This window comes from Protopterus annectens, chromosome 3.part1, assembly GCF_019279795.1.
Source record: "Protopterus annectens isolate FY-2018-M chromosome 3.part1, PAN1.0, whole genome shotgun sequence".
NCBI classification, from domain to species: Eukaryota; Metazoa; Chordata; order Ceratodontiformes; family Protopteridae; genus Protopterus; species Protopterus annectens.
In genome coordinates, this window is record NC_056732.1 from 431,929,922 (window position 1) to 432,002,010 (window position 72,089).

Consider the following 72,089-nt stretch of genomic DNA (forward strand, 5'->3'; position numbering starts at 1 on the left):
CGCACTTCGTACGGGATCAATTTTTGGTGTCCTGCAAAGGACACCTATATTCATGTTTAAAGTGTAGAACTTGCAGGCCTGTCACACTGGTACTTTCCGGGCAATGGTTTGGAAAGCAGCAGTGTATTCTCCTTTCATGCACGTCTATCTGTCTATCCATAATAGCTATACCGTGACCTATTTATGTACATGTGTTATATCTACAAGGACATATGTTTGTTGTGTATATATCTATTAATGTATTGTGTGTGTATAGATATATATATGTACATATATACATATGTGTGTACATTCCTCATTTCATAATTTGCTTTGGTTTAAGTCTGTGGATATATGTGTGTATATATATCCATATCATACCTTTCAACTGTACAGATTTTCGCTGAATGTACAGCTGTTTGCCTCTTATCTTTGGTCCATTTTTCATAACCTTGTGTCTATCTGGCAATTTAGTGGCATATCATTAAAGACTGACATTGGTAAATAATGACAAACATTTCAGGTTACAACTTCATACCCTTCAGAGAATCCATGCTAGTGACACACCTGTTATTCTATCCACTTTCTATGTTTGTTGGGGCAATATCTGGGGATTTTCCCTATTTGTACCAGTTGTTTTCATGGCTTTTTCCGGTTTCGTACTTTACGGGGTTAACAGGAATGAGCCATGTATATATAACGTGGAGAAAACAACATTCATTTGCTATGCTGTGAGCGGATTACACATGCACAGGCACACTTGCATATCCTGATTGTGGGTTACATGTTTAATAGATATTTGTGCTTACGTCGCCTTTCATAATTCTGACCGTAACAGTTACATATCTGTATTCCGGTTTACGGACTGATGCAAAACACACGTTCACCTTTACATATTTAAATGTGTGTACAGCACGAACGCATTCATTACACTTTAAAGTTATATGTGCAGTGGTCGTAGGTCAACTGGGACTGCATTCACGTTGGCCGGATGCCGGAACCACTATTCTATTGGTGTTCTGCCTCATTGATGTGCATACCCATAGTACTTAGCTACATCAACATACGCCTCACCACTTCACTTACAACACAGGCATCCATTCTCCTGCTGGGAAAAATGTGGTACTACATATTACACATTCCATATTGCCTAATGCTGTGGACCCCAGCTGCATTGTTAATCACTCCAAGGATATGCAGAACACCAAGGCATATAGTCCTGGCACATACAGGTCTTTGATTGTCAGGGTGTTCATGTAGTGATCTGGGTTTAGGCTTGTCCGCCTGGTGAACGGAACTTCCCTGGCCGAGTTCAAATGTCAGACGAAGCATATGGACAGGGAGTTTCTCCCTATTATGTATTTTTTCCTGTGTTTATAGACACAGGTGTTTGGGCACCTGTCAGCAGCTTATTCTGTTGGCAATACATATTATGGGTGGGGTTGTTACAGTCCATACTCCACGGTGAGGGGTGTTCCCATTCACATTTGACTATTACCTGTATTCAGTCATACGGGGATTATTATTTTGGACATGAAGTGACTACATGTATGCAGTTGTACATTACACAAATGTGAAGGGTTGTTACTGCAAATATGTATGGACCATACCTCTCAACCTCTTAGAGCACCAAATCTGCGCAAAACCTACATGATGGGGGGACAAATAGGGACACATTTTAACTATTGCTCTTACAAGCTTAGAACGTTGATAGAATACTAGATTTTGCATTAGCATGACTTTTCTGAAGGATGTGGAGTCTTAAACTCAAAATATTTCTCATTATTTAGTGACGTCAATCCTCAGCTATTTACCAGACAGGTGCAGATTGTCGGAGGCACACAACAACAATATGAGGCAAAACTCTGGTCATTTTGCGAATATCTGGACAGTTGAGTGGTATGGTACCGACCTCTGTAATACGCTGTTGTGTTCTGGCACAGCAGTAACTCATCATTAAAGACTGAAGTCAGAACATGCTGACAGACAGTTGGGTTTCAGACTTCATATTCCGGACATTAATGCCAATGTGCAAACTGTTATTCTGTCATATTTCTATGTTTCTAAGAGCTATCTTTACAAATTGTCCCTGCTTTTGGACCTTTGTCTCACTTGTATTCACGGCTCTGTCCAGATATCTTGCTCACACAGGTTGACAGGTATGGTCGGTCACGCCTGCACACAGTAAGCGTCCCTCACACTTGATCAGGGTTATCCTGTTTACGTCAGGGTCTTCCTCACCCTCATGCCATTTGCCACTATGCGAATGTGTGCAATATATTCTCCCTCCTATTCGTGTCAGGACACGTGCGTCACGGGAAGGTGTTTTATCCTGGGTAGTAGGTTATGCATGACCACTTAGGGCTGGACAGTGTCATGGACCTCTACTGCACGTTCTGACTTGTGTCCAGATATCTACAGGATTGGACACCATGTCGTCATACCCATTCTACTATTTACACAGGTTAGTTATCCCATGAGGGATACCCCAAAAATTGGACAAGACCAAAACAAGTCAGATACCAAAGATTTTTGTGGCTTTACGAAAATGTGCAGGGGGTTTTACATGCAGGGGATACATGGTTTGCAATCCTGACACTGTCTAGGGTGACAATACCTACTACATATGCATAGGGGTCACTGTGTGTAGCTGTGTCTGCAACGAACTAGTAGGCCAAGTACGGCTGGATTTGGTGGACGTTCTGGTATGGAGGCAGGTTGTGTGATGTGGAGGGTATGCTGGGTAGGCCATTATGCATCCAGGTGTGTTGCATTTGTTATGGCCAGTTCCATCAGGACCAATCTGTGGGTATGTGACGGGGACATATCTATACATTTGTATCGCACATTTCCATATTCATATGTTTGTGGGACTGTGTTCTACAATATGGCATGTCTGCTTGTCTTGCAGCTGTTTCTACATGTGTCTGTGTTTCTTTCCACTTCACCTGCTGCCCCCTCGTACACCTCCAGTTCACCTTTTCTGCATACAACACAGTATCGCCTTTGAAGATTTTACCATTACCCACCCACCGCTCACACGTAAATTCCTCACACCCCATAGATCACTACTTTGGTTGTTGGCCCATGACACGGCCAGAGTAACACATTGACTACACTACATGTGTCAGGTACCTTTATGGTTGTGTGGACTACCCTGCCATGTTTGCTTTCCACATGCTATACCTCACGCACATAGGTACACGCCCATACTTCACTTTCATTACTTGGTTGGTATACCCAGGTACTACCCATTCGACTGTGTCACATACAAGTTCGGATTATACCACTGACTTCCGGATTTTGCCAGCCTGTTGTAACTCATTGGTAGGATGGCACCTTTTCCTATGTCCAAGCTATTCCTTACACATATCCGACTGTTGTGGACAATGCCTCCCCACAGTCGACAGTTGTGTTTCCACCTTTTCAATTGGCCACAGTGTGACATTTGCGGTGAACACAGCACATTTTACAGGCCGACACATACCCATGGTCAGTTCGGCAGATAGAACTTACAATTCTTGCCTATATCTAAGCTTATTCTTGTAGCATTTTGGTGTCTTATTCTGTTTCTTATGACATTTATGTAATATACGTACAGAGAAAAACTGTTTAATGCAACTATTACATGACGTCTAATGAATAATTATGTCCTATAATCTCTGGACATTTGCCATTTTTACAAGTTTGTGTCAGGACACATCTGCCCAGAGAGAGACTGTCGCTTGCAAAGTGGGACAGGTGGTAATCTTAGTCGACGGTATGGATCATACTGTTCTTTTCGGCCTACATGTGTCCTTATTGTTGTAGCTGTTTATATGCTCCTTCTGTTTTGTTTACATACATATTCTATTTCCTATCACATTTGGTATGTGAAATACGGACATACCTTTTGTATGTGACTATTACATGCCTTGTGGGATATGATTCGGACATACGGTCACTACATATATCTACATTTCTCCTCATGTATTTTGTTATGGACACATCTGCACAGCTATGTACCCTCCCTCACATTATGGGTCAGCTGGTGACCCTCTCCATTGGGCTGGACGTACCTACTGGCAGCGCGCTAACATATGATATGTTTCACTTCCACATGGCATAGCTATCAACACTACGTTGGACTACGGGCGCACGGTTTTCATGTAATTTGTTCAAGGGTAGGGACCCGTTATTCCCTACCGTGCATTTGTGTTTGCTTCTTCATTTTCTGTTCGCAGGGACTATCTTGCATGCTTTGCATACGTTTCAGTATCCACGGACACTGATAGGTGTGATTACTACTGCAGGCAGAATATAATATTCAGCAGTTTAGGTTGCTCATCAACAGCTGACATTGACACGCCTCCATGCGCAACTTCGATATGCCCCATGCACTCGCGCACATTTCCTATGCACATGGCTGTGGCAGCTGCACGCCTTCATTAATATGCATATGGCGCGACTACTCCATATATGCGCCGCACGGCCGGCGCAAGCCTTACACCGGCCTTGCGCCAAGCTTCATGAATCCCGGGGATGGTCTGAAGATGTTTTTACGAAAGCGTTCACCTATTTTATTTTATTCATTAAAATTAATTTTATTTAATTTACTTTCATTTTACCCTGCTTGATAAGTGGACATGGCTTCTAGGCTAGTTTGGGGTTTTTTTTGTTTGTTTTTTGGACATACCCATCTTTACCCACAGAGCCATACTTTTGTTCAGAAAAACAGAATGCCATGGATAATTAATATCACAAGCAGACTATTGCTTAGGATTGACTGATAATATAAGTTATAAAGCCATACAGAAATGTAGGTTAGTAACATAATAATTGATTAGGAAAATTAATTTGAGATGTCATACAGAACATAGAACAGTTTTGATTGGAGGAAGAAGAATTTCAAATGAAAGGTCTCATCACAATTGGATGCATTTTAAGCTTTTTAGGATTTTATCTTTTATATGGTTGGGAGGGTGGCCTAATGGTTATGGTGTTTGCCTTACAAACACAAGGTGCTGGGTTTGAGTCCCACAATAGATAATTGGCTAAGCTTAAAATGGCTCACAAGAACAGATAGCTTTGTACTAATCTATGAACCTATGAAGTTTAAATAGGTACGTACTTGGCTAGCAGCCCCTGTAGGCCATTTTCTCTTTTTGTGCTCAAAATAACCTATCCCATTTGGTTATAGACTGATCTTACCCATCCCATGATTGATAACTATATATTACTCCTAAAGAGAATAACTAATGTCATACCATATATAATTTGAAGGGAGTCCACGCATGGGATAACGCATTTAGAAGCTGCATCTGTCAATTAGTAGTACAGGTGGAAGCCCTGGGGTAAATTTATTAAAATAAATTAAAAAAAAAAAATGGGCTAAATAAAGTTATTGGTTGAGTTTTAATTATTCATTTTCTTAATTATTTTCAGTAGTGCAGGTAAACCTGCTGCCATTTGCTCATTATTTTTCTTATTAACATTCACAAGCTGTTTGTAGTTTATTTTAGTAAAATAGAAGAGGATAAGCCTGTGTGATTCTAAATTTGTTCTCTTCTTTTCCTTAGTTTTCTTATATAGTGAGAAAACAGCTTTGGGTAGGTCACCATCCACTGTGACTCATTAAGAGAAAGACCATCCAGAAAAATAGCTTCTTCTGGATGAGTTAAACATCTTCAGCAAGTTCTTGGAACATACCTAGGCCTTGGATTATGTAATATAAAACCAATGTAAGGGATTCTTCTTTCACTTTATTCTACCTACAGTTTTGGATATGTTACTTCCAGATGAGCTATTGGTGGCCGAAAACTGAAGTGGAATGATATTATATTAAAATTCACAGGAAAAACTTCACATCTGTTAATATGTTTGGGTGAATTTCTGGAAATATCGTTTAACTAAACTGCATTTGTTTCTGGCCTACATGTTAATTACTGTACCACATGCTTACATAGTATGCATACAATAAAGAACTCCTCTGGGTCAGTGTACGCCCAAAAGATTAAGTGTCCTAGGATGGAGAAGAGTTGTTAATCATGTCTTCCTTCTGTATGAGGGGGACACAGAGCCTACTATACTCACTTCACATCTCCTGCAGCTTCAAATGTCCCAGTGATATGAGTGATTCTACTATTCCTTAGTTTAGAGTTCTTACGTTTGCTACACAGTCAATATGGTTCAGTAAGACATGCAATCAACATTCCTTTAAATGATACTCAGTCCCTCGCCACAGTGACCCACCATCACATTTGCCTGTAATCATCCATCAACCAATATCCTGTTTTCTGAGTCAGCCAGCTTCTCTATCAATCATACCCTTCCCGGACACAAGTTTAACTATTCAATGACTAAATGTAAACATAAATATCAGTTATAGACTTTAACCAAATTAGTGATATTTATTACTGTAGTATACTCTAGAAAAAATATTTCTTATACTATTAACTTCATCTTTTACTTTAGACTTCAAACTTGTGATATCCATAACCCAAATATGAAACCAAAAAAAGTTGAACAGCAGAATAAGGCCCTTGTTTCCACTCTCACAATTCCAATACTACTTTTCTGATACATGGTCACTTGTGTGGCTCAATGTAGGTCAGTTGGTTCAAACTAATCTATCTCAAAAACAACAAAATAACAAAGAAGTGAAAATGAAGGACAATGTCTCATAGGTTCATAGGTGTCTACTTGGCTAATGATCACTAGGTCCCTTATAAGCCTAGATGTGCAACCCAAAGGCAACCCACAAATTTGATTTAAAAAGGGAGTGATCAGAGACATGGGCACCAGAATGGGGTGAATTTCTGAATGCCTATCCATTGGTGCAAGTTGCTCAAGTAGAGTTAGGGAGGAACTCTGCTTCACATGGATGGTGAGGCTGCTTGTCCAATATGTCCTATTTATGTTGCAAGAAAAATCTAGGTCTTTTGATCTAGTAGTTCTGATGCTGTTTGTTTTATGGGTGTGCAAAATTTTCATTAAAACAGAATCCAGGAATGCCTTATACACCAGGCAAGGATCACCTATCAGAAGTCTGTATGATACTGAGTAAAGAGACAGGACTTCTAGGAGAACAACATAGAACATCATCTCAACTCCCTGTATTATTTTTGTAAGAATCTTTGTGGACATTCCAATTGCTTCAAATGTCTGGTCAGGTATATATCAAAAGGGGCATTATACCCTATGATGAGGCCCAAGTGCAATGGTACAATGACCTCTCTGGACCTAGATGCAATGCCCTTACCTATAAGATGAGCAAAACAAAAAAAACTTTCTTACTACCTTGGACTTGTATTGGTCAAGATCCCTGACTAGTGAATCAATTTGGTGATGGTTTTACAGATGACATAGTTACCTGGAGGGGCAAACTTACCAAAATGAACTGTAATGCATTCCTTGGCATTGAATTGTAAGCCATGACTTTGGCAGCAGTCATTTTTCTCTGATAGACTCTCTTGTAAGATGTTTGCATCTTGGGGGGATTATGTGAGTACTCCCAGTTTGAAATTATTTAACATGGTCAGCCAGAAGCCTTTGACATTGGCATTGACTTCCAAGAAGTAGATGTCAAAGAGGAGCGGGCCAGGCACAGAGCCCTGAGGGACTCCATTAGTGCCCCAGACTCTTTGTGGAGATGGACTCATTAGTCCTAACCACATGGGTCCTATCTGTGCACCAGCTAACTATCCAATGTGTTCTTCCATAAGTTTGTTGACACTGTTTGACTGGAGTATTTTATCAAATGCTTTAGCCAGATCTAGGTAGGTAAAATCCACCACTTTCACCTCATCTATTGCCTTGGTGATCTTTTCAAAGAACCCAACCAGTTTCAGTTAGCATGACCTTCCATTGACAAAGCCAAACTGGGATGGATCCAGTGTCTGGAGGTGTCATAGGTTCATAGGTTCATAGGTAGGTACTAGGCTATCGGCCCAAGGGCCTACATAAGCCTAGCCAACAAGGTTACATGGCTTATGCCACCCAAGAAAGTTATTTTCCTGTGCCACTGTCGAGCAGAGACACAGAAGTGATTCCCGGGGTGTATTTCCTATTTCCCATCCACTCATCAATATTTTTCTTGAAGAGTGCTAATGAAGAACTTTGCTTGACATAGATGGGTAGCCTGTTCCAGAGTATAGGAAGTCTCTGGAACAGGAATCTATCCCTCCAGTATGTCCTGTTTATTGTGGTGACAAGGTTTAGGTCCCTAGAGCGTGTAGCTTGGCGGGATTGGGATTTCTTTAGGTGTAGCATGTCCAACAGCTCTGGGTTTGACATAGCTTTATATGTTAGGCAGAGATCACCTCGGAGTAGGCAATATGCTAAGGAGTAAAGCTGGAGTTTTTTGAGGCGGTCAGTGTAGGGCATTTGTTTGAGGCCAGTAATCCTCTTTGTGAGGTACTTCTGTGGCCTTTCCAGCTGCTGCAGATGTCTTGTGAGGTACATTCCAAAAGGAGCGTTGTACTCTATAATGGGTCTAATGAGTGTCGAGTAGAGGGGAACAATGACCTTTTTTTCCTGGATGAGAAACCTTTTATGATGAGGTGTGCCACATAGAAGACTGTGGTGATGTGACTATCAAAGGAGAAACTACTGTCCACCTGGGTCCCAAGGTCTCTTATCACGCATTCGGTGTTAAGTAGATTGCTGCCTATGTGGTAGTTCATGGGTACAGAGTTTTTAGCAAAGAGGCTGACACTGCAATTTTTGGCATTGAGCTTGAGGCCATGGCTCTGACACCAGGCATCTGTCTCAGTGAGGCCCTTCTGTAAGGTGTCCACATCATTTAGGGACTTGACTATGGCTCTTAGTTTGCAGTCATCTGCGAACTTCATTAGCCAGAGGCCTTCTGTGTTAGCCTGTACTTCAGAGAAGTAGATACCAAACAGGAGAGGTCAAAGGACGGAACCCTGTGGTACTCCACTTGTCATCGCTTTGAGGTCAGATTTGGAGTCTGCAACTTTTACAGTGTGGGTTCTGTCAGTGAGCCAGTTGGCAACCCATCTTGTGACATAAGGATTTATACCTAGTTTAGTGAGTTTAGCTATAATTCCAGAATGGGGGATGGTGTCGAAAGCTTTGGCAAGGTCAAGATAGGCTGTGTGAGCCACCTTACCCTCATCCACAGCTTTGGTGACTGCCTCAAAGAAGTCGATCAGATTCAGGAGGCATGATCTGCCTTTCTCAAACCCAAACTGGGTGGGATCCAGAGTTTGGAGGTTACCAATGTCTTTGTTTATGAGTTCCATAATGATACGTTCCATGGCCTTGCAGACCAGGCTCATCAGGCTAATAGGTCAATAGTTCCCGGGATCAGTGGTGGCTTCCCCTTTGTGGAGTGGGATAACTGTTGCTGTGCACCATTCAGTGGGCACAAAGCCTGATGCAAGGCTATTATTGAACATGGTGCTTAAGTGGGGAGCCAGTTCATTCTGAAGTTCATGTAAAACACAGCCTGGGATGTTGTCCGGTCCCATGGATGTTGTGTTTTTGGCTTTAGATAGTGCAGCTTTTACTTGCGTAGTTGTGATTACAGGGACTCTGCATTCTTCCTGTATAGATATGGGCCCTTTAGGGGGTAAAGTTAGCACTGAACCTATCTGCCAGGATGTTGGCAATATCAGTTGGTTCTGTAATTTTCTTGCCTTTGTCCTGTAACTCAGAGCAGATCTGGGTGTTGCCATCTAGATTCTTGACATAGCTATAGAATGCTTTGTGGTTGTCCTTGAATTTAGTGGTGATTTTGTTTTTGTAGCTAGCTTCGGAGGATCTTATAAGGGATCGCAGCTTCTTACTGAGGCTGACCAGGGAGCTCCTCCACTCATGGGATTTTACTCTCTATTGTAACAGTTTCTTCCTTCTGTTGTACAGTTTGTTCATGGCAGGGGACCTCCAGAGTGGCTTCCTTTTTTTGGAGGATAGCATCTTGGTTCTGTTTGGGATAGCAATATCCATGCACTCATGTAAGTGCTTATAGAGTGTATTTGTGTAGGATTCAGCAGTTGTAACTGTATTGTCCATCTGCATGGGTGTCATGAAGTTCACCACTTCTGTCTTAAGAAGTATGAAGTTGGCTTTGGAGAAATGTTTTACTGTGGTTTCCTTAATGGGGGGTGGGTGCGGGATGTGGATATCAAGGGTGATAAGCTTATGGCCGTATCGGACCAATGAGGATTTGACTTCAGATGTGGAACACCGGTCACTCATGTTGGTAATGACTAGGTCTAGGATATTGTTGCCCCTGGTGGGAGTTTGGATAAGTTGATCTAAGGCATTGGAGTTTATGAATTCCAGAAAGTGTTGAGCTAAGGAGTTGGTACACAAGTAGTTTTCCCAGTTAATGGTGGGGTAGTTGAAGTCGCCCATTATTAGGGTGTTTGGTTGAACCCTGATATTTTCCAGTACATCAAGAAAAGAGGAGTGGGAATCCTGGGGCATGGTGGGGGATTTGTAGCAAGCTACAATTTGGATTGCAGTTTTGCTCGGAGTTAGTTGCACTTGGATAACCTTGGATGCATTATGCTGAGCAACTAGTCTGGAGGTGTGGATATCCTTAATGAATATGGACACACCTCCACCTTTGGTGTTTCAGTCCAGGTTACATGGCCGAAAAGTGTGGTATGAGTTATAGCCTGGTAGTGCAGGGTTGCTCTCTGGAGCCTTGAACCAGGTCTCAGTCACTGCACAGATATCGATGTTATCCATTTTAAGGGGTGCCTCGAGTGAGTTCATTTTGAGATTTAGACTTCTAGCATTGAGTAGCATTACCCTCAGTTTTTGCTTGCCTGTTCCTGTGTGTGTCCTATGAACTTATTGAAAATTTACATGATAATTCTTCCCATGGGTTTGCAAATAAGACTAGACAGACTAATGGGTCTTTAGTCTCCAGGATTTGTTGAAGGTCTTCCCTTATGAAAGGGGATAACCATTGTAGTCCTCCATTTTTATGGCACAAAGCCTTTTTTTTTAGACTATAGTTAAATAGTGACTCCGGGGGCCCTGATAAGTGCTATGTTAGACTGTTCAGTAGGCATTCTAGGATGTTACTTGGGGTCTAATGAAGCTTTATTCTTGGATTTAATGACCACAGTCAGTACATGCTCCCTAATTATAATTACAGAGTTTATGTTTGAGGATATTTCTTGGGTATAGTTTGGGATGGGGGTGGGTAAATCTGGAACTGAATTTGTCCATTAGCAGGTTCACTATTTCGACGGGCTCTATGAATGTGACACCATTAACCACCACATCATCACATTGCTGTGCACTGCTCTTGAGGATTCTGACATTGCTGAAGAAGGTCTTATGGTTATCCTTCACCTGAGAGGTCATCTTAACCTCAAAGTTGGCTTTACTTGACATAATTATCCCTCTTAGTTGCCTATTTAGTTTGATGAGAGAGTTTTTATCTTTAAGGGAATTTCCCTCTCTGATTTTTGCCATAATGTTTTTCCTTTTTTCTTTGTATATCCTGTTTAATGTTGGATGCCACAAGGGTGGTTTGTTTCTGGGACTATTTCTGCTCTTACTTCTGGTAGGTACAGTAGCCCATGTGCAACCATTGACATGGTTGTACAGTGTTTCTGATAGCAATTCATCTTAGGCTGCTGTGTTCTCAGGGTTTGGAGGGGCAAAGAATTTTAACAAACCATCACTTAATAAAAGGTAGTTTGCCTTGTAATAATTCTTAACTGTTACTGGTTTTACTGAGGTGATGGATTTGATTTTTATTTTCACAGAGACATCCTTATGGTCAGACCTTACCAGGGAACAGGAGACATTTGGGAGGTGCAATGTTCTCCCATATTTGTGAGTATGAATTCCCATATGTTGGAGCCTCTAATGGGTGCACTCACTATTTTGTCAAGGGTGTTTTTTATTTATGAATTCCATTAATCTCTATGCCTGTAGGTGTATTTACAAAGTCCATGAATCTCTGTGTCTGTACATTTCATTTCTCGCCATGTAGAATTCCCAATTTATGGAGAGGTAATTAAAGTCTCTCATAAGTAGTGTTAAGTCAGATGCTAAGTGTCTCCAGTAGGTCCAAGAATACATTGTGAGATTCTTGGGACATAGAGCGTGACCTATAGCTGGCTAGGATATGGTACAGGATTTTGTCTGTGGTGAACTGCACGTAGAGGAACTCCAGCACTTCATTCTGTTTGACCACCCTAGAGGTATGCTTGATATTTATGTATTTTGAGACACCTCCACCTTTAGCCCTTGTCTGTGCATCTATTGGTCTAAAAGTTTGTAAGACGCTGAAACCTTACACTACTGGGGTGATCTCTGCCACTTTAAGCCATGTCTCGGCAACTGCACAGACGTCTCTCGTCTCGAGTCTGAGTAGGGCTTGATGGGAGTTTATTTATTTATTTTTTTTAGACTCCTGGCATTGAGCATTAGCATGCTGAAGTTCATATGAGTTGATGTTGCTATGTTGGTAGGTTTGTCAATTTTACATTGACTAAAAAAGGCACTATAGGGGTGGATAAAGTTTTAGCCAGTATTTGAAAGGCTATAGCGGACAGCTGGAGACCATTCTTGGCAAAGCAATAGTATCTGTTACCCATGTCCGCCCAAGCTGACAAATATTAGATCTCCTTAGAATGACACCAGAAAGACAGCCGATTGTTAAAATCAATCATCTTTTGCTCATATTGTGGCATCATCCTCAATGTTGGTAATATGCTGCTCAGTGATAGGCTCATTCTAGCCTGAGGCACATAGTCTGAGAGCTCCATAATGTCTTTCTTCATATAGTCCAGGGAAGTACATCTCGCATCATTTACACATACATGGACTATGATGGAATCAAACTTGTACCTGTGGTGTAATGATTTGTGTGTATTGGTTAAGGTGTTTACCTTACAAACACAAGGTGCACGGTTTGATTCTCGCATGGGGTAACTGGCTATGCTTAATATGGCCTGAAAAGGCAGTTAGCCTAGTACTAACCTATGCATGTGAGATTTGCTGGATCTTAGCTTCAAATAATTAAATGTTATTTCTCCTTGTTCAGCCTGGTTAGAGGGGTATCAATATATCTTATAACGGAGTCCCCTTGACAACAGTCCTGGAAAGTATCCCTGTTTCTCAAGTAAAATCTTATATTCAGAAATGTGCCTGCTGACTGGACAAAATCACCCTTAAGTCTGTGATAAACCCTGTAATATTCATCTAAACATATTCAGTAGTCAGTTGGTAGCTTGCCTGAAGTATAGGTCAATGTAACGAACAATATACTGCACCACTAACATTTAAAAAAATAAGCAATATAAATCTACATGCTAGCTGGCAGATATATATATATATATATATATAAATATATATATATATATATATATATATATATATATATATATATATATATATATATTTGTGGCTAGAGTTGAAAACATTTCCCCATCAAAGAATGGTAGAAATGTGCAGAATATTTTACTAGTTATGCAAAACAACAAGAAAAACCTAGCTAAGCTAGAGTTTTTACTGTGTGATACCTTAAACCTCCTGTAATACATGTCCATGGGATATATGCAAATGACCCTTAAGGACATCGAGTGTTTTAGCTATATGGCTTCAGAAGTCACGAAAAACAAGTCATATGCAATAAGTGTCAGGACCTGTGATAAATGTCATCACTTACATTGGTGTGTGCATGTACTGTACATCACCAAGCCATCCACGAGTTTCGCATATGTGAGAAGAAACAGAGAAGATATTAAGTTCTGTCACACAATGACATTACTTAAAAAAAGACATTTCTTTTTCACATGTTACTGTATGACAGCAATATATCATAGCAATACATTTGTAATGCAGGATTACCAGTGCCTGCCTTTGTTTGATTACAATGGCCAAATCACACCAGCCATAAGTATACCTTGCATTACCTACACCAGACATAATATATTGCTGAATTTGTTGTTGGTAGGACACAGCAGCTGGAATTCACATTTATTGCATATCTAGTGAAAGTCGAGCATAACTGGCATGTTAATACCAGCTGCTCGATGCAAGCTAAAAGAAAAGTTAATTTTTCTAATAATGCTACTATTAATGTTCTTATGTAATACCCATTATAATCTCAATAAATGCCAGCAAAATGAAATGATCTGTTTTATGAAGGATGCTACTATTAATGTTTTCATGTTATGCCAGCCATAATCGAAATCCATATGGTGTTAGACAATTTTATTCCTACAGATGAACATATTGCAGTCTGCAAAACATCTATTTAAACATTAGGCATTTATGTCTCAGTTTAAACTGAGTAGATTAAATTAGTCTGAAAATTCAACATCATTTAAAGCCAGTAGGTTGTTCTACTTGCATAACATGGTGTAGTTCTCTTTTCCATAATGCCCTGTAACATAACACATCACCTGCAACTGGTTAACACCTAAATGAAAAAGCTGCTGTTTATTCTTTTAGCAGACAGTTATGCAACTATTTTATCTGATGTTTTTATACTGCAACACTGCTGAGACTTGGAGACATGTTTATTGTCTTCTGATATATGCTTCCACATAATCACCTTTCTACATGTAATAGCAATTTCTGGCATCTTCTTTTCATAAAAATTGATTTTAATTAAACAATTTTATAATGAAAAATCTGATAAAATGGCAAGTAAAAATCAAATGTCACTTTAATGATGTGCCATCTGCCACTGGCTCTAGCCCAATGTTTAAGCTTTGTTTTATGCACTTCAGGCAGTCTGAGTCCCTGTTAAATGATTTAATAAATAATTATTTGTGTATTTTTATTCTGTTCCCTAATATGTTTTCGGCATATCAGAATGAGCTATTAGTTAATATAGATAGATAGATAACTAGACAGATAGATAGATGGACAGACAGACAAGGCAAGCTGGCAGGTGGACAGAAAGGCAGGTAGAGAGTTACATAGCTAGACAGATGCATACATGGAAAGAAAACGCATAAATAAATAATGCCAGATTCATTGACAGACAGAGGGACAGGCAGGTAGATGTATTAAACTAAATCATTGGTGAATATAAAATATTCTGGTAATTTAATATATGCAAAGAACTGACACTGTATTATAACTAGTTAATGCACCATGATTACATCAGAAGTCGTATTAAACTATTTGCATCAATTCAGGCTGAACCCAGTGAATGTCATACTATGATGTTATGCACAATGCAGACGTCATTGATTTATAAAGTGGATGCATCCATTGTTTATGCTGAGAAACCAGCTTTGGGATAACACTATAAGAAAGTTTAATCTTCCAGGCTATTGTCTCACTTAACCTTAAGGAAAACAGTCAGTATCTTTTGCTGCAGTCCAAATAAAAAATATAAAAGTGTGTGTGTGTGTGTGTGTGTGTGTGTGTGTGTGTGTGTGTGTGTGTGTGTGTGTGTGTGTGTGTGTGTGTGTGTGTGTCTGTGTAAAAATATGCCTTTCTCTATAACCCTATATGAATATATGTGGTTACATCTTTAAGGTAAATGGGAGGTCAGTTGATCTAGTTGTGTAGAGGCATAAAGTCCTGACTACAGCCCAAGTGACCTGGATTCAATTAATGTCTCAGATGACAGATAGAGCAGCAGGTAGGGGTGGTCATGCCTGTCCACGGAGGAAGGGAGGGCACTTTTCAATGATGTTTCCTAAGGAGCGGCATGGTCCAAAGAGGGGAGCTTTCCTCAGACACAGTGGAAGAGAGTGGGGTAGTAGGGAAAGGGAAGTTGGTAGGGCTTATGTAAGAATGCCCCCCATCAGATGGAGGCACAGAGAGCCAAGCCCCCAGCATACCTTTAGGATCCACAACTGGCCCCAGCAATAATGGAGTAGCCCTGGGGGTTAGAAGAATGGCTGGTTGACCCAGAGTGGATGTAGGATACTGGCAGCTGGGCCAGTAGGATGAGGCCTGAGGGGAGAAATTGTTATGTTACAAGCTTCATATGGCACCAATGGAAAGGTTAAAATGCAGCCCTTTTTTACAGGGACCACCCCCGCAACATCTATGAAAATGGCATTCAGCATGTGTGATCCATTATGATCCTCTCATATTAATGGAAAATAGTAATGGCATTTCTCTGATCATTTCAGGGCATGGATGAAATGGTGTACAGGTGAGGATGCACTTATGAAAACATGCTTTAATCATTTCAATTAGAGCAACATGTCATGACAACTGATAACTGATTTTTATATCTGAATGCACTGCAGAAAATGTTCAGAACGTCTTTATGTATGAACAGTGTTGCATGTAATCTTGAACTCAATGGCTAAAATAAATTAATGGAAGTCACATTATTACACTGACTAAATACTCATCTACTTCAGATAAACAGACATCTGTGCCTTATCTACTTAAACAAATTATTCCCAAAATAATTATGCATCAAATTCTGGAAAGCTGTAATTTTTGCTTGTCTTTGGATTTTCCCATGTACTGTTGGCAAGAAACATTTTTAGCCACATATGGCTATATACATTTATCCAAATAAGATTTCACTTTGTCTGTTTTATTCTTATAATTATTTATAGTTGTTCAGTTTCATCTGTGATAGCCCTTCTCAGTATATTAACACCTCTGAGAAGCTGCAACATGTTATGGTACATAGTCGTATGATGTTTCAGCAAAGCTTCGATGAAACTGATCAAACAAAACTATTCTCCCAGCAGAGAACTATCAATCAGTAAATCAATTCATTTATTAATCAGTCAAATCTATGTTTACATGCCTCTAACTATTTATTTTAGAGTAAGAAAAGATTTATAAACTGAATTGCCAACCAGCAGTCAGCCTGTAGATTGTAATTCTGCATGGAGATTTAAATATAAAATGCATACTAAAAGACCTTGTGAAATAGATAAGTTTTAAGGCATATCCTAAATGCTTTGAAGGAACTACTCTTACAAATCTATTTGGTAGTTTAGTTCAGATGATTACGTCTCTGAGCTATCAACGAGCTTCATCCTGTAACCCTCGGGTTGTTTCTCTCAATTTCCATTTCTAAACCGTATGACTCCCAGTATGTCATGTGATGAGACAGTGCTCCTAGATCACCTGTAGAAGGAGGCAGATGTTCAGGTAGCTTACCTTGTTAAAAAAAAAGAGAAAAAAAACATAAAAAGAAAATGCTATCTTGGTTGTGAACCACACAGATAAGTGGTATGGGAAGAAAAAAAATAAGTTTAGATAAATCAAATCTAAACTTAGGGAAAGATTGCAGTCCCAAGGAAGCTGAGTGAAACATGGCTGACAGGGCACCATCAGCTTTTCCACATAGGCATGACTATGGTAATGTAAGGCTTTAAACTCCTTTACAAGAAGTCTGATCTGTTCTATGATAGGAGAGCTAGCACACTGGCATTCAAACCATTGGATCCTCCAGGCAGTCACTCTCTCAGGTTGAGTAATCTATATTATACTCCTAAGGAAAAGAGAGGTAAAGCTGAGTATCATTATAAGAGCAACAGTTTTGTGAACCTCTGTGCCAGCACCTCATCAAGTGGTAGCATATACATAACACTGAGAATAAAACAAGACCAAAAATGAAACCCTGTGGGACCCAACAGCTAAAACAGTTTATCTCAAAGACTGTCCTCTGAGTAGAGCCTGAAAGGCAGGATGAAAACAAATCAAGGACAATGCCAGAGTCTCCTCATTAGATCATCAAATGCTCTAAAATAATCACCTAGTCAACCAAGTGAAATGTAAGAACCAAATCAGGGAAGACTGCAGTAAAGTAACACCTATGGTCACCAACTACTAAAAGGTCATTAGCTACTTAGTTGAAGACCATTTCTGTTCTATGCTAAGCTTGGAACCTATACTGAAATTGACCTTGAAGTTCATAAGCTTCAAAAATAAAACCAGGTTTCATACATACTGATTTCTCACTTACCTACTCAATAAAGTGAAGATTTACATATGGAGTAGTAGTTATGCAAAAAGTCGACATTCACTGTAGAAATCTGAGGGAATGGGGTACTCAAAACTTCTTTTAAAAGAAATTGAATTATCCTTGTCCACAAAAACGATTGGACAATTCTGAAGATGAAAGAATCCATGACCTTCAGGCAGGATAAAAGCTGCTTAGTAGGCCAAGCAAGATGGGAGTTACATTTCTCAAACTTATCCAGAATTCAGTATAGTAAATGTGTTCTTTTTTTTTTTTTTTTGACAAGTGTAAGCTCAGATCTACATTCCAATGAGTATCCTAACTTCTTCACTTTGATTAATTGAGTCCACTTTGCCTATAAAAAATTGAGCAGCCAGTCTTCAGTGTTGTAAAGTATAGGCCATGTAGAAATCAGAACATCTGACAACCAACTCTGTCAATTAACCAGAAAAGCTTGGGTGGTCAAATTCTCACAGGAGATACCTCCATGAACAGATAAAGTACCTTCTTACTAGAAATCTCTGACTACTACCAAAATAAAATAGACTACAATTGTTTTTCTGCTGTATCCTCTGCATTCCCCTAAATATATATATATATTTTTAGTTTTTTTTAAACTCACTGTCTGGTCTCAGCCCTCCCATAATGAGCCAGACTTATATTTCCCCTTTTGGGACAGTCACTGGTCTCAGATGACCATTATCCAAGCAGCCATTCCAGGTTCGCTGTTACTTTATGGTCTAAACCCTCTCCAGGTAGCTACATGCACACTTGCAGATGCAAAGATATTTGTTGCCTTCTCCTGATGTGGATGAACATTCCCCTATCACTCCAAGAAGATCACCACATACACAGCTTGGCAAAGAATGTGTGCACGTCCACATCATTGTTGTATGCAGGATGCCTTTTCTCTAACAGGTGTCCACATTGCAGATAACCTTGCTGCCTCCTTCCCCTCAGAATGGGTGAACCAGTGCTGGCTTTAATCTCCCAATTGAACTTGGATCCCCTGGGTCATAGTTAAAACTTAATCCCTCATCACAATGGAGACAGACTCACTAAAATATATAATCAGCATTGTGATCACTGTGTTGGTGATAAAATTCCCCCATTGCATTAGCGTCAGACCTACAGTGGCATATTCCAGGACATAGGCACATACAGTAGCAGCTTGGGAATATAGAACAGCACAGCAGTCACACGCTTATACAGTTCTTCAGAAAAAGATACACTTTCTGACAACTCAGCTCAACAATATTGTAGTCACTAATACTCTTGCTTCAGAATGAAGATCAGTGAATCTCCCTTTGAGAAAGTGTATGACATCCTCCATATTAAGTGAAGTTTTATTATGATGTCATGTTTCCATGTATGCATAATGGAAATGATAAAGTGGGTAAAATAGAAACTATGAAGAGGGTGAAAGGCCAAACAGGAATTATATAAGGCAAGAAAAGCATAAAATATGACTGGAAACAAAGAACATCTTGTTCAACTAATTTGGAAGGTGCTTTCTCCTGCATAAGCTGCTGTATCTAACTGAGTACTTATTTTCTTCTGCACATTTATAAAATGGTCTAAGTTTGTCAGGCATATTTCATGGGTGGCATTAATTCATTTCTTGGAAAAGCTTCAACTAACACAGACCTAGTCAACAAATAACTAACCAAATTATATCTAAATGATTCATGTTCAGGTTTTCAAACTGTGTCTCTTGTTCTTGTAAATATAAATTACTTAAATGTACTGATGAAGTAATTCTTGTTGATTCACTGGGAATAAAGATTTCTCCTATTTTCTCTCTTCAAGAGTGAACAATTATTTTTTTTAAATACCATGCATACAGTTTAAAGTGCCAAATCCACATCATGTGGATGGGTCTGGTATAATGGTTAAGGTTTTTACCTCATTAACTCAAGGTACAGACTTTCATTCTGCCGTCTGGTAATTTGCTAGGCTTAAAATGGCCCTCCAAGACAGTTAGCCTAGTATACCCATATGAAACCTATGTCTGGTTGTTAACACAAAAGATTAAGTCTAGAAGCTTCACTCTGGGGTCTAGGACTTCATTCCTTTGGCTTCTGTATGACACTGAGCAAGTCAATCAGAGAGTACTCCTGGGAGGAATCTAGAAACAGTTCATGAGGATGAGTACTATATTATGGTTAACAAATAAAGATAAAATAAGAAACTAATTTTTGTTGATCATTACCTTTGGACATCCCCTAGCTAGTCTTAGTGAAACATGATCACCAGACCTGCCCACAGTACTATGAGGTGAATCCTAGTATGATGCATGTGAAGATGATGCAACTTCCCATTTTCTTGTAATGTTGCACATATCTGTATAGTTGAAGTCCAACTGCTCAATCACCACCACTACAGCTATGGTAACTTCCTCATATGTAACACCTACCTCTTTGTAATCTTATATGTCTACTACATGTTCTCAGTCCATTTTGTTCTTGAGTATAAAAGCAGAGAAAATGTTGCATTTCTTCCACAATTGTATTATTTCACTGGTTCACTGAGATTTACATAAAGAAGAATCTAATAAAAAGAAATACCAGACTCTGGAAATTCAAACTGTGTGCATGTTCTTTTTCTTCTGCAGTTTGTGTAATATATGCAGATAATTATATATGGTAAATGTGTACCTGTAAATATGATTTTATGTGTCTAGGGGTAGCTACATCCCTTGGGTAGATCATGGAGTTTTTATTTTAATAGAAAGGCAATTTACAGAGTAAGACATCTTATGTTATGATTTCAATATAATAAAAGTGGTGGTCATTGTTTTTCCATACCAGACTGGCACAGCATGGGAATTTTGTGCTGAAAAAAGGTATTGAGTTCAGTATAGGTAGTGCCATTTAGACAAGAATTCTTTGGCCTTTAAGACTAGTTTGTATTATTGTCTAACAGATATAGGCTGGTTTGTAAACAAGTCAGACGTTGGCAGCTGTTTGATTATGATGAAAAGGAAAAGATGAGAGTGTACAGTAACTGATAGTGGAGTGTTCATTCACCCTAAAAGATGAGAGTGTACAGTAACTGATAGTGGAGTGTTCATTCACCCAAAAAGATGAGAGTGTACAGTAACTGATAGTGGAGTGTTCTTTCACCCTAAAAGATGAGAGTGTACAGTAACTGATAGTGGAGTGTTCATTCACCCTAAAAGATGAGAGTGTACAGTAACTGATAGTGGAGTGTTCATTCACCCTAAAAGATGAGAGTGTATAGTAACTGATAGTGGAGTGTTCATTCACCCTAAAAGATGAGAGTGTACAGTAACTGATAGTGGAGTGTTCATTCACCCTAAAAGATGAGAGTGTACAGTAACTGCTAGTGGAGTGTTCATTCACCCTAAAAGATGAGAGTGTACAGTAACTGATAGTGGAGTATTCATTCACCCTAAAAGATGAGAGTGTACAGTAACTGATAGTGGAGTGTTCATTCACCCTAAAAGATGAGAGTGTACAGTAACTGATAGTGGAGTGTTCATTCACCCTAAAAGATGAGAGTGTACAGTAACTGATAGTGGAGTGTTCATTCACCCTAAAAGATGAGAGTGTACAGTAACTGATAGTGGAGTGTTCATTCACCCTAAAAGATGAGAGTGTACAGTAACTGATAGTGGAGTGTTCATTCTCCCTAAAAGATGAGAGTGTACAGTAACTGATAGTGGAGTGTTCATTCACCCTAAAAGATGAGAGTGTACAGTAACTGATAGTGGAGTGTTCATTCACCCTAAAAGATGAGAGTGTACAGTAAATGATAGTGGAGTGTTCATTCACCCTAAAAGATGAGAGTGTACAGTAACTGATAGTGGAGTGTTCATTCACCCTAAAAGATGAGAGTGTACAGTAACTGATAATGGAGTGTTCATTCACCCTAAAAGATGAGAGTCTACAGTAAATGATAGTGGAGTGTTCATTCACCCTAAAAGATGAGAGTGTACAGTAACTGATAGTGGAGTGTTCATTCACCCTAAAAGATGAGAGTGTACAGTAACTGATAGTGGAGTGTTCATTCACCCTAGAAGATGAGAGTGTACAGTAACTGATAGTGGAGTGTTCATTCACCCTAAAAGATGAGAGTGTACAGTAACTGATAGTGGAGTGTTCATTCACCCTAAAAGATGAGACTGTACAGTAACTGATTGTGGAGTGTTCATTCACCCTAAAAGATGAGAGTGTACAGTAACTGATAGTGGAGTGTTCATTCACCCTAAAAGATGGGTGTGTACAGTAACTGATAGTGGAGTGTTCATTCACCCTAAAAGATGAGAGAGTACAGTAACTGATAGTGGAGTGTTCATTCACCCTAAAAGATGAGAGTGTACAGTAACTGATAATGGAGTGTTCATTCACCGTAAAAGATGAGAGTCTACAGTAAATGATAGTGGAGTGTTCATTCACCCTAAAAGATGAGAGTGTACAGTAACTGATAGTGGAGTGTTCATTCACCCAAAAAGATGAGAGTGTACAGTAACTGATAGTGGAGTGTTCATTCACCCTAAAAGATGAGAGTGTACAGTAACTGATAGTGGAGTGTTCATTCACCCTAAAAGATGAGAGTGTACAGTAACTGATAGTGGAGTGTTCATTCACCCTAAAAGATGAGAGTGTACAGTAACTGATAGTGGAGTGTTCATTCACCCTAAAAGGTGAAAGTGTACAGTAACTGATAGTGGAGTGTTCATTCACCCTAAAAGATGAGAGTGTACAGTAACTGATAGTGGAGTGTTCATTCACCCTAAAAGATGAGAGTGTACAGTAACTGATAGTGGAGTGTTCATTCACCCTAAAAGATGAGAGTGTACAGTAAATGATAGTGGAGTGTTCATTCACCCTAAAAGATGAGAGTGTACAGTAACTGATAGTGGAGTGTTCATTCACCCTAAATGATGAGAGTGTACAGTAACTGATAGTGGAGTGTTCATTCTCCCTAAAAGATGGGAGTGTACAGTAACTGATAGTGGAGTGTTCATTCACCCTAAAAGATGGGAGTGTGCAGTAACTGATAGTGGAGTGTTCATTCACCCTAAAAGATGAGAGTGTACAGTAACTGATAGTGGAGTGTTCATTCACCCTAAAAGTTGAGAGTGTACAGTAACTGATAGTGGAGTGTTCATTCACCCAAAAAGATGAGAGTGTACAGTAACTGATAGTGGAGTGTTCATTCACCCTAAAAGATGAGAGTGTACAGTAACTGATAGTGGAGTGTTCATTCACCCTAAAAGATGAGAGTGTACAGTAACTGATAGTGGAGTGTTCATTCACCCTAAAAGATGAGAGTGTACAGTAACTGATAGTGGAGTGTTCATTCACCCTAAAAGATGAGAGTGTACAGTAACTGATAGTGGAGTGTTCATTCACCCTAAAAGATGAGAGTGTACAGTAACTGATAGTGGAGTGTTCATTCACCCTAAAAGATGAGAGTGTACAGTAACTGATAGTGGAGTGTTCATTCACCCTAAAAGATGAGAGTGTACAGTAACTGATAGTGGAGTGTTCATTCACCCTAAAAGATGAGAGTGTACAGTAACTGATAGTGGAGTGTTCATTCACCCTAAAAGATGAGAGTGTACAGTAACTGATAGTGGAGTGTTCATTCACCCTAAAAGATGAGAGTGTACAGTAACTGATAGTGGAGTGTTCATTCACCCTAAAAGATGAGAGTGTACAGTAACTGATAGTGGAGTATTCATTCACCCTAAAAGATGAGAGTGTACAGTAACTGATAGTGGAGTGTTCATTCACCCTAAAAGATGAGAGTGTACAGTAACTGATAGTGGAGTGTTCATTCACCCTAAAAGATGAGAGTGTACAGTAACTGATAGTGGAGTGTTCATTCACCCTAAAAGATTAGAGTGTACAGTAACTGATAGTGGAGTTTTCATTCACCCTAAAAGATGAGAGTGTACAGTAACTGATAGTGGAGTGTTCATTCACCCTAAAAGATGAGAGTGTACAGTAACTGATAGTGGAGTGTTCATTCTCCCTAAAAGATGAGAGTGTACAGTAACTGATAGTGGAGTGTTCATTCACCCTAAAAGATGAGAGTGTACAGTAACTGATAGTGGAGTGTTCATTCACCCTAAAAGATGAGAGTGTACAGTAAATGATAGTGGAGTGTTCATCCACCCTAAAAGATGAGAGTGTACAGTAACTGATAGTGGAGTGTTCATTCACCCTAAAAGATGAGAGTGTACAGTAAATGATAGTGGAGTGTTCATTCACCCTAAAAGATGAGAGTGTACAGTAAATGATAGTGGAGTGTTCATTCACCCTAAAAGATGAGAGTGTACAGTAACTGATAGTGGAGTGTTCATTCACCCTAAAAGATGAGAGTGTACAGTAACTGATAGTGGAGTGTTCATTCACCCTAAAAGATGAGAGTGTACAGTAACTGATAGTGGAGTGTTCATTCACCCTAAAAGATGAGAGTGTACAGTAACTGATAGTGGAGTGTTCATTCACCCTAAAAGATGAGAGTGTACAGTAACTGATAGTAGAGTGTTCATTCACCCTAAAATATGAGACTGTACAGTAACTGATTGTGGAGTGTTCATTCACCCTAAAAGATGAGAGTGTACAGTAACTGATAGTGGAGTGTTCATTCACCCTAAAAGATGGGTGTGTACAGTAACTGATAGTGGAGTGTTCATTCACCCTAAAAGATGAGAGAGTACAGTAACTGATAGTGGAGTGTTCATTCACCCTAAAAGATGAGAGTGTACAGTAACTGATAATGGAGTGTTCATTCACCCTAAAAGATGAGAGTCTACAGTAAATGATAGTGGAGTGTTCATTCACCCTAAAAGATGAGAGTGTACAGTAACTGATAGTGGAGTGTTCATTCACCCTAAAAGATTAGAGTGTGCAGTAACTGATAGTGGAGTGTTCATTCACCCTAAAAGATGAGAGTGTACAGTAACTGATAGTGGAGTGTTCATTCATCCTAAAAGATGAGAGTGTACAGTAACTGATAGTGGAGTGTTCATTCACCCTAAAAGATGAGAGTGTACAGTAACTGATAGTGGAGTGTTCATTCACCCTAAAAGATGAGAGTGTACAGTAACTGATAGTGGAGTGTTCATTCACCCTAAAAGATGAGAGTGTACAGTAACTGATAGTGGAGTGTTCATTCACCCTAAAAGATGAGAGTGTACAGTAACTGATAGTGGAGTGTTCATTCACCCTAAAAGATGAGAGTGTACAGTAACTGATAGTGGAGTGTTCATTCACCCTAAAAGATGAGAGTGCACAGTAACTGATAGTGGAGTGTTCATTCACCCTAAAAGATGAGAGTGTACAGTAACTGATAGTGGAGTGTTCATTCACCCTAAAAGATGAGAGTGTACAGTAACTGATAGTGGAGTGTTCATTCACCCTAAAAGATGAGAGTGTACAGTAACTGATAGTGGAGTGTTCATTCACCCTAAAAGATGAGAGTGTACAGTAACTGATAGTGGAGTGTTCATTCACCCTAAAAGATGAGAGTGTACAGTAACTGATAGTGGAGTGTTCATTCACCCTAAAAGATGAGAGTGTACAGTAACTGATAGTGGAGTGTTCATTCACCCTAAATGATGAGAGTGTACAGTAACTGATAGTGGAGTGTTCATTCTCCCTAAAAGATGGGAGTGCACAGTAACTGATAGTGGAGTGTTCATTCACCCTAAAAGATGGGAGTGTACAGTAACTGATAGTGGAGTGTTCATTCACCCTAAAAGATGAGAGTGTACAGTAACTGATAGTGGAGTGTTCATTCATCCTAAAAGATGAGAGTGCACAGTAACTGATAGTGGAGTGTTCATTCACCCTAAAAGATGCAACTACATTGTTTTTGGGGAAATGTTAATGCATGCAGCTGCTGCTGGAAAATGAAGCTAAGAGGCAGATGAAGAGAGGGCATGTGGCAGGGAAAGAAGAAGAAGAAATAAGGGAAAATATAAATGCCAAAGAAAACAAGGAATCAAATGCATTATAGGCTTAAATAGTGTTAGATAACAAGTGAAGTTCAGCAAAGTTTGTGACTGAAGACAAGAAGTGCTATAAAATACTTTGAGCTACACATGAAAGTAGAAACTTCAAACCGCATGAAAACATCAATAGTGTTCCCCAGCAAAATAGATTCTATTTAAATAGAAATAAAAAATGCAAGTACAGTATATCAAGTTTGAATTTATTTGGTAGAATATTCCACTAAGTAATCATGTTGTTTGTAAAAATACTGTTGGAATCATGGTGGCACAAGTGGCCAAAATGGGCATTAGAGACACTAAATGTGTATATGTGTATGAGTGTGTCTGGATGTATGTGTATATGCATGTGCATACACATGCATACATGGTTGTGTGAGCCCACCTTCTTGCATGAACATGTGTATGTGGAGGGGTTAACCCAACATCCTACAAGAAAGAGTGACCTGTGCACTACTGTCTATTATGAATGACTCAGTGTTGCAAAATATTATCTGCATAATATTTTGAAAACTCTATTTTGTCACCTAATCCCATCAAAATGGGCTTCTTTGACTCATACATTGATTTGATAACCCTATCCAAGTTTTTAAGGAAAGCAAAATAAAATGAAACACGAAAAAACATGGCAAAAGATGAGCAACACCTCCAGTGGTGCAGTACATGATCAAAGCCCATATTTTAATGCCGTAGAATACACAGTACCTACTTTTATATAATTGTGTTCTTGTTCACACTGCAACATCACATGGAACGAGTCCTGAAAAACAAATGTTTGTCACCATATCAATGAATCTATCAAGCTTTATTTACTTGTCTCAACAACTAGGTTCATGCCAGTACTAAAACATAAGAAATAAATAAACAATTAATAAAGCAGCAGATTAATGCAATGGAATGCATGGAACAGGCATAAAAGAAACAGTCCCAGAGCAATATGTGAAAGGTACAAACCTCGTGGTACCTCCTAGAACAAAGCACTCCTGAATCTGCCATGCTAGTGAATGTTACATGTCAGAAGCATAACAAGAAAAGTATGTGTGCAAAGACTGAGGCCTGAACCTGGAGAGTACCAAAAGTCCTAATGCAGCAAAATACATTACCTACAAAGGTGTATAGGTCATCAGAGTGCCTTTAAATAGGTGCTACCTGGTCATGCAAGGCTTTAAAAGCAGCACAATAACTTTAAAAGTGCCTTGGTGTTAAACAGGGAGCCATTGCGGAGACTGGAGAATAGGTGTAATAAGACCATTACCGGTGCTCCTTTATGGAATCGCTGCCCTTAATTCTGCACTCACTGCAGCACCAGTTGGCTCATTGTTTGAAAGCCCCAGGAAGAGGGATTTACAGTAGTTCAGACAAGGTCTGACTATGTTCTACACAATGACCATTAATAAGTCCTCTGATCAAACAAGGTGACAACAAAATTGGATGATGGCTAACATCTACTCCTGAAATAATAACTTCATCAAGAATCAGTCTGACATCATGCATGTTTGTCACAAACTTCAACCTATAACCTACATAAACAATTTGGAGGAGCACAACAGCTTGGAATGCTTAAAGTGCAAAGAAAGGCCATGGCAACATCCTCGGATAGGTAGAAGTTCAGGCCATTAACTTACATTCTAGAAAGTATATCCACCCCAAAGTGGGAAGAGGAGTCTGGAAACAAGTGGTTGATGGTAGTTCACCCATCTTGGGGAAAGGATTTGTGATTCTTGTTTGCTGATTGCCACCATGCAGGCACTGAATATTGCTGTAAACCAAGGAAATGAGCTTGGTCCAAGCTAACTGGTGATAGTAGCAATCTGCATGTGTGTGTGTGTGCGTGTGTGTGTGTGTGTGTGTGTGTGTGTGTGTGTGTGTGTGTGTGTGTGTGTGTGTGTGTGTGTGTGTGTGTGTGTGTGTGTGTGTGTGTGTGTGTGTGTGTGTGCGTGTGTGTGTGTGCATGTGTGTGTGTGTGTGTGTGTGTGTGTGTGTGTGTGTGTGTGTGTGTGTGTATGTCTAAACACTCATATTTTGGGGGAGAAGAGAGCTAGTCTTTCTGTAGTGATGTTACGCTCCCTTCAGCCACTGAAGTAAATAAGCAATGAGTAAATTGGCAGAGTCATGCAACTAACTGAATGGCTACAAAACAGTCCCAGAGCAATAAGTGAAAGAAACACATTTTCAATAAAAGCCCCAGTGGCTGTCAGACTGACTGGTCCATTATTATTTCTTATCTGACAGGGAACAAATGTACCACGGAACAGCTCTCACCATGAGGAGAACAAATATGTAAAACAAACTACAGGAATCACACACACACACACACACACACACACACACACACACACACACACACACACACACACACACACACACACACACACACAAAGTCTATCCTCCAGTCTTCAGCTGGATCAGAGTACCCAAATGCTCTTGATGAAAGGACAGAAGCTGCCATGTGTCATCATTATAACCATTATACTAATCAAATTTACAAAGTTGAAAAGTGGATGCATGTATACAGTGAACATATTTCAAACCAAAATGGAGTTTTATGGGACCTCACTCTGGGAAGCTGGTCAACTCTAGCATTAGCCATAGATACTGAGAAAAAGGACAAAACTAATCGAGGGGTGCACCACAGAACCCACATTAGATTTTTAATTGCTGTGAAAGGATCAAGTGGAAAACCATAAGAAACACACCAGACAGATCAAAGAGAATAACTACAGTATAATCTCTTTTACACTGTTTAAAACTGCCTTTACTACTCCTGATGATTGTCTCATGGCCGTGGTCTGCTTACAACCCAGAAAGAAATGGATCTGTGAGATTGTGAGAGTTGAGAACAGCAACAAGTTGCTTAGACACCACTTTCTGAGTAGTGTTCTATCAAAGAGAAAATTAAAGATAGCACAGCATGGAAGACTGGTAACTTTGCTCACTTTTTCTCACATCTGAGGCACCCATCAGAAGTTTTGGCATGATCAAAGGGACAGCATCAGGAAATAGAACCTGAAGAGGAACCATTTGTTGTTTGATCAATAGTGGATATCACTGTTTAGAACTGGAAGACATTCTTGTACCAACAGTAATTTGTTTGACAACAGACTATAGAATAGTGGAGAATGTTGAAAATTAGTTTTGGGCTTTCTTCCCAGAACTTTACAATGAAGAATGAGATCACATGGCAGATAAGGACCTTTTGTGTCATAAGATGGATGCTATAATCACTTCTACCAAATCCCTTGTCCTATTAATCTGAGCAGAATAGGGGGTGGATTGCATTTTACTGGTGTAGCAAACAGGACAACTTTTGTGGTGTCTCAATTCTCGAATATCTAAATTAGACAAAACCTTTGAATCCTCAATCTACAACTTTAGGAAAAAAAACTAGAACAATGACTCTGATAATCCAACAGCATAGATAATGAGCTGGTGAGCGACTGGTGTTTCGGTCAGTAATGCACTATCAGACATGCATGACATCCATGCATTTAAGGTATGACTGCATACATCAAAATGAATGTATGTGTGAGCAAATAAGGAGTGGTCCTAGAAGAGTCTCTGATCTCAAGGCTATCCGGGTGAAGGATACTGCTTAAAGTGTCCTGTATAAGATAGAAACCATATATCATTTTTGGTACTGGAAGGAAGGGGGAGTAGAACATTCAAAACTGTTCTAAATGAATGACTGTTTCATCAGACTTTTTTGATGGCACAGTCTGAGCCTTACACAAGAGCTGTCCTGAGATGTTTTGGTCTTTTACTAGAATGACTTCAGTCAGAGAATCTAAATGCTCTAAGATGTGGCTCATGACTATCAAATTCAAAAACTATTAATCCTTGAAGATGGATCTCCAAGTCAGGTCAAACTCAGAAACTTTCCATGGGAAAGTGTAAATTACTTGCAGGACTGCTCCTGCTGCTAAACTGCTATGCTCATCAACAGCACAGTAAGGGACAAGACCAAAGGACACGTGCAAACACTCTTTAGGTGGTGAAGGTGGATCTTCCTCTTTTGAGTTTGTTGAAGTCTGGAAGAAGAAGAGAGGGAGATGCATGTGGCTTATAAAACACAGGCTGTACTTACAGCCTAGAAAACATTTCCCCAGTGTAGGAACTGCTGATGTGATTACACCTGCCTCATCATAATTAACAGACCTGGTGGACGAGCTGACATTCTTACTTGTTGAATATAAACTTAGTTTGTACATGACCAGAAAGCACATTTTACCAGTGGTCTTTCCTCCCAGAAGAGTATTATTTGATCTGTTCTCTAAACTCCAGTCTTTTTTGCTGTGCTCTAACTGAGGTCTGGTATTACATATGAAATTATCCCACTGACTGACATACATGAAACTTTCATCTATAACCAAATAGCCTTGCAGAGCTGATGGGGAAAATATATAAACATGCAAGCAGAAGACATTGACAAGATCATCCACAACACCACACAGGCAGATGCCAACTGTACAATGCCATCCTCAAAATAAATTGCAGTACAACACCAGTTCATCTGTAGAATCCCAGTTATGGACCACCAGCTTCTAGGCCTCTCTTAATACTAATCTGTCCATAACCATGGACACACAACTTTTAAACCACTCTTATTCTTACTCTCTGTTTTTGTAAATCAGCTGATACTTGTGCAAAACTATGCCAATAAGAAATGGAAGTGCCAACCCATTACACAGGTCAATCCTTTGAAACCTATTGATCCCTTATGTTAGTTATAATCCCAGTTTGAAAACTGTAAGATATAAACAGAAGATTGAGAAAAGCATCAACATAAAAAAACTCAAGTTATATTGATGTATATTTCATCAACAAAGCAATTAATTGCTTGGCAATAATAAACTGTCAGAAATACAATTTAGCACAATTCCCAGCTAGACCAATGACATATGTAACTATGCAACCAAATGTGGATGGACTTTTAACATTATCCTGGATTTTTTCTGGGGACACACTCATAAAACAAGACAACTTTCTCACTCTGAATTAAGAAATCGCCATAGGTGTGGAGCAATAAACATTTTAAAAATAACAACTTTCCAGGGAGAAATTGTTTTCTAACATGTCTTCTCAGCATACCAGTCACCTATTAGAACTAAGAATTCTAAACAAAGGCCAACAATCATGATTTCAGATATTGCCCATATACATTTATAAACTTGCTAGAATAACAGGTTTTGCATTAACATGCATTTTCTGAAGGATATCATGTCTAAATCTCAAATGTCTGTTACAGTTTTTGTGGTTTCAGATCTCCGTGATTTACCACAAAGCCACACATTTTATGCAGAACAGATTAAAAGTATGAGGCAAACCTCTAAACCTTGTGTGAAGTCTCCAGGGTTCAACCATCTTTGCTTGCATCTTGGGGGGGGGGTTCTTTTTATATGGCCTACCCATTCCCTTTCCCTAATCCCCTCACTCATTGACCATATCTGAGGGCAACTCCTCTCTAATGACCATATCTTCCCTTAGGTAACATCTTCGACGAATTACCTGCAACCCAGGACAGGCATGCCCATACCTCCCTGCTGCTCCATTAATCACCCAAGCTGCTAATGAAATCTGGGTCAGCTGGGTGTAGTCAGGGATGTATCCTTCTATACCACCAGAGTGGCCAACATGTGACAGTCTTTTCAGAAGGTGTAATTTGCAGTTGCACTACTTCCACATGGGGTCTTGCTGGTAGGAACAACCATCTGTCAAAGGCTAAAGTTATCGGGCTCAGAAAGTGCCCTGTCTGTTTTAGAAGTGGGTGAATTGGTCAAGTGCTGATTAGATGAGGTGCAGGTTTTGATTAGTTGGCAAAAGTATATGGCCATTTTCATCCAGGCTATAAATGCAAATTGATATTTCCCCTGACACAAAGATACCTTGACCCTTACGTTAATTACAGCAAGTGCAGGGCTTACAGCCCCTGTATTGGATGTGTATGGAAGGGGGGGGTTACACCCCACTAAATAGAAGACTTGAAATAAACATTTATTGAAAAAAAGTGTCTATCTCCTGACTGTACTACCCACATGTAGCTAATGGTGTTTGGACTCTTTGTATGTCTAGGCTTGCAATATTGAAACCTAAATGATGAAGTGATATAAGACTCAAATGGAATATTATTAATCAAAAAATAACAAGCTCTACCATGTAATGCATGCTGTATTCCTCCACAATTAATTTTCTATCATATAAAGGATGTACACCATGGGGCAGCCATGGTGGTGCAGCGGTTAGCATTGCTGCCTTACAGCAAGAGGTTCTCTGGTTCAATCCTTGGCTGGGGTGCCTTCTGTGCAGAGTCTGCATGTCCTCCCTGTGGTCACGTGGGTTTTCTCCAGGTGCTCCGGTTTCCTCCCACATCCCAAAGGCATGCTGTAGGTGGATTGGACACTCTAAATTAGCCCTAGATTTGTGTGTGTGCATGTGTGTGCCTTCTGTGGAAGGTTGGCACTGGGCTGGCAACTTGACACCATAAAACTACACTGTCAATTATGAGCAGACAGGAAATCTGCTGTGGTGACCCCTACCTGCCAAAAGAAGAAGAATAAAAGATGTAGACCAAGAAAAACTAGTGCAAGTGTATGTGACTTCCTTACCAATACTTAATTTACTGTTTTCAAAACCATGCTAGTTTTTACTTTTATATTGCATTTTATCAGTGCAAGAAGTAATTCTGTCAGTGTCTTGTTTGGAAACAAAAACTGCTGTAAGCAAATCATATAAGAACTTAAACATAAAATTATAGTTCTCATTTGAGATCTGCTTCCCACAATAGTAGAGTTCAGTGTGTCCAGGCTGCTGTGGAACTGTCTTTATCCACAAGTGCAGTTAAAAATTAAAAGTACATGAAAAAAGCACATATGACTTTGCACAGTAAAATTATTATTACATGGATACATTTTTCTGCAGTGTTATGAAAATGACAAACAGGGTGACTCCTTTCAAATTTTGTAAAAGGTATGCATTTATTTTGCAGTCTGTCAGCATATCACTTATAAGTAACCCAGAAGATTTAATTACTCCATTTCTGATTTGTAACTGAAATATTAACCTGCATCATAGATACAAGTAGTCCTATAAAGCAAATAAATCTAAACTAAAATGCATGTTATGCTTTGTAATGACTATCGTAACCAGTGACAGGACTTTATAAGCCATCAAAATTTCAGCTGTAAGTTTAATAATTGTGATGGGTTGTTAAATATCTATCAAATAACTAAACATCGTACTTAATAGCTAAATATATTGGAAGAGTCTATGATTTATACTCTAATTTATTTCAATATAGCTAAACGAAAATTGCAGTCTACAGATTCTCCAAATCTAAAGAAGGTGAAGCTGCTTTTAAAGGTCTCTCACATAGTGGTTTGAAGTAAATTTTCTTGATAGTTCATAAATTAAAATATGCTGACAATGACGAAACAATCTCAGTGTAAACTTCCAAAATTTCTTTGAAAAGTGTAATGGTATTTCTGTGCAAACATATACCACTACCATGTAATACAGACTTTTTTAAATTTTATTATAAATGTTTGTTTTCCAGATAAATGTACTCATCTGTTACAAATGCTTTCTGGCTATAATATGATATACGCCGCAAGGGCAAAGGTAAATGCAATATATATTTCAAAGCAGTCTGTAGTCTTGCATGATATGATCTGCTTAGTACTCATTTAATACTTTTCTTTGAAAAGAAGGGAATAACTCAATACTGCCTTTTAATGTGGTTTGAAGATCATGGCTTTTGACTTACATTTGTATGCAGATTCGCAGGATGCCATTCTCAAGCAGAAATACCCCACCCCCCAGATGGTTTTATGTCAAGAGGCCTTACAGAAATGAGTCTACCACATTCAGGTACTGCATCCATAGCATGCTAATGACCCCATACATACTGTGCTTTATTACATTATTTTCTTATCAGTATACAGAGTTGTAGCATGTGTCCTTGCCTTGTATTTCCAGCCATTTCTTTTGTGATAGTATTTATATACACAGACTGTCATTATACATACTTCTAAGAGTTTTTCTCTCCAAGGACACTAGAGAACATGGGTCAGGCCCAGCCAGAAATGCCTACTTAACTAATCAGTCAGTGCTCATGGCTCTTCATGTGGCATATTTGCCTTTGACTTGGAGACAAATGTCTGCAGATTCCATTCCCAGCACATGGTGCGTGGGTTTATTTTAAGAAGCAGTTGTGGTTAGTGTGCTTATTTGTTTAACAGTTGACTTAAAACCACAATTTTGTCCTTAGGTGTGAGTTATATAATCTATACGAATGATGCCACTATGGTTTCTAGTTGGGGTGAGTGGACTGTAAATTGAAAACAAGGTCCATCCTAATGAAGAAATCCTTCCTGATGAATAAATCTTAACAAGGTCTTCCAAAATTTGCCAACCAGCTGGAGCTCTTTGTCACAAGAAATAAGAAACATTATCGAATATGCTGCTTTTGGAATGTAACTGAAAAAATACTTAGCAAAATCCTATAATTGTCACTGCTTTATAGATCCAGGACAAATATATAACTATTTGCATATATGTAATTTTACTGTAACCCTCTAACCATTGCTAAATTTACTTCTGTGTGGAAATCATGTTGGCATGCATAATTACGTTTCTTATGTAACTCTGTAGCAACATAACACTGCAATGGATGCTTACACTTTGTAAATACAATGTGTATGCTCGTTCTTCTGCCTCTTAATCAGTGTACAGTCTGTATTATGTAATTCATTTTTCTCTCTCTCCCTCTGCTTTATATATATATATATATATATATATATATATATATATATATATATATATATACTGTATGTGTGTGTGTGTGTGTGTGTGTGTGTGTGTGTGTGTGTATTGCAGTTCTAAACTAAAATTAAAACTATAAAATAAATAAAATAAAATTCATCAGATGATATTCTACAAGAGGTGTGCAGGCACTCAGCAAAAGGCAACAATTCTTTGTGCTCACTAAACATTTTGTAGTTTATATATGTCTGTTTGTGTGTGTGAATGAGAAACAGGCAGATAGAGAGAGAGAAAGAGAGACAGGGACATCTCTGACTCAATGCGCATTCATTAAATAATAAGATGTGTAAAACTCTAATGTCTTCCATTATTGACTGTCTTAAATTCTTGGTAATTTACCAGTAAATCAATCATTTTCTGATGGGCAGAGCAGCAGTATTTGGCAAAGTCAGAGAGAGTAAAGGGGGGGGGGATATGCAATGCCTTGCATTCCATGATTTTTTTTCATTCATTTGTTTACATTGAGACAGCTGAGGTGTATTCGCTCGACAAAGTGGATGTACCTGCTTGACATGTGTGTGTGTGTGTGTGTGTGTGTGTGTGTGTGTGTGTGTGTGTGTGTGTGTGTGTGTGGACATGTGTGTGTGGACATGTGTGTATGGATGTTAAATACTTATATAACTGGGTTCCTGTCAGCAGACCGAAGAAGCATGTTTTCAAATGCATCTTGGTCGAACTGACAAAACTGAAACTGTAAAATATTGAAGCGGCATGTAAGCGAATTCTTGAATTCTTGGCCGCTTTGGTACTTTGCCGTTTTCAGCAATGTAGTGTGGTCTCAGAGTTGGTATATTTAAGTAGGGGGTGAGTGTGGGGGGTGAAGCCCCCCAGTCAATCTCATGTTTTAATGTGCTTTTTTTTTTTTTTTTTTTTTTGGAACAGCGATTTTTTTCCCTTGGAAAAAAATCGCTGTTCTGACAGTTTGGTTTTGTAAGCTTCCGCTTACATGGGGTCGATTAATCACCATTCACTTACCTAAGCATTCGGTGATCTAATATAGACCCTATATAACTTATATGTTGAATGTAAAATATTTCCTCAAACAACAATCACATATGATACAGCAAGTTTAATGCATTCACCTGGGGAACTATTTTACATAAAAATATAAAAAGTATAAAGTAATAAAAAACACATGCAAGGAAATTTTAAAGCTAGCTTATTCTCTATGTGCAATAATGCCCACTAGGTTATATTTTCTTGGGGAAATAACACCCTTCAAGGAGGGATGAGGCCCAATACCACTAGCATTATTTCCCTATAACAAATACCTTGTAGAGCATTATTGCATGTATCTATATCTTTATCTAATTAACTGTATAATAATATAGATATCCACCACTGTGACTGTCTGAAGACACAATAATTAAATGGCTTTTTAACACAGAATATTATCAGAAACGGAATTCAGCAGAATAAATATTAGCTTCTTTCATATAGTCTGTAATATTACCAGGACCAGCCAGACCTCTGTGGCACACTGCAGATATGGACGCAAAACCATGTTTGTTGAATTTTAGTGTATAAATAGCAGATTCTTTCTCACGCTCTGCATCTCTCATTTTCCCACTATTTATTATTTTCTGTCTATTTTAGAAAAGAGAAGTAACTAGGAAGGATATAATTTTCTGTATGAAATAGCTTACAAAAGACTGGCCATATCTTTTAAAGTTTAACTTTCATAAAACAGCAAGCCTTTCACAGGTTTTATGTAAACAGCGAGTTAATAATTTCATTAAATAATCAGCAATCCACTGACAATAAAGATTTCATCAACTCAGTATGGTTATGAGACTGTGTTATGCTCAGATGAGAGCATAATATATACATGAGTCTATTGATTTAATCGTGCTATGGGTAACAATGCAAAAACAAAGAGCTGATAAACTGAAAAAAATATATAGATTCTTAATTTATTACGTGAATCCAGTTTGCTTGCCAGTGGTTTAATAATCTGCCTGATTTTTACATAAAGCAGGCATATGCATGTAACCATTTATATTCCTGATTTTAGCAAAAAACAGTGCTGTCCCTGTTTAATAAATACCCTCCGATTATTCAAACTATGATTTCAGAACTTTGCAAGCAGATAAACATACTCCCTGTTTCCTTGTGTGTCATAATGCATTTATAAAAAACTGTTATTGCATCATGCTGCATTTATAAAAAACTGTTATTGCATCATGCTGCTCTCCGGGTTTGTCTGCACTGTTATTGCATCATGCTGCTCTCCAGGGTTTGTCTGCACTGTTATTGCATCATGCTGCTCTCCGGGTTTGTCTGCAGTGTTATTGTATCAAGCTGCTCTCCGGGTTTGTCTGCACTGTTATTGCATCATGCTGCTCTCTGGGTTTGTCTGCACTGTTATTGCATCATGCTGCTCTCCGGGTTCGTCTGCAGTGTTATTGCATGACGCTGCTCTCCAGGTTTGTCTGCACTGTTATTGCATCATGCTGCTCTCCGGGTTTGTCTGCAGTGTTATTGTATCAAGCTGCTCTCTGGGTTTGTCTGCACTGTTATTGCATCATGCTGCTCTCTGGGTTTGTCTGCACTGTTATTGCATCATGCTGCTCTCCGGGTTCGTCTGCAGTGTTATTGCATGACGCTGCTCTCCAGGTTTGTCTGCACTGTTATTGCATCATGCTGCTCTCCGTGTTTGTCTGCACTGTTATTGTATCAAGCTGCTCTCTGGGTTTGTCTGCACTGTTATTGCATCATGCTGCTCTCCGGGTTTGTCTGCACTGTTATTGTATCATGCTGTTCTCCGGGTTTGTCTGCTCTAAATGCACATCAAATGGATTGAATCCATTGCTGGAAGAAGATTTACCATATCACTTTTCAAGGAGTTTCATCCTAATATGCCATTTAGAGAGAAAATAAAATTGACTTGACATAATATCTTTAAAATAAAGCCTCTTTACAAACTGCTGCATATTTCATTTACACATTGACAACAGTAATAGTATTAAAAGCATGAGTCATGCCAGCTATTCATATCTGGGCAGATTATATTTTCATTATTTTATTTTATTTTAATTAATCTGTTGACATATGTCAGATATACAATACCTTAGAACATTTAGCAAGGCAAGTTTGGTTAGCTTCAGAAGTATATATGATATACAAATGTTAGTGTACATTTATAAATGTAAATTACATAAATGTAAGGATTGACACATGAATGTGTGACTTTCATGTTAATACTAGTCAAAAAGTGTTACATTCAGCAGAAAAATGCTGCAGAAATATTTTTGTCATGTCATTTGCCCTGACACCTTCAGTGCATATTGCCTAAGATCTTTCTTTATATCTAATTCATCATTATCTTTTATCATTACCCCATCATATTTTTTGCTGACTTGCTAATGTTATAGAACCCCCTGGGTGTCTTGCACTGTTATCTCAGCCATGTTTGTTCTATCTTTAGATCATCGTTGTGCTAGCTCAGATTTCACATTCTGCAATTTTAAAAGCATTATAGACAAGTCCTTCTGATGTAACCTTTACACACTGCAGTTCATTTTGTATTCTCTTAATATTATATCTGCACATCTCATTCTTTTCAATATTGCTCTCTAAAACATTTTTCAGGAGGAAAACCACAACCTTGTAAAATCACTTTGTGAATTAATCAGCAGCAAAGTTTCATATTTAGAGTTTTTCCCTTTTTTTTGTGACACAGAAAATGGTGACATTTATTTATTTAGCTTTGTAATTAACAAAGTGTCAACCACAACCTAGGTCAATAAGCAGTTCAACTTAAAACAGCATTTATAAAACAGATTACATTACCTTATAAGTTATATTTTAAATCAGCATTTGCATTTATGCAAATTTAACCCCAAAAGTCATTGCCAAATAACAACTATAACTGTACTTTTGCATGAATAGCCACATAAACTACTGTAATCTGTACAAGGATACTAGCACTGTTACAGTTCAGTCACTACTGTAGTTTTGTTTCCACACAAATGCTATTTGCACATATCATTCCATTATTTACAAAGATACCAGCACTATGTATTTACATATTTACACTGGTTACAACACTGTCTCTGGGTATCATCATACAGAATTACTGAGAACAGGCTAGTGCAGGCTCCTATTCTCTAGATCTAACCTGGTTCATTGTAGCAGCTATACTTCTATTTGCTACTGAGGTGTGCTTTCAAGAGCTTTCAAAAAGCGCTAGTTTTCTAGCCTTTTGTATTTTACCTAGTTGAGAATCCCATGCTTTGGGCGCAGGTTTGTAGAAGGTTCTTTGTATTCTTGCCATGATATATAGGGATTCTGTAGCTATAGCATGTCTTGACTTATTAGATTATACTAGGAGCTATTGACCAGTATTATTATTTTTAAAGAAAGGCAGTACCTTTCATTGGGTAACTTGTTGGTTATGACTACTTAATAAAACATTTGTTCTTGTCTCAAATGGTAATCATTTGGTTTTCTATATGGTATCAAAATGGTGTTCCATCTTCTATGATAAATTGATGAATCTGGGTATTTCTTTTTGGCTGTTTGAAGAGTGACAATATTTAATTAGGAATTTAGACAGATTAGTGATAGACCATGTAGAAGGCATGGAAGGAAGACATTTTTTATTATTGATATGTGAGCTTCCATAGTAAGCAAATGAAAGATTCTACAGGATACTTTTGGTTGGCTTAGAACTTTGTCTACCTGTTGTTCTATAGGTGACACTTTGGTAGTTTAGTTAAGTGTATGGATACCCCTTCATGAGCCTAAATGTTAAGTACCCCAGTTTGTATGACTCTCTATAATAGTAGATTTTTTGTATCTTGAATTAGATTATTTGAAAACAGTCAATGTCGTATCTGGGAAAACCATGTTGTTACTGTACATTTAATATATTGGCTAAATTGTTCCTCTTGAAAACACAGTATTATATGTGTATAGTTTATATTGTGGGTATTTGGAAGATTATAATGTAGACTATTCAAAGGCATATTTAAGATTTAGATTAATGGCACCAATGACTAGTCCATTTTCCATATTACTATTGATTTGTTTAGTTAAATTAAACAGTGCTGTAGTGTGATATAGCTGAGACAGAATCCATGCTATTTCTTTATCAGCATGTCATAATTAATCAAAAACCCATGACTAGATGTAAATACTGCTGGATTTACCCACAGGTGGTGTGGTTTGATCATGAGGGCAAAGCTCAACTGATCAAACAATGCCAACCGTGGGTAAATCCAGCATTGCCCAAAATCAGGAGTATGTTATTTCTATTATACAATGACATTCTTTACGAAAGAAATTTCTTATCTTTCTTTATGTCTTTCTGTAATTACACTGTAGTGATCCTCTACATTTTTACACCTTTTCTGATGTAGTGTGCATGAGTATGGGACTTACATTTAAATGCCTGCACAGTACATCAGTGCTATTCAAGAGAAGCAACAGAGAATCTATTTTGCCGTTTTCTTTTTTAATCTTTTTTTTTTTACTGCTATTCTTAATGCAAGAAACATGGACAACTCCCAACACAATCGTGGGATGAGTGGGCAAAGGTCTTAAAATAAGAATATATTGCATTGCTGTTATAAACTTAGAAAGTTACTGGAATGAGAGGTTTGTGTTAGTGTACATTTTGTGAAGGATATGAAGCCTAAACCTCAATTGTGTACCAAAATGTAATGACTTCCATCCCCCATGGCTTGTCAGAAAACTATTTTTTTATTAATGAGAAAAAGACCAAAACTATGAGGGCAAAATATGGATATTTCGTGAAGATCCGGACAATTGAGAGGTAGGAGAGTCTGCTGGGATTTAAGGAGGGACAGTGCAAAAATATAAGGAAAATCATGTGCATTTCTGTTTCTTTGCTTTTTAAAAATGTACATGATTCATCTTGTGTTTTGCTTTGCTCTCCATAGTATATTCTAATAAAAAGTCTATCTGCTTAATGGTACTTTAGTGGCAGATTTTTGTTCTTTTAGTATATGTTCGATTTACAATGGGCATACTTGTCAGACTGTCCAATCAGTGTGCAGATTGTTGAATAGGAATTAGCTGTTACTGTATAATTATTCACATTTGAATCTTTGTCTATAGATAAATGTTTACAGAATTTTGGTTATAGTAAAGGAGTTGGCAATTGGTTGCTAATCAGTGACTGTGGTGAGAGCAACTATTTTGGGGAGGGGAAATATTGATGATTGTTTATAACTGGCTGAAATGTTTTTGACAGTTGGTTGAGACTGAATATTTGTTCAATAGGTGGCTTAGACCAGTACTATCTGTCTGGTCTGGCCTCATTTTAAAGCTCCAGTCAGAGAAGATGCATTCTCCAAACTTAGCCTTGCCTTTTGGAATCATCTCCCTTCTAAAATAGACATCAAACTACCCTACTCACTTTTAATCAAAATCTCATGCAATATTAAGTAAATAGTTTGTTTTTTTGCACTGGATGCTGCTGCATTTAAAATAATCACCATTGTAGTTTCCTAGTTGAAAGGAACACCAACTTATCTTAGGAGAAAACAGGCACTTAACTGTCCACAGATTCCTTATTGTTCCTGTAGCAGTCACATAGAATGTGTGAGGTCCTGAGTTCAATCCCTAGAAAAGGATGAATATTTTTTTCCTGCTGATTTATAGGTACCATACTATATTAATTGTTTGTTCTACTTAAAAAAGGAGCCAGTATGGTCATGCAAATAATAGAATACTAGGTTAATTGTGTGTTCTACTTAAAAAAGGAGCCAACATGGTCATGCATATAAGACAATGAATAGAAAGCTATCAGCATGTATTCACATATTATTTTGTGCTCCAAATTTTCTATCAATATTTGGAAACTTTATCTGATTCGATTTATTTATTTATTTATTTATTTATTTATTTGACATTTGTCAACCAGGAAAGTCTGACTAGATAGAGATTACCACTTTTCAGTGGAGGCCCAGAGAGAAAAGCTCCACATAAAGAATAACAGAGAAGAATAATTAAATACAGAACATTAAACAGTGAAAAATGATATATGGTAAAAAATTTTATAGATTATAAAAATAAGCGAAAAGAACTCCAGTCCACGAAGAACACCAAGCCCAATAATTCTTTCCTTAACGCAAATTTATTTAATGCACAAGTAACAGCAGCGTTTTCGCTACAGACACAATGTAGCTTCTTCAGAGGATTTTAAAACACACCAGAAATGTGCTCCTTTTATACAGGAGTTACAAATTACTAAATTGGAAAACCACTTAGTAACCTCAATTGCTGGTGCAATTACACATTAAAAGGGCTACCCACATACTAGTTACTAAAACATTAAGTAATTACAGTTTCCCTTACATACCCTATTTAAATGCTGCAACAATTTAATATTTAATATCAAAAAGAACTCTTTCAAAGTAAATACTTAACAATAAAATAAAGAATAAAAAATACAAAGTAAAACCTAAAAGTAAAAAAATACAATCTAAAACACAAGCAACACTCTGAAACATATTGTGTAATAAAAAACTCATAAATGAATATTTGAGAAAGTGACAACAAAAACATAGTCACTCAAACAAGACCTTAAACTGTCAAAAGTTATTTTAAAAAAAACAGGTCAATGGCCATAAGTATACACCCAAATGGTCAGCGGAGCAAACATCGCAATCTTATTTGAGCCATACATGCCGTTTTTTTTTATAGGAAACAAAACACGCATATATATAAAAATTGAATTAGCTATCCCAGCATCAAGAATGTGTATGTACTAAGCGTGCACTAACTGGCTTATATAATAAACTGTAATATGAATATAAGCCCATTAAAGTACAAACAATACCTAATGTCTCAAAACCTCAACCTAGTAGCTAAACAAAAAACGAAAAGTTGGAATAGTGATTTTCATCTCAAGTATGATTTATACTTTAGTACAGGGGCTATGTTACAACTTTCGTTGAGCCCCGGTGTATTAAAAGAATCCAATTTTAACTGCCATAAAAGCTCACGTATTTCCAGTATGAGAGAGGTAGGGCCACCCCTAATAGAGGAAGCCACATGGTCAATACCCATAAACAGAAAGGCATGGCCAGGGTTGTTAAATATATGCTTGGCCAATGCGTTTTCGCATTTGTTATTTTTAATTGCATAACAATGCTGGTAAATACGCTCCTTAAACTTCCTATCCGTCTTACCGACGTAAAAAGCAGGGCAACATGTACAAAAGGCCAAGTAGACTATTGATTTTGTATCACAACTAATCCTATGCTTGATAGCATATTTTCTATCAGAGATATCAAACAAACTTCCTGACTTAATAAAACTGCACCAGTTGCACAAGCCACAAGGGAATGAACCCTTAGCCCTGTTAAAGGCATCACCCAAAGGGGCACATTGTAGTAAATCCTTCATATTCCTACCTCTCTTAAACACAATACGGGGTTTTATACCCAGTTTGTCAGATAGCAGCGCATGTGTAGAAATAAAGTACCAATTCTTGGTTAAAATACCTAGAATAGCATCGGAGTTCAGGTTAAATGTCGTAACAAAACTGCAAATGAAATCCTGTGATGGGGTTTCAGTAGCTAAATTTTTGTCAAAACCTGGTGACAAGAATGAAATATCACTGGCTACAGGCCCAGAACCAACCTCCACTATAGGTAGCACAGAAAGAAGGGGTTTATAAAAGCTGTCTCTTCTCTTAGTGGACACTTCGTTGGTTAGGTCATCCACCAAACACAGTGGGTAGCCACGATGTAGAAAGAACTCCTTCAAGCATGCAACTTCCGATGAAAAATCACTCACCTCACTACACATTCTTGCCGCCCTCACCAATTGACCTTTTACTATAGCTCTTTTCTGTTTTAATGGATGAGAGCTAGTAAAATGAAGAAAGGAGTTCACATATGTTTCCTTTCTAAAAATGACCGATTTAATCTGGCCAGACGATGGAAGTCTTGACAATCTAACATCAAGATAATCGGTCAAATTGGTGTCAAAGCGTTAAGTAAATTTCAAGAAGGTTGTTGTCGAATTCAAATACTCAACAAAGGAATGTGCCATTGGTGAATCACCTTTAAATAATATGAAAACGTCGTCTAAAAAACGTGTATAGTAAAACAACCTGTCATTCCAATCTTTATTGTTAAATACAAAGTGCCTTTCCCAATAGGCCATGAATAAATTGGCCAAAGCCTCCCCACAGGGTGAGCCCATAGCTACCCCCTGTTTCTGGATAAAAACATCCTTTTCAAACATAAAGAAATTGGAAGACAAAATAATGTCTAGTAACTCAGTAACATTATTGATTTCATTTTTAGGAGCATCCAACTCTATTAAAAGGAGTTCAACCCATTCAAGTGCTTCCTGGTGAGGAATAGAAGTATATAGATCGACTACATCGATGGTAAGAAAATTTGTAGTCTCTTCTAATATAAACCCATTCAAGTTGGAAAGAAAAGACCAGGAGTCTTTGCAAATGCTAGGGATAAGTTTAACATACTTAGAAAGCAGAGAGTCAATATATTTAGAGCAAGGGTAAGAAATAGATGACCTATCATCTATTAATGCTCTCATTGGAGGGTTGGCCAAGTTTTTGTGGACTTTGGGTATACCAAACATGACAGGTGTTTTGAAATTCAAAATATCAATGTATTTGAAAGTGTCCATGTCAATTCTACCACTAATGACCAGGTCCCTGAAATAACCCCTAATTCTGGTTGAACAAACGTTCATTTCGTTTAAAGAAGAGGCTTCATAAGCCGGGGAATCAAGGACCTTATACATTCTTTCCACATAGTCAATTTGCTCAAAAATGGCCAACCCAACCCCTTTATCAGGTTTAATAATCCTGACTGCAGATGCCCGTAATTTATTCAAAGCTAACAATTGTTCTTTAGAAATGTTAAAAACATTGCTAGATTTCAAAGTAGGTACCTTGTCCATGTACCTAATGTCCAATTCACAAGCACGCTCAAACATTTTTAAAGCCACATGTAAAGGTGAATTAAATACACTAGGCAGTTTTAATTTCGAATTGTCACCACCTGTCACATCATTGAAAAGTAATTTTAAGTTAAGTTTCCTAACGTAACATTTTAGATCTAATAAGACCCTAGCAACATCACATCTGCTAGATGGAACAAAAGTATTACCTAGTGCTAGAAGTTCAACAAGTTCTGGCTCAAGAGATAGTGAAGAAAAATTATAAATCTTAAAATCGCCACTTGCATTTACCAGAATAGTAGGCAGACCATTAGTAACCACACTTTCAGGAAAATTCAATGGTTCCAATTCCTGTTCCCCCTCTGACGGGGTTGGTTGTTCCTGTTCACTAAAAAAGAATTGTCAGAGTTTGAGTTTCTGGAAACACATGAATTGTTACTGACAATAGGTGGAACAGTATGCCCACCCTTATTGTTTTCTTGTCTCTCCTTATTTCTGTTACTTCTCCTTAAAGGACGTTGGCCTTCAATGTTAGAATTGTCAGGTTTATTATTAGAGAAAGTTTCCATTTCTTCCCTATCTAAATGTGTAGACAAGTCATCCACATTTGCAACCTGGTTGTTACTACTTAGCTTGGGATAAGCCCTCTCATTAGAATATGCCAACCTGTCCCTGTGTAATTTTTTTGATTTATTAGTTTTAATTTTGACTAAATATGTGTCAATACTAGAAAAAATACGTGCATAATCAAAAGAAAATTTAGAAAAAGCAGCATTGGTCTTAATTTCCTCATCTAAAACACATACATCCTTTGTCAAGTTATCAATGCACATCGAATAATGTTTAACTAATAACTCTATCAATTGTAAACCCTGTTTCTGAAAAAGACACTTCAAATCAGACAAAAAGTCACTACTGTCAATAAGGCTTGATGGAGAAAATGCACTCCTAAGGCCTTTCGGAACCAAACCTTCATTCAAGCATTGCTTGAAGTACGCTAATTCAAGCTGCAGTTTCCTTAATTTAAAAGTCTTAATGTCAAGTAATTTTAACTTTGCAGACACTGATTCGGAACTCTTTGTAGACATAATGCTGTCCGGCACCGGCGGAGCATCTGAAAGAGGTTTCATGAAAGAAAAAATGTCACCTGTATCTTTAATCCATTCGGATATAGATGCAACGCCCATAAGCGCTTCCTGACAGCCGGTATTTGAATTATGAGTATCCACCAAAACATTAGACTCTCCAGTAGTCGCAGATTTTTCTACAAAAGCAGTCCTTCTTATCGGCTGAGCTGGAGGAATAGAACTCTGCGAGCCGTCAGTTTTACCAAAAAACAGGGAACAAACAAGCAAAAAGAACTCCAGTCCATGAAGAACACCAAGCCCAATAATCCTCTGAAGAAGCTACATTGTGTCTGTAGCGAAAACGCTGCTGTTACTTGTGCATTAAATAAATTTGCATTAAGGAAAGAATTATTGGGCTTGGTGTTCTTCGTGGACTGGAGTTCTTTTCGCTTGTTTGTTCCCTGTTTTTTGGTATTTTGTCGGTCTTTCTCTGGCTTCGGTACCTATGGAGAGCCCTCCTAGCCCTAATTTGTTTGGGTCGGGTAAAACTGACGATTTGGACCTATCTAAATTGCTTTTGGTGCTTACACAGAAAATCGACTCAATTAATGCTCGATTTGAGTCTTTTGAAAGGAACCATCAAGTTCAGGTTCCTATTATTCCGGAAACTAACGTTATGCTGGTTGATGCACCGTATCTAACGGCTCGCAGAGTTCTATTCCTCCAGCTCAGCCATTAAGAAGGACTGCTTTTGTAGAAAAATCTGTGACTACTGGAGAGTCTAATGTTTTGGTGGATACTCATAATTCAAATACCGGCTGTCAGGAAGCACTTATGGGCGTCGCATCTATATCCGAATGGATTAAAGATACAGGTGACATTTTTTCTTTCATGAAACCTCTTTCAGATGCTCCACCAGTGCCGGACAGCATTATGTCTACAAAGAGTTCTGAATCAGTGTCTGCAAAGTTAAAATTACTTGACATTAAGACTTTTAAATTAAGGAAACTGCAGCTTGAAGTAGCGTACTTCAAGCAATGCTTGAATGAAGGTTTGGTTCCGAAAGGCCTTAGGAGTGCATTTTCTCCATCAAGCCTTATTGACAGTAGTGACTTTTTGTCTGATTTGAAGTGTCTTTTTCAGAAACAGGGTTTACAATTGATAGAGTTATTAGTTAAACATTATTCGATGTGCATTGATAACTTGACAAAGGATGTATGTGTTTTAGATGAGGAAATTAAGACCGATGCTGCTTTTTCTAAATTTTCTTTTGATTATACACGTATTTTTTCTAGTATTGACACATATTTAGTCAAAATTAAAACTAATAAATCAAAAAAATTACACAGGGACAGGTTGGCATATTCTAATGAGAGGGCTTATCCCAAGTTAAGTAGTAACAACCAGGTTGCAAATGTGGATGACTTGTCTACACATTTAGATAGGGAAGAAATGGAAACTTTCTCTAATAATAAACCTGGCAATTCTAACATTGAAGGCCAACGTCCTTTAAGGAGAAGTAACAGAAATAAGGAGAGACAAGAAAACAATAAGGGTGGGCATACTGTTCCTAAGGGTGGGCATACTGTTCCACCTATTGTCAGTAACAATTCATGTGTTTCCAGAAACTCAAACTCTGACAATTCTTTTTTAGTGAACAGGAACAACCAACCCCGTCAGAGGGGGAACAGGAATTGGAACCATTGAATTTTCCTGAATGTGTGGTTACTAATGGTCTGCCTACTATTCTGGTAAATGCAAGTGGCGATTTTAAGATTTATAATTTTTCTTCACTATCTCTTGAGCCAGAACTTGTTGAACTTCTAGCACTAGGTAATACTTTTGTTCCATCTAGCAGATGTGATGTTGCTAGGGTTTTATTAGATCTAAAATGTTACGTTAGGAAACTTAATTTAAAATTACTTTTCAATGATGTGACAGGTGGTGACAATTCGAAATTAAAACTGCCTAGTGTATTTAATCCACCTTTACATGTGGCTTTAAAAATGTTTGAGCGTGCTTGTGAATTGGACATTAGGTACATGGACAAGGTACCTACTTTGAAATCTAGCAATGTTTTTAACATTTCTAAAGAACAATTGTTAGCTTTGAATAAATTACGGGCATCTGCAGTCAGGATTATTAAACCTGATAAAGGGGGTGGGTTGGCCATTTTTGAGCAAATTGACTATGTGGAAAGAATGTATAAGGTCCTTGATTCCCCGGCTTATGAAGCCTCTTCTTTAAACGAAATGAACGTTTGTTCAACCAGAATTAGGGGTTATTTCAGGGACCTGTTCATTAGTGGTAGAATTGACATGGACACTTTCAAATACATTGATATTTTGAATTTCAAAACACCTGTCATGTTTGGTATACCCAAAGTCCACAAAAACTTGGCCAACCCTCCAATGAGAGCATTAATAGATGGTAGGTCATCTATTTCTTACCCTTGCTCTAAATATATTGACTCTCTGCTTTCTAAGTATGTTAAACTTATCCCTAACATTTGCAAAGACTCCTGGTCTTTTCTTTCCAACTTGAATGGGTTTATATTAGAAGAGACTACAAATTTTCTTACCATCGATGTAGTCGATCTATATACATCTATTCCTCACCAGGAAGCACTTGAATGTGTTGAACTCCTTTTAATAGAGTTGGATGCTCCTAAAAATGAAATCAATAATGTTACTGAGTTACTAGACATCATTTTGTCTTCCAATTTCTTTATGTTTGAAAAGGATGTTTTTATCCAGAAACAGGGGGTAGCTATGGGCTCACCCTGTGGGGCGGCTTTGGCCAATTTATTCATGGCCTATTGGGAAAGGCACTTTGTATTTAACAATAAAGATTGGAATGACAGGTTGTTTTACTATACACGTTTTTTAGACGATGTTTTCATATTATTTAAAGGTGATTCACAAATGGCACATTCCTTTGTTGAGTATTTGAATTCGACAACAACCTTCTTGAAATTTACTTACCGCTTTGACACCAATTTGACCGATTATCTTGATGTTAGATTGTCAAGACTTCCATCGTCTGGCCAGATTAAATCGGTCATTTTTAGAAAGGAAACATATGTGAACTCCTTTCTTCATTTTACTAGCTCTCATCCATTAAAACAGAAAAGAGCTATAGTAAAAGGTCAATTGGTGAGGGCGGCAAGAATGTGTAGTGAGGTGAGTGATTTTTCATCGGAAGTTGCATGCTTGAAGGAGTTCTTTCTACATCGTGGCTACCCACTGTGTTTGGTGGATGACCTAACCAATGAAGTGTCCACTAAGAGAAGAGACGGCTTTTATAAACCCCTTCTTTCTGTGCTACCTATAGTGGAGTTTGGTTCTGGGCCTGTAGCCAGTGATATTTCATTCTTGTCACCAGGTTTTGACAAAAATTTAGCTACTGAAACCCCATCACAGGATTTCATTTGCAGTTTTGTTACGACATTTAACCTGAACTCCGATGCTATTCTAGGTATTTTAACCAAGAATTGGTACTTTATTTCTACACATGCGCTGCTATCTGACAAACTGGGTGTAAAACCCTGTATTGTGTTTAAGAGAGGTAGGAATATGAAGGATTTACTACAATGTGCCCCTTTGGGTGATGCCTTTAACAGGGCTAAGGGTTCATTCCCTTGTGGCTTGTGCAACTGGTGCAGTTTTATTAAGTCAGGAAGTTTGTTTGATATCTCTGATAGAAAATATGCTATCAAGCATAGGATTAGTTGTGATACAAAATCAATAGTCTACTTGACCTTTTGTACATGTTGCCCTGCGTTTTACATTGGTAAGACGGATAGGAAGTTTAAGGAGCGTATTTACCAGCATTGTTATGCAATTAAAAATAACAAATGCGAAAACGCATTGGCCAAGCATATATTTAACAACCCTGGCCATGCCTTTCTGTTTATGGGTATTGACCATGTGGCTTCCTCTATTAGGGGTGGCCCTACCTCTCTCATACTGGAAATACGTGAGCTTTTATGGCAGTTAAAATTGGATTCTTTTAATACACCGGGGCTCAACGAAAGTTGTAACATAGCCCCAGTACTAAAGTATAAATCATACTTGAGATGAAAATCACTATTCCAACTTTTCGTTTTTTGTTTAGCTACTAGGTTGAGGTTTTGAGACATTAGGTATTGTTTGTACTTTAATGGGCTTATATTCATATTACAGTTTATTATATAAGCCAGTTAGTGCACGCTTAGTACATACACATTCTTGATGCTGGGATAGCTAATTAAATTTTTATATATATGTGTGTTTTGTTTTCTATATAAAAAAATGGCATGTATGGCTCAAATAAGATTGCGATGTTTGCTCCGCTGACCATTTGGGTGTATACTTATGGCCATTGACCTGTTTTTTTAAAATAACTTTTGACAGTTTAAGGTCTTGTTTGAGTGACTATGTTTTTGTTGTCACTTTCTCAAATATTCATTTATGAGTTTTTTATTACGCAATATGTTTCAGAGTGTTGCTTGTGTTTTAGATTGTATTTTTTTTACTTTTAGGTTTTACTTTGTATTTTTTATTCTTTATTTTATTGTTAAGTATTTACTTTGAAAGAGTTCTTTTTGATATTAAATATTAAATTGTTGCAGCATTTAAATAGGGTATGTAAGGGGAACTGTAATTACTTAATGTTTTAGTAACTAGTATGTGGGTAGCCCTTTTAATGTGTAATTGCACCAGCAATTGAGGTTACTAAGTGGTTTTCCAATTTAGTAATTTGTAACTCCTGTATAAAAGGAGCACATTTCTGGTGTGTTTTAAAATCCTCTGAAGAAGCTACATTGTGTCTGTAGCGAAAACGCTGCTGTTACTTGTGCATTAAATAAATTTGCGTTAAGGAAAGAATTATTGGGCTTGGTGTTCTTCGTGGACTGGAGTTCTTTTCGCTTGTTTGTTCCCTGTTTTTTGGTATTTTGTAGATTATAAAAATACATAGTTGGATATAGGATTTTACTAGCAGTAAAAATATACAGCTGGATATGGGATTTTACTGGCAGTAATTTAACAGGGCTTTGCAAGTAGGAATTACACCTACAATTTATATTCTGGTTGAAGGTAATACATAGTGAGTAGACTGATTGGTAGAAGGAGAAGAACAAAGAGAGAGAATAAAAGTGTAAAGGTAGTGAGTTCTAGGTAGAAAGGTTATAGACGTTATGGGGAACAGTGAGAAAAAGGGAGATTAATATGACCAGGAGGATATGAAAGACATGACAAGATGATAGCTAGGTAGGAGAAGAACATGAGCCTACCCAAGATTTGAAAAAATGTTCTTTATGGAGAGACTTGAAAGTTTGGTAGTGAGGGACTATCTAATAGTTTGTGGCAAGTTGTTCCAAGATTTGGCTTCACAGTAAAAGTAGAAAATGAGACCACTGGACCTCAGAGGTTTATAGATAGATAGAAGATATTTACACGAAGAGTGTAGATCCTGATGAAGAAGATATATTTTAAGATGGAGGAGATGGCAGGAAAAACTAGGGGTTGTTGAGTAATTTATGAGTAAGAAGTAGCTGGTTCATGTGTAATTGCAGTGGAAGTTCAAGCCAGTTAAGCTGTTTAAGAGATAGGCAGTGATAAGATTTATGAGATTTGCCTGTGGCAAATTTTGCTATTTTGTTATAAAATTGGTTTAGTTTGGTTTTCAGGGAGGCATTTGCAATAGTTAGGATAAAGAACAGAAGGTAAGAGGTATGTGGTGGCAAGTTTAGCTTTAGTAGAGTTAGTTAGGAATTATTTAACCCTATATAACATGCCAAGTTTTGATGGGGTAATTTGATAGTGTTATTTATATGCAAGTCAAATTTGAGACTGTAGTCAGTAGTAACACCTAGTAGTTTGGAATGAGGGACAACCACAATTTATGTGTTGTTTAGTGATGAGATTCTTTTTTTTTTTTTAAAGTTTTATTGATTTTAACATATAATCAAATGATCTTATTAATTTTGACATACAATTGTTAATGAGTATATATAAATTAAATTTGCATACATAAAATAACTAAAGTATTTACAAAAACATCCACTTTTATAAACATTCATTGATAAATATACATATTAATATGGCTTTTTTAACAAATTCTGTAAACTAACCCACATATTATATGTATATATCTTCCTAGATGTTCATGATTTGATTGTCAAATGTTCTAGATGACAAAGATCAGTAATAACATTCTTAAACTCTATAAACGATGGCGGAGAGTCTGAAATCCAATTTGTAGTGATATTCTTTCTGGCTATAGCTAGAATTTACTACATTAAAGGAAGTTTTATTTTTTTACACAATTAGGAATGGATGTATTAAAGAGAACCATATATCTATTTATGGTAAAACTGTCTGTATATAACGCTTGTAACAAGTTATTAACATTCTCCCAGTATACTTTTAGTTCTGAGCAATCATAAAACATATGGGCCCATCCTACATTTATCTCTGATTTACATCTCTTACATAAGTTATCTTCTTTATTGATTTTACTCATAATTTGTGGTCCATACATAAACCTCCAAGTGTGTAGCTTCCAATTAAGAGAGTACGTTGTTTTACCAGCTGAATCTAGTATATATATATATATATATATATATATATATATATATATATATATATTTCATCTTGTTTTTTGGTTATTTCATTGTTAATTGAATAATAGTATTTCCAATATCTTTCTTGACAATTATAAGTTTCATCTCTGATGATCATGGAGATATAAGATAGTTTACCTTTATAAGAAAATGTTTGTTGTATATTCAATCCCAGATAATCTGTCAATATTATAATGTTTTGTCTTACTGCAGGAGACGTCAAATCAAGTTTAGTAGGAACTGTCTAAAGGCTTGTATATCTAGCCAAAGAGATTTATCTAGCTCAAATTCTTGTATCAATGAATCTATCATTTAACTTTTAGGAATGGATGTGTTAAAGAGAACCATAGATCTATTTATGGTAAAACTGTCTGTAAATAATGCTTGTAACAAGTTATTAAAATTCTCCCAGTAAACTTTTAGTTCCGAGCAATCAAAAAACATATGTGCCCATCCTACGTTTATCTCTGACTTACATCTCTTACATAAGTTATCTTTTTTATTGATTTTACTCATAATTTGTGGTATATAAAATGATCTATACATAAACCTCCAAGTGTATAGCTTCCACTTAAGAGAGGACATTGTTTTACCAGCTGATTCCAGTATATATATTTTATCTTGTTTTTGGGTATTTCATTGTTAATTGAATAATAGTATTTTCAATAGCTTTCTTGACAATTATAAGTTTCATCTCTGATGATCCTGTAGATATAAGATAGTTTACCTTTATGAGAAAATTTGTGTTGTATATTCAATCCCAGATAATCTATCAACATAGAAGTGTTTTGTCTTACTGCAGGAGACATCAAATTAAGTTTAGTAGGAACTGTCTAAAGGCTTGTATATATCTAGCCAAAGATATTTATCTAGCTCAAATTCTTATATTAATGAATCCATCATTTTAACTTTTCTATCTGATATCATCTGAAACCAAAAATATAATTCCTTCTGTTTAAGTAATGTTTTTATTTGGATCAGTTGATAATACAATATCTTATGTAAAAGATCCATTCTTTATAGATTGGGATGTTTATATATAAAGTTCCTAAACATTATTAAGATATTAGAAATATAATTTGTTGAGTGTTTCGGTGTAACATAAGTGGTAAAGTAATCTTTTAAAATCCATAATATATATTGTTTAATATATCTGTTTTGTATGTCTGTGGTCTTAATTAAGACCATGCTTATGGTTTCCCTGTAAATTTTCCATTTGGCTGAGTAAGATTAGTACACTATTTGAGATATAGTTTTGATTATGGAAGAAATTGAATATAAGTCTAGGTCTGGAAAAGCTATTCCTCCATTGGTCCAACTGTTTAAATGGTATTTAAAAGCTATCCTTGGCTTTTTGGGTGTCCAAAAGAATCTTAGCAACATTGAGCTTAATTTTTTAATTAATGATTTAGATGGTAATAATAAGATAAATTGAATAATATAGAGAATCTTGGGAAGAATTATCATTTTAATTATAATTAGTCTTTCTTCCATTGTAAAAAAAAATGTGTTCCAGCTTTTTATGAGTGTTTTTATATTTTCAAGACATTTATTATAATTTAGATGGACTATAGTCTTAATATCTTTGGCTAAGATAATTCCTAAATATGTAATTTGATCAGTGTTAGATTCGTATTTATAATATTTTCCCTTTAATTTGTTTTGCTTGAGTAGATGTGGAAATTTTTTGTTTTATCATCATTATTGAATATTCAATCTGACATTTTTTTAAATCTATCCATAGAATTGAATAGAGATGCAATGGAAGAATCATTCCCTTTTGATGTTATAAGGACATCATCAGCAAAGAGATGAATTTTAGACAATGATTCTGTATTAATATTTAGCCCTTCTATATTTTTATTTCTTATTATTTCATTAGCCCAAGGTTCCATTATTAGGGTAAATATTAGAGGAGAAAGTTGGCAACCTTGTTTAGTTCCATTTAAGATTGGAATGTTTTATGAAATGGATGTGCCAATTTTAATGTATGCTAATGCCCCTTTGTATAAGTGTTCTATTAGGTTTACAAACTTATTTGAGAAATTTAGACATATAATATAAATAAATAATTCCAGTTTACCAAATCAAAAGCAGAGTTTATATCTAGGCTTATTAATGTCAGATCTTTTTTTTTTTTGAGAGTAGTCAATTAATGCTAGTTCTTTTAATTTTGTCAAATGTGTTTCTGTTAACTATAAAGCCTGTTTTATCTTATTCTATTAAATGTGGAAGGAATTTCTTCAGTCTTTCAGCATAAAGGTTCATAAACATTTTATAGTCAAAGTTAAGTAATGAGATAGGTCTATAGGAGGAACAATTCATTGGGTCTTTATTGGATTTCAGAATAGGTGAAATAAATGTTTATTTCCATGATAGAGGAGTTGTTATAGAGTTACTCTGGGCTATTAATAATACATTTTGAAGTAAAGTGAGATCACTTTTGGGCATTAATTTATAAATTTCTGGTATGATACCATCATTGCCAGGTGCTTTATTTTGTTTAAGTTTATTGATTTGAGTCAGGATATCTGAGAGTTTTCTATGTTTATCTATAAGATCAGCTTGCTGTTTGTTAAGTTTTTTATTAATATTTTACTTATGAATTCTTTTATTTTTATCTTTTGGTTCCATTTTAACTGTATTTTGATTAATTTTAAGAAGATACTCTCTGAATTCATCTATTATATCATGTAAATTAAAAACATTCTTTTTTTCTTATAGAATAGATCTCTTTAATTTGATTATGTTTATTAAGTCTTTTCATTTTGTTTTTCTTATTTAAATATTTAGGGTTCATTGAGAAAGTTAGGAATTTATATTTTTCTAGGCAAATCATAGTCTTATGATTTAGTATTTCCTTGTATCCATTGTTTAGTTTAATTTCTTCCCTTGCATCTCTATTGGTAAGTTTGTCTTTGTTTTATAGTTTCAGCATGTCTAATTTGTTCTGTATCTCCTTTAAGTCACTATCCCAAGATTTTCTTTTGTTACTGTACCATCTATTAATTTGTCCATATAAATATGCTTTTAAGGCATCCCATGTATATATTCGAGGTGCCTGGAGAGGTATTTATTTCTATAAAGTTTTGAGCTTCTTGGATTAAGAATTCTTTGAATTATTTTAATTGAGAAAGATAAGCTGGAATTATTTTAACTTGTACATTGAATGCTACAGTAATAGAGAGTTTAAAAATTCTTGAATTATGGTCAGACAACAGGCAAGAGATGATCTTAGGTTTAGATAAATCCTTAACTATTTGACTGGAAATCAGAATTCTATCTATTCTAGAGTAAAAATTATGTCTATTTGAGAAGAAAGTATATTGTAATGATTTAGGGTCAGCTTGTTCATAAATATTTTTCAAATGATATGACCCAATGAAGTTTTTAGTGTTTAGCCTGGGAAATTATTCTTCTTTTTCCTAAAACACTAGACTTGCTTTCGTTTAGGATACAATTAAAATCTCCTACAATAATATTTCCTTTTGATAGGAGAACTACTTGCTTTAGATGCTGTTTTACTGTATTAATACCTATACCTGGCATCCAATATACATTAATCAAAGTGAAAATGTTTTTATTTATTTTGATTATAACTAAACAAAACATTCCCTTATCATCCAGATATGTCTTTATTATTTTAGGAAAAGGTAGTGACTTATTCCAAAGGATGGCTACTCCTCTTATTTCTTTGAATGCTCTGAACATGATAAAACTGTATATTTGTTAGTATTTAATGTAGTTATAGTATCTTTCAAGTAATGTGTTTCTTGTAAAAAAATAAGGTTAGATTTGTGTAAAGTTAAGTATCTGAATAAACTTCCTCTTTTGCATGGGTTATTTAAGCCATCAATGTTAATTGAAATGTCTTGCAGTGAAACCATTCTGAATTTGTATGAGTGCTAAATAAAAGATATATAATGTCATGTCCTGATAGATTTCTTATTATTTTCCCTCTTGAACAAGTTATTTTTGGATCTCCAATTCGTAAGTAATTGTTTATTGTGGGTATGGTGTGTTTTAGAGTTATTACAAATTGTAATCTTGTAAGTAATAAAAAAAGTGGATGTCAAGTGTGAATATTCATTATAACTATAAATTAATTGCAACATTTTAAAAAATAAAGCTGCTTCAGCCTGGAGTTATAAACACCCAATCCGAGTAGCATCAACTACTCAGATTTACCCCCTGTCTATAACAGCAGTAAATCAGCAACCACCTTTTTGTTGTATTTGGTACTTGTTTCCATATTATTATTTTTTAACTTCTGTTCCTTTGAATTGTTTAACTGTACTAATATATAACTCATCTACCATTTAATATTAACAAATTATAATAAGTTCAATATTCTTATCTCTTCTGATTACTTAGACACTAATGAGTCCGATAAAGGAAAATAAATCATTAAAGATCAAAATAAGTGTATAGATTTTCAACGAGATGGTTAAAATAAAGCAGTTATAACTAAATTTAATATCTCTCCACTTAAATGAATCAATTTCCATTTTATCAGTCTAGAGCAAAGAGAATCAATAAAATTAATTAATTTGTTAAGTTATATATCATATGTTTTAGTTATCAAGCGTATACTTTTTGCTGAAATAATATGGTAGTCACATAAACCATGTTAACTAATGTCATTAAAAGTAATGAATACAGTGTCTTCATATAACTATGTACATTTAAAATGCATAACATCATATTTTTGAGAAAACATCTATGTGTTTGTTAACCTTCACATAAAAGAGAGGAGGAAGCGAAGAGAAAAAAAAAACACAGCTTATGAATACTAGACATTCTTGTACTTAATAATTGTACTTATTATATCCATTCTTGTCAGTTTTATAATAAGAAAAAGGTAATGATCTATTATGCTGTACCATTTAAATTTTGAAATACTTGGTGGATACATAACCATATATTTTGCATACACTGTCTTTATGCATTTGTAGACAAGTTAACTTATGCATTTCCCTTTTCTCATCCGTACTCTTTACCTCCACTACTCCCTTCTCCTGGTTCCTCTTCCCCTTTTATATATGAATTATATGTTACCCTTAACAATCATAAGAATTGTAACTGCATATTCTTTATCTATTATTAAAAATATATATATTGCCTAAATGATAAGCTATTAAATCTAATATAGAGTCCCATCAGATATAAAAGAAAGAGTTTCATTACTTTATGAAGCAGTTTACATTAACAATGTTTAACCTGGCATAATAATTGAAATTAATACTTGTAGCCTTTGGTGTGGCTTTATGCTGCTCTTTGTAACATATCTCTTTTAGTTGTCTTGATAGAGAACAACACAATACTTAGATTTTAGAAAAATAAAACATGTATGAATGGTTTAAATAGTTAACTCACTATTTTTCTTTTCTTTCATTGCTGGAGTTCCATTTTCATTGTATTTAGTTTGCAACTGCTTTATTTCCTGGTTTTGAGTGTCTTGATGTGTTTACATCACATATGTGCAATACAACAGTTCAAAGGTCAATAAGCTGCTTTCTTCTGTTCCCACATTGCTGTGAAGTAAGCTGAAGGTGATTTCAGCTCGCAAATGTCCTGCAAAAGAAGTTTAAGGACTAAAATTGTCCCCCAAGTTGATTCCAGTGGGAAAATCATACAATAGCTTTTTTAAGTTTGTTTTCTTGTCAGATAACTGATTTGTTTGTTTGTGTCTTTCTGCTTTTCCCGGTTAGGGGTCGCCACAGCAGAACTTTGGTCCGCTAATGATTGGCAGTAGATTTTTACGTACTGGCTTCCCAGGCCTAATGCACAACCTTCAATGAAGGAACGCCCATTCACGCATGTCGCTACACAGAAGACGCTTTAACTGAGAATCGAACGGGCAACGTCTAACTGTGAGGTGACAATGCTACCGCATCATCAACTGATACATGAGTAAATTACCGCAAGCTGAGCTGAAGGCCTCGGAAATAGCGTTGCTATCATGTCAGCATGTATGCCAGCTCATTTCAAAGCATATTTTTAAAATTAGCATATCAGTGGCTCTAATACAAGTCTATTTACAAAATTCACATTGCTATTACCCTTAGGATATGCAAGACAAATGAGAGATAAGGAAAAGAAATAAAATAAAATACGTTTAAAATTAAACAAATGGTGGAAAGAAAGAAAAAACAAAACCAGAGAGGTTCCCTGTTTTACTCTAAACACTAATATACCAATGTAGAACTTATATAAACATGTTATTGGGGTGCATAATAGAGCTTTAAGTATTCAAGAAAAATAACAATTAAACAATTTCAAGTGATGTTTATCCTTGCTACTAAGTTAGAAATAATGCAATAAAAAACATTTGTTTTCCCTTTCCCAATCTTCTTCTTTTCCCACTTTCCCCACCCCCCTCTTATCATAGTCATTTAATAAATGACATATATAACTTTGTCATTCTTAACAAGTTTTGTCTTACCTTGAAGAAAACTGTGAAACATAGATATCCATTTTAAATTATAATATAAGTTGATCTCAAAATATGACTGAATAACAATAAAAAATGCATTTTTTTACTCTTTTTTTATCAGATGCTTTTTAAGAGGTGCCAGATGCCATTCTCTTGAGAGATGGGCTAGCCCACTCCATCTCTTCAATTTTGTCAAGAATTTTATGATTTTTGACATAAGCTAAGGCAGAGCCTGAGTTTTCAAATATCTTAGGACCATCTGACAGAAAAATCTTTAATTTTGCAGGAAACAAAAGCTGTGTTTTCAGTTGGGCTTTTTTTGAGTTCTGGTTCATAGGTTCATAGGTTCATAGATTAGTACTAAGCTAACTGCCCTTGCGAGCCATTTTAAGCCTAGCCAGTTATCCTGTGTGAGACTCAAACCCTGCACCTTGTGTTTGTAAGGCAAACACCTTAACCATTAGGCCACCCTCCCACCCTCCCATCCTGGTAAAAAGATTTTTCTTTTTGCAATAACCATAGATGAATAGTCATTGTCAAAGCATATCACTGCCTCATTGACTTTTATTGGTGCCTTTGCCCACGCAGTTTTTAGAACCAATTCTTTACCAGATGATGACAGAAATCTTACGATATCCACAAACCAAAACGAACCAAAACGAACTGAAATAAGTAAAGCACGGTAGCAAACAAAGCAGCAAGCCAAAGTTCCTTCCAAATCCACAAGTTTATTGTAAGCGCTTTTGGCTGTGTTACTCAGCCTTCATCAGACAAATTAACCCACAAAGAGAATTAGCTTATATAGCATATCCTTAATTGATTAATTAATAAATGACACAATCAATTGTTTCATTTTATACTTAAAATAATATTACATATAATATAAAATTGTCTCTATTATGATGATTAAAAAGTTACTAATAACTTAAATTAAATACTAACTGAATTTATTCCATTAGCATAATTTTATAAATCCATTTTAAACATGAGTTTGAGCATACATTAGTTACCAACCCACCATCAGAAATGTATATGTACATAAATAATAAAAACTAAATAAAATAATGCAATAGTTACCTATTCAAAGCCCTCAATTTTAATACACTAGATATGGATATAGAATCATTGATGCCAGGAATTTGCGTAGCATTACAGAAAACTTGCCACCAATATTCTTTAGATTCTAGAATTATTTTCCATGGGCCTTTTCTAGGGGTTGGCAATACTTGTTCAAGAACTATAAATTTGAATTTATGAGAAGGATGTTGGGCAATATGTCTATAAAGTGCATTATATTCTAATTGTTTATTAATATCATATACATGTTCATATATACGTTGTCTTAATTTTCGCTCTGTTTTACCTATATAATAGGCAGAGCATTCCATGCACAAAGCTGCATAAACAATCCCAGCAGTATTACAATTATATCTACCTTTTATTTTTATGTTATTGCCATTAATATTAATTTGATCAGTTTCTAAAATGTATGTGCAATATTTACACATATTGCATTTTCTCATACAAGTATTACCAATATTTATTGTCTGTGGATTTTTTTGACACCAATCCTTAAGGTTTTTGTCCCTTTTATATATAATGGATGGTTTTGTACCCAACAAATTCCTCAATTGTTCATCTCCTTTTATAAAAGTCCAGTTTTTAGTAACCAAATTTCTAATATTTTCAGAATCTTGGGTATAAGTAGTAATAAAAGCATTATTAGTGCCGTTACATAAGCCAATTGTTACCTCTCCATTCAAATTAGTTTTACTTGATGTAGATTCTTGCTGAGTTTCTTGAAATTCCATGAACTCAGTTAGCCTTAGCAAGGGCTTATAAAACCCATTTTTTCTTTTCATTACTACTTCCTTTACTATACCATCCACGAAACAACTTGGATATTGTCTATTTAAGAACATATCAGCTATATAGTGACATTCTGCAATGAATTCATCATAAACTGTAACCATACGGGCAGCACGTACTAGTTGCCCTTTTAATACTGCCTTTTTAACATGATGTGGATGATGGCTTTGAAAATGCAAAAATTTATTTGAATAAGTTTTTTTACGATGAATGGTGGCTTTTAATTTTTTATGCATAAATTCTTTTTGCAAACACACATCCAAATAAGCTATCATGTCCTTACTATATTGATGTGTGAATTTTAAAAATTCAGTAGTACCATTTATATATATTAAAAATTCTTCAATAGACTGTATGGTTCCTTCCCATATAAAAAATAGATCATCCAAATATCTACTATACATTTTTATATGCTTCATAAATATTGATGGAAACAAATATCTATGTTCCCATACAGCCATCACTACATTTGCATATAATGTGCCAACTGGTGAACCCATCACAACCCCTTGTATTTGCTTATAATATTGACCATCATGATAGATATAATTGTTAGACAAAACCAAATCCAATAAATCTGTCAAAGTATTAAGTTCTTCTTGCATAATAGGTGAAATTTCAAAGAAAAATTCAGTAAACCAAGATGTGCCCAATTCTTGCGGAATGCAGGTAAAAAGATCCTTTACATCCACTGTAAGAAATATTAGCTCATCTAAGTTATCAGTAGTAACATCATTAACTTTTGTTAGAAAGTGCCAGGAATCTCGAGAAATATACTCGAATTTATTGAGCTTATGCTTTAACTTTTTATCAATAAATTTTGCAATATAGTATGTTTTTGAACCACCAGCATCCACTATCGGTCAAATTGGTGGATCTTGCAAATTTTTGTGCAACTTTAACTGCCCAAACATGATTGGGATCCTGGGACTTTCCATAGTCATATATGCAAGTGCCTCCTTAGTTATTTGGCCATGCCACAACATATCTTCAAGGATATATTCTATCCTCGAATAAGAAATGTTAATTTCATTAAGGGAGGCTTCAATATAGGCATCACCATACAGAATTTGTAGTAACTTCTGATTATAATCAAATACATTCATGATAATCAGACCACCTCCTTTATCAGGTTGCATAATACGAACTTCATTATTCATTTTTATATCATTAAGCATTTTTCTTTCTACATCCGAAAAATTATTCATATTTTTACTTTTACTTCCATTATTCAAATAATATGATGGTCTTTGATTTTTACTCAGATAATATCTAAAATCTAGTTCACATGACTCCTCAAATAATTTCAATTTTGGATGGAGAGGAGGGTTAGTTATACTAGGGACTCGTAAAAAATCATTAACATTGCTTGGCATATGTTCATATAAAACAGACAGGTTAAGCTTCCTAGTAAAAAGCTTTAGCTCCGTTATTAAATCAGTAATATTTGCTCTTTTCATAGGGACAAAAGTCATACCTTTACTGAAAACATTAGCGTGCTCAATGGTGATATCGGCTTCACTATAGTTATAAATATGATAGTCGCCAGTTTTACTGGTGATGAGTTTAAAATTACTCTCACCTCCTGTATAGCTAAAGTTTTCAGGGATAATCTCTGTTATCGGTTGTAACTGTTCCTTGAGTCCGTTCTGTGCCTTCTCCAAGCTCTCGTGCTGTTGTTTCTGGCATTGTAGCCTTCTTTGTTTCAAAGGCGTTCGGAACGTCGAGGAACATTGTCCTCTAAAGGGAATTGCTGCTGATTGTTTTCACTGCTGTATACTTCTACGCCATTGTCATCAGTTGCAAAAGTATCTGGGGCTGCTTCTTGGTTGCGTGTTTGCCCTCGCGATGGTTTGGGATAGGCACGCCCCTTGGAATAATCCACTCTGTCTCTTTCAAGCTTACGGGTTTTCCTTTCTGCAATATTGTTACTATACTTGTCTATTTGGGAAAAAACCTCAAGATATTGATTGTGGCAAGCGGTAAAGGCAGTTTGCTGTTTTATTTTGGAGTCTAATTCATTAATTTTAGTATTTAGTTCTTCCATACTTTTTCCATTATACTTCATTAACAGCTGGAGCAATTCACAACCCTGTCGATCAAACATTTCCAAAAGTTCCTTGTGAAGTAAAGAATTTTCTATTAACCCGGTGGGATATTTCCAATACCGGAGTCCCTTAGGAATCTGTTTTCTTTTTATACATTCGGTAAAATAAATGTTTTCATGCAATAATTTTCTATATTGCCATACCTTATCATGAAATTCATCCAGCATATTAGAAAAGGTGGGAATTACTGTAGGGACTTCTCGACCATTATTTTGGATTTTGTTAAGCCATTGCTGCAACGGAATGTGAGAATTATCATCAGCAAGAGTATTGTTCCTTTCCTCATGCTGTTCTTCTCTTTGTAGTTGGCCCGGAGGTATACTGTCTATACTATCAAGGCTGTCCAGGCGATTGTGGCCAAATACCACTGATTTTACGTTCGTGTTATTTCCAGAAAGTTGCTCTATTAATTGTGTTAATGTTGTAACCGACTGTTGTAGATTATCAAATTCAGTCCGGGTTACCAAAGCTACTGCCTCTTGTGTGCTACCAGAAGCCATATACGAAAACTATATCCACAAACCAAAACGAATCCACAAGTTTATTGTAAGCGCTTTCGGCTGTGTTACTCAGCCTTCATCAGACAAATTAACCCACAAAGAGAATTAGCTTATATAGCATATCCTTAATTGATTAATTAATAAATGACACAATCAATTGTTTCATTTTATACTAAAATAGTATTACATAAATCTTACGATCACAGATTTGGGTTTTTTCTTATTAGTATTAGAGGAAGATAAGGATCTATGGGGTATTTCTATGTCAAAAGATAAAGCTTCTGGTAAGTCAAGAGTTTTTGGTAACCATGGGGTTAAAAAGCTTACTATGTTATTGCCCTCAATGTTTTCTGGTAGCCCAAATATCCTGATATTGTTACAATGAGACCTATTTTCCAGATCATCCGCTTTGGTTTGATGTAGAGTATTTTGTTTAAGTAGGAATTCTATGTTGTTTTTACTTTCTTTTATTCTGCAGTCCATGTCATTAAGGGTTTACATCCAATTGGTTGTGTGGCCAAAGGTCAATCCGGTGGAATTCCGAACCAAATTGTCAAATCTCATTCACGCGAATGCCCAGAATGTTGCGCGCAACATCGAATTCTAATTTTCTGATCGCACACCCACCACAACAAGCGCTACCATGGGACGAGAGGGGGCTATAGTGGCCTGGCCGGCGTTCGGTATTCTCGGGTTCAATGTCCATAGCTTTGACATTCCGTGATCCTGGCATTCTGCAGTCGGTATTTTCACATTTGAACATCAGCCTTACGCGCAAATGCATGTACACCATTATTAAGTGCTTCCTCTATACCAATAATCTGAGTTTTTTTGTTGTTGCAAATCTTCATGTAGAAGGTCCAACTGCTTTGAGCTTTTTCTTTGAAGTTGTCAGTTTTTGCATTATTTTGTAAATTTTGATTAAGTCCTGTAAATTGGTCAATAAGGTTTGAATTTCCTTTTTGAGGATGGAATCATGGCTTCTGGTTTTTGAAAAGCTCATAGTGATAGTTTATGATGAGTAGAATATTTCCAAGAGATTTTTTTACAGGAAAATCTGTCTTTTTCAATTCTTTTTTAAGATATTATTGTAGAGGATGTTGTCCTTAAAAAAGATTGATAAAAAAGTTCCAGTTTTTAGGTTAGGAGACAAACATTTCTGGTTTGAGTAGTTGTTTTAGTGGAGCTGATAAAATCTGCTGTTACTCAGAGCTCATCTTGGCCATGTCCCCTAGTGATGAGATTCTGAAGGTGAGTTTATAAAGAGAATGTTGCTTAGCAAAGAATAATGAGAGTTTATTCTTCTTGGGATTTAGTAACAGCTGATTTTTGGTACTACATTTATATATATATTTGTTGAACATAAATGATATATTGATTAACCCTTCACATTTCTATACATCATACCCATGTGTATAGACTGATTTTCTTCTAAATATACACAATGAATAACTCTTCCGTCTCAGTTCTGCATAAGCTGATGTACTTCAAAATGTTTAAAATGTTGTTGTCACGCTTTTTGTACCTAAGCAGATATAAACTGTATATGCTAATTCTTTGCCTTAGGTCAGGTCTGGGTAACTGCTGAAAACCAACCTAGTTATCAAACTGAAATAAATAAACAAATCCACACTTAGGAATTTGAGGTGTACTTTGTTGAAATATGTGTGTTAATGGTAGTCTGTTTTTATCTGAAAGTCTCTTAATGTTTCTTCTGGAAAAGGTTTTAAAACAGAAGAAAGGAAGAAAATGTATTCATTTAGGGTGTATTTTTCAGGTAGAGAGGGTAATGCTGTTAAAGAATTTTATGGAATGGAAAAGAAAAGAGAATCCCCGGGATTCACTAATCCTCCGTGTAAGACTAAATTAGTCTTACACGGAAACTGCAGATTAAGAGTAAGACATCAGCGTGCCATGCATATTCATGAGGGCATGCTGACTCAACTCTAAGGCTAACACGGAGCATGCACGAGTGCAGGGGGTATGTCGGACTGCCGAGCAGTCCAAAAATCCATGCCCTTGCAAGTCCCTCAATCGGCAAATGTCAACTGACATGAGCGAGTCCGCTCAAATGTGTACATACCCAACACTACACTCTCCCACATTTAAAACCCCAGTACAATTAGAAAATGTAAAACTTTTATATATTTTTTTATTATTCCCGATATAGCTGCCCCTATTTGCACGTGTTTGTGCGGGTTTGCCCATTGCTTAGCTACAGTTAGCAGTTTAGACATCGAAGAGGATAATAAGAAACATATATGCAAATTATGCCACATAGCAATAGCCTAGTGGTAGAGCCTTCGCACAAAGAGGAGGCATTCCCAGTTCGAGTCCCACCACTCCCCTTTCTATTTTCTGTTGGAAATCTGTATATAAAAATAATTCCTGACATTTATCTTTTAAATTTTAGTAAAAAGCATTGAAATGGCCTATGTAATAGTGAACACATTTTTTATATATATATTAGAAGGTGAAATGGTTATGCATACTGATGAATGCATAAGTAACGTATCTTAAGCAATGTGAACCACTGCTAAGCAAAGTTTACCAGTATTAAGCATATTTAAGTATAATTGCTCATAGCTTAGCAGTGCTTTAACTAGCGCAATAGCTTTGTGTGGAGCTGTGCATCATGCAAACCAGCGCAAACAGAACATGCTTGTGCGTAGCTGCGCACCACGCTAACTAGCACAACGTCGGGCAACGTCGGGCACCATAGAGCAATGTAGAGCAACACTGGGCAAAGTTGAGCAAAGTCGCCTAAACACAGCCACACCTCCTAGCCGGTTTGGCCAGTAGTAAAATAAAAAGCAATGACAGGCCTCGAACCCGGGACACTGTGCACCACAATCACAGTACTGAACCACTAAGCCATGACAGCTTTTCATATGCATGCCCTTTCAACACACACATACATATCAATGGAAGTTTACCCATTGCTAAACAGGTGTGCCTTCAGCTGAGTTTTTTCAAAACTGGCCAATCACAAATAAGTGCGGGAAATTATGCATATTTAAGCTCCATAGGCGGGAATACTTGCCATAACTGGTTGTAGCTCCCATCTGCAGGCAGCAATGGGCGGTGCTGGAGAGGGCTCTCATTTTCTAGCGCAACATTGGGGCATTGAGGAGTCAAAAGTAATGGTTTGGCTCCTTGTCCATAATCATGAGGATTGACTCTTGTGGGACCAGTACCAGGGCACCCAATACAAAGCGGAAGCCTGGGACCATCTAGCTCATGAACTCACCAGTGCCACAGGTGTCCCTTGGACTGGAGAGCAGGTCAGACACCACCACGCAGACCTGAAGAGATGCAAGGCAGGTCAACTGGACCAGTGGATCCAGGAAGCCCGTGAGATGGAAAATGCCCCACTACTGAGTAAGTAGCCATGGGATTGAGTATGTAAGAATTGCTATTCTAGTCTATACTATAGATAGGTATGTCTCAATATCACTTCATTGACTTCACAGCTGCAAGTGTCCGTGCTGCAAATCAGCAAGCCTATGCCGATAGGCTGCTAAGGCTGCGCCACCAGGCAGGTTAGTAATTATCCAGCTTGTACTGTTATGTAAAATAAATGAGAGAGCCTCTAGAAAAGTGTTATAAGTCTTTAATAAAGGTATAATTCCTGGAGTGTGTCTGTGTCATTTTCTTTGATGTGTTGTTGTACTCTTGCATTATAGAAATAGTACTGTTGTATTAAGCGCTGTTAACACACAGTTGCGTAGGCCCATATAAAGTGGGTGAAGAGAGTGCCAGTAGCTTTTAAGCATATTTACAGTCCTCAACTGTTGGTTCATGCCCAACATGTACAGGTTAATCTGGCACATGAGTAGCTTGGTATTGTGTTCCCCAGAAATGTCATTGTGCTGACAGAAATGTAGGGAGCTGTTAACATATAACTGATAATTTCACCTAAACATATCTAGATAAGTATAGGAAAGTAGAGCTGTCAGTGTATCATCTCAGCAGTAGTGTGTCTGAGCAACTCACAAAATATATAGCGGTAACATCTGCATCCCAGACAGTTTGTATGTCAGATACAGCCCATGTATGTAAAGATCTGGCAAAACCCATTTCCCAATTTAAGGACAATTGGGTAGTGTAATAATACATGTAGGGGACATATAACTGCAGTTAATAGAAATGTAGTGTAAACTAGAAGGATATATTAAGTTGTTAATGAAGCTATCTTTCCACCCTACGGTATGTGCATAAAAAATGCAATTCCACACCTCAATGGGTATGTCTAATCTCAAAACATTTGTTGGGACATATGTCCTATTGGTTTATAAATATCTGCATTTATTTCGATGCATGTGCCCTCTTCAAATATCACAATATTGGTGGCCTGTTGCCATCAATTAAACCTGCATGCTGTTGTAATGTCCACTGTTGTTCTATATATGCATGTGTCATGCTTGCTGTTCAACTGTTGGAACTCTGGTGTGTTGGGTTAATGGGAATACTTCTGCATGCTGTTATAACTAATTGGGAATGCTGTTGACTGTTACTAACCCATATTTTCATTAAATCCTCCTAAACATAGAACGTATGGAAAGGCCAGTCCCAGCGGACCCACCTGTCCCACCTCAGCTGGCGATGGCACCTGGCATCAGCCGGTCCAGTGCCCAGCCTGGGACCTCCTCCTCTGTTGGCCCTGTGCCACCTTCGGGTGGAAGCACTGCAGGGGATGGGGCACGTCCCCCCCCATGCAAGCGTGGGAGGAGGAGGGCCACCTATCACCCTCCGAACAGTCCGGGCTGTAGTGCATAGGGAGATCGAGCATTCTGTTGCTGATCCTCTACGCCAGCTTGAGGCATTAGTGGCGCAACTCATGGGTGAGCCTGCCCCTCCTATGCAGCCCCCAGCACAGCCACCCTCTGGGCTGTGAAGGGCAGTGGTGACTGCCTATGGGTGGGGATCTCAGTTCCACTGTTGCCATCTGTGGGCTCATGGGCTTGCGATTTCCAAACATCCTTCCCCGTCAATGATGTTCACCCACCACATGTGTCATTTTCCGCCACTGTATGCATCTTGTTTGTCTTGTCTGTTTACCTCCCCAACCTACCTCCCCAAATATACCTATTTCCCCTACCCCACATTCCACTCTCACCTGAAAAAAAAAAAGGGCAATCTGCTCCCAAAAAAATTACGCCCCATACATAGCTGCTCATTTTGCACACATGCCCAGTGGACACATGAACTGATATTTAATTGGCAGTACAACATATTTTGTTGCCCTCACCCCTCTCTCAGGGGTGGAAGGTTTCATATTCCCCTCCAAATTTATTGCATATGCACAGCTGTTGCTGTTAAAGAAATGGGCAGCTATGGACCTTCCCTATACCCATCCTGCACATCCCGAGCTGTTTTCCCTACTGTCTTTCCCTCTTTGTGCCCCTTTTTCACCACTTTCCTATCTCCCCATTTTCTTTTCTTTCAAAGTAATAAGCGCGGGGGTTAGCGGGAGTAAGCACTATTAAGCAGTAGTAAGCGGGTTTGCATGTGTGTGCGCTTGTGTGCGCTTAGCTAAGTATTGCTAAGCATCATGCAAACCCGCACAAATCCGCTTACAACTGCTTAAAAGTGCCATAGCCACTCTGTATGTCAGGGGCCTTGTTCTGCTCAACAGCAAAATAAAACACCTGTGTTATTCTCGAACCCTAGACCTTGGACACACTAGACTGCATGAAGTACCACTAAGCCACGGTAGACATACAACAAGTTGGTGCTGAAATAAATATATCATGCATCAGAATGAGTGAATGTAAAGGAAAAATAGGAATGCCATAACACAAAACTTGTTCTGTGGAAGTTTACCAGCAGTTATTGTGGAATTGCATTACATGACTGTGATAAGAGAACCAGCCATTCTAGCAGGAAATAATGTTACAGCAGCACTTTACAACCCACACACAGTATCATAGCAGGACAAACAGTGGCATATCTGATTAGGGCAGAGGACATACATCCCAACTGTGACTACTTTTCAGGGATGTCCCTGATTTTGAAACATATGTTAGCTGTGTCTCTCTGAATCCCTCTGAAAAGTACTGACATTAGGCAGAAAGGTTGGGTATTACACTTAATTAATAATGACAATAATAAGAGTTAATATTAGCAGAAAAAAGACAGAAAATTCACCCAAGGATGGCCAATCAACGAAATCCACAAGTGTTCCAATTAAAATGTAGTCCTTTAATATGAATAAAACTTCAACTTGAAAATAAAATAAAAAATAAAAAAGCTCAAAACTGTCCCTTGAAGATATCCGATAAGCACTTTCGACTATTGTCTTCCTCAGATCGTATGATCCAGGATCAGTGTGTAGCTGTGTGCAGGGGGACATAACTGTGACATATGTAGCTCACCATTAAATGTCAAACATCTTATCCATGTTAGCTGTGTTCTGCACAGTAGTGTGGACAATGGCTGTTTGGGGGAGTAGTGCAAACAGCTATATAAACATGAATGTGACAGAGTAACACATGCATGATAGTCATATTAACGTATAGCTTAGCATTGACAACTGCTGTACCAGGCTAGTATGCTAATCTAACATTTGTAGCTATATACACACTCTCTAATATTACTGTGTGCTCACATGTGACACCTGTTCATGTTGCAGCAAGGCCCAACAGGTCAGCCGTGAGGTCCAGGGACTTACAACAGTGTGGACCTTGTGTGTGTATGGCACAAACATATGGAGAGATATATATGTGTCAGATATATTAACATCTGTACATGTGCATAGAGCAAGGGATATACTGCAATTGTATGTGAAGGGTGGACATATATATGTTGGTGAAGGTTGTTATGTGCATATTTGTATGTAGGTTGTAGTGTGTGGCAAACAAGACAGCATACAGTGCTGGTATATGACATGCAGTGGTTAAACACTGTGGGTGTGATTTGTTAAGTTTGCAATGTTGCAGCCAGTGGGGCTTGCTAAAGCTACATGGGCTGAGAACACCTTCAATGCATTTCTCACAAGACTGTGCGATATCATTACATTATTGTATACCTCACATCCTTTGCATAATTGATATTCCCACCATGAAAGATGGACTGTATATGTGCCTATATGTATATGTATGTGTATATGTACACCAATGGATGTGTATATGTATGTATGTATATATATATATATATATATATATATATATATATATATATATATATATATATATATACACACAGAGAGAGAGTCATATATAGTGAGACAGATGTCTGGTGTCAAATCCATGCTGTAAAGCTATAAGCCAACTAAAGCATAGTCATCCACTTTTACAAAACATAGTATCCCCACAGTACCACATAGGTAGTAGCCCCCAACATGTTGAACAGGTACTGATGTGTACATACAGCCAAGTGTTACATCATCTCTCCTTTGGTAATCACATTTCCAAAGGTATTTTGAAATCCCTCGGTGGATCACATAAGCAATAAGGGGTCTGCATGCATATCCACAAAGGTTGTTGTACACCTATAATGAATAGCCATCATTGGCAGACTTTGCTGCATTTGAACAGGTCTGAAGTATACCTCAGGCATAAACCCTCACTCACACTATTCAATAGAATCTGTAATGAGTGTGTGTGACACGAATGACCTAGGCCAGGGATCTCTGTAGTGACTGGGCTTGTCACAAGCATACGGATGTGACCTAAGGTCTGGAAAGCGGCAGCATACTCTGGCAAAGATAACATATGTGTTTGTGGAGAAAGCAGGGTTCCCACCTATGAAATAATTGAGGTCACATGTACGTATATATATTTGCCACACAGCTACCTGACATGTGCAATGCACATACTGTTGTCATTGTGATATGTCATACAGTAGTAAAAACAAAACCCACAACACATTGACCAACAGTGTCACACACATAGAGCACACACACACACAGTGCAGGATTCAAACCCCTAACTAACTACTTTATGATACTAGAGTAGTATGCAATAACACAACACGCTATACACATTAATGGGAGTTCTTTCTTCCACAGGTATATTTGTAGGATGGTGACATCATCAGACTTGACAAAGATAAGTATACCACTTTTAAGGTATTTTAGTAGTCTGCAAAAAGGTTGCTCCTCGCCAAGAAGATCACACACAAACACACACACACAGTTGTCAAGTGCACAATTCAAACCTCCTATCTAACTACTTTATGAGACTAGAGGAGTACGCATTAACATGATGCGCTATACACATTACTGGGAGTTCTCTTTTCCACAGGTATATTTGTAGGATGGTGACATCATCAGACTTGACAAAGATAAGTATACCACTTTTAAGGTGTTTTAGTAGTCTCCAAAAAGGTTGCTCCACTCCAAGGAGATCTCACACACACACACACACACACACACACACACACACACACACACACTTGTCAAGTGCAGGATTAAAACCCCTATCTAACTACTTTATGATACTAGAGGAGTACGCATCTACACAACACGCTATGCACATTACTGGGTGCTCTTCTTTCCACAGGTATATTTGTATGATGGTGACATCATCAGACTAGACAAAGTGGGTTACATTAGGTAACATTAGGTGGGCTACATAGAAGGAATTTCTAAACACTTTGGCCATGTGATCATCAAAGGAGAGTTTACTATCTACCTGGGTCCCCAGGGCCATAATTACTTTCTCCGTACATACTGGATTACCACCTATGTGGTAATTTGTGTGCACTTTGTTTTATCCAAAGGGGGTGACTATGCATTCTTTGGCATTCTGCTTGAGGGCATTGTTTTGACACCAGGTATCTGTCTCTGTAAGACCTTTCTGGAGGATGTCTGTGTCAGCCGTAGAGTCAATTATGGACCACAGTTAGCAGTCATCTGCAAACTTGTTCAGCCATACTCCTCCTGTGCTTGCCTGTCTCTCTGAGCAGTATCTACTGAACA